Source organism: Lissotriton vulgaris, chromosome 3_1 (genome assembly GCF_964263255.1).
Source record: "Lissotriton vulgaris chromosome 3_1, aLisVul1.2, whole genome shotgun sequence".
NCBI classification, from domain to species: domain Eukaryota; kingdom Metazoa; phylum Chordata; class Amphibia; order Caudata; family Salamandridae; genus Lissotriton; species Lissotriton vulgaris.
In genome coordinates, this window is record NC_141689.1 from 936,782,732 (window position 1) to 936,854,820 (window position 72,089).

Consider the following 72,089-nt stretch of genomic DNA (forward strand, 5'->3'; position numbering starts at 1 on the left):
TAAAATACCCCCGTACCCCAAAACCCAAACCTAGCCCTGAACACTTAAAATACCCCTGTACCCCAAAACCCAAACCTACCCCCTGAACCCTAAAAATACCCCTGTACCCCAAAACCCAAACCAAGCCCTGAACCCTATAAATACCCCTTTACCTCAAAACACAAACCTGCCCCTGAACCCCAAAAATACCCCTGTACCCCAAAACCCAAACCTAGCCCTGAACCCTAAAAATACCAGTGTATCCCAAAACCCAAACCTACCCCTGAACCCTTAAAATACACCTGTACTCTAAAACCCAAACTTACCCCTGAACCCTAAAAATACCCCTGTACCCCAAAACCCAAACCTAGCCCTGAACCCTAAAAATAACCCTGTACCCCAAAATCTAAACCTACCTCTGAACCCTAAAATACCCCTGTACCCCAAAATCCAAACCTAGCCCTGAACCCTAAAAATACCCCTGTACCCCAAAACCCAAACCTAGCCCTGAACCCTTAAAATACCCCTGTACCCCAAAACCCAAATCTACCCCTGAACCCTAAAAATACCCCTATACCCCAAAACCCAAACCTAGCCCTGAACCCTAAAAATACCCCTGTACCCTAAAACCCATACCCATCCCTAAACCCTAAAACTACCCCTGTACCCCATAACCCAAAACTATATCAACCCTTAAAATACCCAAACACCCCAAAACATATACCTCAGTACCCCAAAACATATACTCCTATATCCATACTTACCTTATCCAAACATTTTTAACAAAACATTCTTTTACCATTCATGCATTTACAATGAATTTCGATCTAAATGTGTGCGTGGTAAAAGCATATAAAATGTAATGCCATGCGTTATAATGGCATTGTGGAGTCATGGTACTTTCGCAATGAAAGTATGCGGAGTGATGGTATGCGGAAAGAAAGTTGCGGAATAATGGGTGTTTACCCTCCCCCGGGAAGTACATTGGTGCCACATCTCCAGCAACATACTCATATTTTTTCACCACCCATTTGAAAAATGCACAGGTCTCTCTCATTGATGGCCAGCACCGATATACAATTTTAGACACACCTCCCGCCACAAGTTCTAAAATTGTGAACTTTAGAGCGGAGGAGCTAGGTTCGAATCTCGGCATCAACTCAACATCCTGTGATTCCAGGCAAATCGCTTTGTCTCCCCGTGCCTACCACAAATGAATGTATTCTTCTGTAATGTAAATTGTGCTCATACCATGTTGTCGAGTTCGCGCTATATAATATTGCAAGGAAAAATAAAGTAGGGAAACTCGAGTTCACACACTACTGAACGCACACTCTTAAGTGCATCAGCAGTGCACTGTGAATCGGAGCGGTTCACAGGCCTGTCACAGATAAGAAATGCTATCAAAACGAAATCCTACAAAACAATATACTACTGGCTGGCAGCAATTCATACCCGGATAACGTCGGGACGGGCTGCTAGTAACACTATAATTTAACAATTATAGGCATGTTAAATGATCTTTTATCTTTGAAATAAAACTTAAGCTTCTCGCTCAAAAATAGATTTCTTCTCCTTTCTAATGAAGAAGGGAGGAGACAAAATTGAATGCCACATCTAACTTTCACTGGGAAGAATTATGAAAAGAGTAATAGGGACTTTTTTCAAAAACATAATTAAAGCAGAAGGCACTCAATTTGGAAGGCACATAAAATAAATCTGTTAAAGAAAGTTAAATGCCAGCAAACAAGTTTTCCTTGCGAACGAAGGGGTAACTTCACTGCCTATTATGAGCCAGTTTTGCTGGTGTGGCCCACCACAAGTGTTTTTGGGGACCAGCACATATGTTTCATTTTAAGATTTGGATCCAGAACAAGAATAAAAAATGTCTGAAAACAGGTAAAGAAGCACGAAGCAAAAGACGTAATAACAGAAACAAAGGGAAATTGCGAAGATGGAAAAGAAATTGGAAGGATGGAAAAATAGGCAGAATGTATGGTTGGAAATACAAAATTATTTAGAAGAGAACAATTTTGTATTTTTCTTAAGATCTTGCACATTAGCCCATCAGCCCCTAGCACTGAAAGGGCAGGGCCGGACTGAATACCGGGCGTTTTGAAATGCTGCCGAGCTGGGGCTGATTTCACTGCGGTGGGGGCTGATTTCGATGATGGAGACCTGCTCGTGCTTCGAAATAATTAAAGCGAAACGAATTTCGTTCAGTACACATGGGTCCCCATCAACAAAATCAGACTTAGGTCAGCAGCATTAAAAAAACTCCCAGTAGCCAGTCCAAACCTGTGAAAGGGGCTACCCTAATGGCAGATATGCACATTGTGCACAAGCAGAATGTCTTCACTAATACTCAGGGGAGCTCTTGCAGTTATTAACAGCGGCACAGCAACAGTGCAACTGACCTGGTGCCTAGCAGCCACTAGAGTTCTATGTGGAACTTAACAATACTAAAAGATGCAGAGCAAATAAAGCAACAGCAAAGCATAAAGAAACAGAAGGAGAATGTAACAGGAGCCTCTGGGTAAAGTGGGCTGACCCATTACCCTGAGCTGAATGCTGTGTTGGATGACAGCTGAAAACACCAATCGCTGAAAAGGATGTCATAAAGACACTGTGACTGTGTAATATGTAATATTTTTTCCTGTTTTGCTTTAACATGAAATACCTTTAAAAAACAAGAGACAAGAGCTGTTTGGTGTCTAATTAAATCGTGTGGACGGGAGCACAGTCACAGACATAGGGTCTCAGGACTGCCTCAATTTACAATCAGTCTACCATAGACATTATACAGTTCATTGGATGCAATAAAATGGTTCAGACAGTCCTTATTTTGAAAGAAATGGGGACCACTGTCTTTGGAGCCATAAAATAATATGCAGCATGAGGAATCCAGATAGGCTTCGACCTTGTGTTGACACAACGCAGCTAGTAGATACATGTTCAGATATCCGGCATGGGGAGTGGATGATAACTGCCTGTACTGTGTGTACTGTGTTCTGATTGGCAAAGTGTTCCTAACTTCATGTGCCATCTGACTTTTTGGTGTTTTGGTAACACGCACACCCCTCCGGATATGTGTGCTTTATTGAGACCAATCTCCCTGGACCATTGTGGAGTCGCTGTGCCTATCTGTGGGATTGATCTAGCTTTTCCTGTTCATGTGTTTGTCTGATGGCTACGTGCTACCCCACCTAAGAGTTTGAATTTGATCAAGGACAACCCCAATGTAGGAGGGGACTCCCTTAAAGATAGCAGAAACTCTTCAACAACAATAGTGTTTGCCCATGAGAACAGTTGTGGAGGATTACATGTGAAGGTACAAAGCAATGGAACCATGAACCTTAGTGCCCCACATAATTTGTCCCATATTAAGCAACCCGAAATTAAAATTGTGCATGCCATGTAGCAGGGGTATCCAAGCGGGGAACATCCTTGACCACGAATCTTTTACAATGCGGTACCGTTACCATGCAGGTTTTACAACGAAAGTCATAACAACGAGTTGCGCTGGAGGGTGCTGTAGTATAGGGAATAGTTTAATTTACTATCCAACACTTTCCCTACTATCCACGGGGACTGGAGTTTGAATAGTAAATTAAACTATTCCACTATCCAGCTCCCCCCAACGCAAGTCGTTGTAACGACTTGCTTTGCAAAACCTGCGTTGTAATGGTACGCGTGGTAATACCACGCGTTGTAACAACATACATCCATCCAAGCTGGTTCTAGAGTTTAAATGGGGTCAATTTATAGATACCCATGACATCTGTCTTTTTCAAGAGACATGGTGTCTTTCGTCCTTTTTCAGGAGTGGGTTTACAACTTTTTTCTTAAATGCGATTCAGACTGGGAAGGGAAGGCTTTCCTGGTGGATCTATCAATCTGGGTAAAGGCTGTGATTCAGTGCCAAATGAAATTAATTCCTTTGACTCCCCCGATATCGTGACAATAAGCCTGGTGCTGCCATTTGGACTGTCTCTTAAAATTGACAATATATATAATAAAGTTGTAGCAAGTAATGTAGAGACCAGTGTAACAGATGTGTTACAATCTTCCCTCACTGAGAACATGGGGAATAGCTTATTATAGGTGGGAGGGGATTTTAACACTACGTTTGATCTGCAAACAGCAATGCCCCTCACACCCAATTTGACTGCCGAGTGGGACAGGTAGTGGAAAATTCTGCAGATTGACCTCCCGAGTGTGAGACATGGGTTTTTTTGCCTCCAGAGGCAAAAATAACCTATAAGTCCACCCCAATGACAAATAGGAATCAAAACCAATGAAATGCAGATTGGAGCAGCCATGGCCAAGTGCAGCACAGATCAACAACACCCCCAAGGCCCCCAACAGCCTAAATGACCAGCCAGAGTCCCAGGGGAAGAGGAAACCCAGGGCTACAATCATGAAAAGAGGGGTATCGCTGGGCAAAACCAGTGATGCATCACTTATCATTGCGCACTCCTTGCAACACCATGGCATCCAAAACCTTGAAAGCGCAGAAAGTCCCTGGGGCCCAGATGCCTCGCTGGACCTGTGTCTGGACCCCGTAGTGGGATGCGGGGGTGTTGTGGAGTTGCTGGCATGTGGTGGTAGACATTAAGACGTTAGCAATCACACTTACCTGGTGGTGAAGTTTGCCAAGTCGCATGGAGACACGAGGCTGACCTGTGTGAGAACACCACCTGTTGCCCCTTGGAGCTGTGAACAGTAGAGGTGCTTCTGTGCACCAACGTTGGTAGGTCAGCATTGCGTACCATGCACCACCACTACACTGGGGTGCATTTTGGAGATAGCCAACGATGGGTCACATCTCTTTGCATCACAGGCCGGAGGATGTTGCACTGGCTGGACGCTGTGGAGGCCCCTGAGCTACGCCAAATTTGTGTGGCAGGAGCGCTGCAACTTCACGCCTAAGGGGGCCCTGTTGCATCACCTGCATCCGGAGGTTCCCCAGTGGTCTTGGTGTTGACTGCTGTACCTTGGCTTGTGAAATCCCACCTGGCTGAGGCTCCTGCTGGCTAAGTCACAGATTTAGAGAGAGTGCAGCGGATTGCGCCACAGTGTCATTGCCCAGGTTAGGAGAAGGTGGGATGCATAGCGGAGGAGGGCCTGGGGTCAATTCGGGCCCAGGCCTAGCACCTGTGGGTGACGCACCCCCAGTGGCAGCTCATCCACTTTGGTGGAAGAGCATTGTCTAACTGCTTTCAAGCAATGCAAGGGGAGAAAAATAATAACATGATGATAACTTTCTGACGTACTCATGCTATGTGTCCTTTGCGAGCGGGAGGGAGGGTGGGGCTGCACTACCCATGGAGCATGGCAGAGGCAGAGTGGTATGCCCACTCAAGTGCTCAATGACTGTTTGATCGGGCCTCTCAGGCCACCCAAAGCAGTCATGCTCTCTTCTCTCTTTACAAAGCAGGCTGCATTACAGCCTGCATGGAGAACATGCCCACCCCTCCAGCCCCTGGCTGAATGCCTTGTATCCGCGCTCAAGAACAATGACAATGCCGCATTGCAGAGTTGTGATAGGCTATGGGGAGGGAGCCTGGCTACCTGCTTCCTGTTCCTGGAAGCCGACTCAGGAGAGCAGGAGCACAGAAGATGGAGGACACGGCCTCGAGAAAAGAGTTATTTGAAAAAATATTTACAACTCTGCTCACACCCGCTGCGTCCCTCCCCCTTTAGTGTCCTTTTCCCCATTTTCCGCATCCTAGCTGTCCAGTCCCCCCGCAACACTACTCAATGGCGCCCACTGTGCGTCCATGCACAGCGGGCGTACCGCTTGTGTGCCAAAGGCAAACCCGTCTGCATCCGTCCGTCCTTGGACTGTGCACAGCACCAAGGACCCTTCCTCTTGGACACTTCAATGCTACGGCGCCAGCACCCTCATCACCATCAACCCCGGATGCGACACAGCTCGCCATCTAAAAACACTGCAGAATTTTCTTAAACCCTCTGCCTGTCGAAACTACAGATGTACCTTCTGCAACGTCAGCACCAACCAGCTCAACTGCATCCTCCTCAACGTGCGGTCCCTCAATAAACACGCAACTCAAATCTGGAACATCCTCGGCGCCACATCTTCAGACATCGCCTTCTTCACGGAAACCTGGACCAACCTCTGCTCCGGACCAGGCATCGCCCTCGCCATTCCTGATAGCTACTAAATCACCCGCAAAGATCACCCCAAACATCCAGGAGGAGGCATTTTTATTGTCTACAAAAGCACACTCCGACTGACCACGCACTCAAATCACCCAACTGTGACCATGGAACACCTCTACGGCACCCTCATCTAGAGGCCCCCTGGGCCCTGGACCCCCCATTCACCGATGCCATTGTAGATCTCATTGCACCCCAGGCTCTCCCATCCACTGAATACATCCTACTCGGAGACCTCAAGTTCCACCTGAACAACTCCAGTGACCAGAACACCACCCTCTGCTGGAGATTCTTGCCAACATTGGACTCAAATAGCTAGTCACCGCACCAACCCACATAGCTTGGCACACACTCGAGCACGTCTTCTCTGCCAGCGGTAACTTCAACTACAACGACAACACCTGACTCTTCTGTACAGGCCATCATTGTATACATCACGTCTTCACCATACTAATAATACACCACTGCCATCATCACCCCCTTCGCAGCTGGATCAAAGCCACCAAAGAACTTCTCATCAACTCCCTCAGCACCACCACTCCGCTAACGCTTACAGATGACAACACCACAGAGCGCAGACTCCACCCTGGCGCACCTCAAGAAAATTTATTTGTAGGTAACAGGGACCCCCTGAATATATGGATATAGTAATTCCTAGGTCAGGGATAAACAACACATGAAATGTAACAACCTAGGCAATTCAGTACTTAATGCTCAAGAGTAAAGTGACAAGGAAGAGAACATTACTAAAAAGACATAAAGTCAGTGACCTTAGATTTATTAACATGAAAAGATAAAAAACATTAGTAAAAAATTGATTCTCAAATGTAGTTAATCACATATAGAAATAGTCTAATCAACATTACATAATATCACAATATAATTACAAATTACAGTTTTTATAAAAGAATTATAAAGGGAGAAAAAGTGGCATAAAATGTTTCTCGACGCGCGTTTCGGCGACCAGCGCCATCTTCTGGAGTAGCCACGAATGATCTGATAACAAAAGAATATTAAAAGTGACATAAGCAAATGTTTTTGACAATTTATTAGTTAAAAACAACCTTTTAAATAAGGAGAATCCTAAAGAACACTAATTGTGATCAACGATGTTACAACAAGCCTCACCCATCGTCACTTAATTGACATGTAGCATATGATTCTCAAAAAACAATTTATCACAACACTCAAAAACCCTATTTCATTGCTCATTCTTGTTCAAAACATATTTAATGTATGTTAATGTAGGATGGGGTCGAGTAATTCAGACATAGTATGCAACAGGTCTTAATGGGCTCACAATGTTGGCTAACAATAGACTTCTTTTTATGTCTTTGTTATACATTGAAGATAAATGCTATATGATGATGACTAATATATATTTATCACTTTTAGCTATACTTACTGCTCTAGCAGTTTATCAAGGATGAAGGTTGAAGATGTAGTCCGTGAAACAAAGATGGTTAAGCTAAAGGAAGGAGGATAACACATTTTTAAGTATATTGGGTTTTGTTCTTTATGGATATATATCACACGGATCCACTTGATTCAATGAATTCCTTAAAACAATTTTTCAAGGAACTTACAATTCCGAATGATGTAGATGTACTACGGATTGGTTGAGATTAAAAAAAGGGGGGGATGCCTTTTCAGTGAAGGATTTTTCTTCAGTATTGAATCTGTAAGTTGAAGTCATATATATAAATTGCATATTGAGACAGGTTGAATATTGCTCATTAAATGCAATATTAAAACAAAACCAGAATATTGTAAATGTATATTACAAAATGTGCCCTGTAATCATTAAAATATAAAGGGACATCTCGCAACCCATTGTTTTAGTTCTTATTAATCCACACTAAATCACAGCGTTTGAATACCTTAAGTGATTCAAGTGATCGACAAACTTAATGGAATTGTTGATAAACATGTGGCTTATAGACAAATTCACTTTTAAAGAACAGTAGATTAGTTTAAGAGTTCAAATGAGCCTACAGTTCTATAGAGCATACGATTGTTATAGCTGGATTCTTGTCAATTTATCCTTAAGGCTACATATTTACCTTCCGATAATGTGAGAAAGTCGCTGCCTATATTCACGATGTAGATAATGGCACGATGCAAAAACTAAACTTGGATAAATCTAAAGGGTATAAGTTTCAAAGCGACACAGTTTGATAGAATCCAATAAGTCACTTCTAAATGTAAACTTTGAAAGAAATGAATAGAAAAATGCATAACGTTAAGAATTTACCTTAAATTAAAAATTAGTGATGTTTAAACCTCCTGGCCGCAAAAGTAGATTAAATGATGCACTACAAAAAGGGATAAATAACATCAGATTTCCAAAGCTTATGAGATTTTTCTTCATAATGCAGGCAAAAGTTCAATCCTATATTATTTTGTACCTGTATTTAAGGTTATCGAAACAGGTTGTAACCGGGACGAACCTCCGAATATGAGGTTAATGGTCCAATTTTACGCTAGGAAGAGATAACATAGACTGCGTGTTAATATTGAGCGTTTGTGGCGTATGGCAACCCAAACGTCTAGTTATTGGAGTCTACATATGCTTACCGATTGTTTTTATACACCAAAGCAGGCCAGGAGTAGCGTAAGCTCGAACCTTCTCGTTGCGACGATTTTGTAAAGTAAACGAGAACTCGGCTTTCGCTGGCTATTTAAGCAAACCTGTTTAAACGATACACACCCAATTGTATTTACAACGATGTGGACCGCTATATAAAACCCGGAAATGTAGGCTATGGATCGCGAACTCAATGTTTTAATTGTGATCCATAATATTATGAGAACCAGATTATCTTAATTACTCTCGATTACGGTATGTTATGTTATGTTATGTTATTTGTACACTTCTATAGCGCACGGCCACTCCACTGGAGTATCCCGGCGCTTTGACGAAGACTCCCACCGAAGATGGGGAAAAACATAACACCAAAAGGGCATACAAACACAAAAACAGCATCAAGATTACGGGAAGAGCCAAGTCTTAAGGGCCTTGCGGAAAGACAGAAGACTAGAAGTCTGTCTTAAAGAGATTGGAAGATCATTCCAGGCATGAGGGGCCAAGTGACGAAAAGACCGTCCTCCTGCTCTTGCCCGTTTGATAGTGGGAACACTCATTTTTGATAAGGACGAGGATCTAAGAGATCTAGGAGGGGTATACCAAGACAGTCGTTTGGAGATATATTTGGGGCCTATGCCATGCAAGGCCTTAAAAGTTGTGGTCAATGTTTTAAATAAAATCCTTTTTGCAACTGGGAGCCAATGCAATGTGGCGAGAAGATCCATGGCTCTGGCTTTCCTTGGAAGACCAAAAATGGCTCGGGCTGCAGAATTCTGGGCGATTTGCAGACGCCTGACCAGATATTTGGGAAGTCCCAGAAACAGAATGTTTGCATAATCCAGCCTGGAGCAGATCAGTGCCTGGACAATAATTTTTCTGTGCTGGATAGAGACTAGGGGGAGAAATTTGCGAAGCATCCGCAGGATGCCGAAACATTTCCCAGTGAGAGATGAAATATGTGGTCCGAAAGATAGCTTGTTGTCAATCACCACTCCCAAATTTTTGGCTTTCACAGACGAGCTAGTGGGAGGAGACATATCTTTCGGCCACCAGGTTTTCCAATCGGGTTCAGATGTACAGCCAAAGAAGAGCAACTCCGACTTGTCGACGTTGCACTTCAGCCCATGGCGTCCAAACCACTCAAAAACAGCACTCAAACATCCGTTGACCTGGACACCATCAAACTGACCATCCCCTGTTACTTACAAAGAGGAGCTGGGTGTCGTCAGCATAGCTGACAATCTGGGCGCCAAAAGACTCCGCTGTCACCGCCAGGGGGGCCATAAAGATGTTAAACAGGAGGGGGCTCAAGATGGAACCTTGAAGGACCCCCACTTCGAGTGGTGACATTTCAGCAGAGAAGGGTGGCGCCCAGAATGTCTGCCGGCGGTCGGCTAAGAAGGATTTAAGCCAATTCCACACCGTTCCCCGCAGACCAAAGTCCCAGAGTCTGGAGAGAAGAAGTGCGTGGGGAACGGTGTCGAACGGCGCCGACAGATCCAGCATAATCAGTACCACTTTTTTACCAACATCCAACTCCTCCCTGATGGCATCTGTGACTTCAAGGAGCGCGGTCTCCGTGCTAAAATTTGCACGGAAGCCAGATTGAGTACTATGCAACAGACCCCTTTCCTCGATAAAATTGGAAATAGATCTGTGAGCAAACCTTTCAGTCACTTTCGCCAGAGCAGGGAGTAAGGAGATGGGTCTGTAATTTGCATGGACTGCAGGGTCGAGCGCAGGTTTTTTAATAAGTGGCAAGATCATGGCACTCTTCCAAGCTTTGGGAACTACCCCAGAAGAGAGTGACAGATTCAAGATGGGATTTATCAAGTCATTAAGAACAGGTGCCATATTTGCTAGACACTTGGCAGGGCAAGGATCCTGTGGAGATCCGGATTTGAGACTTGTCAGAATAGCAAGAGAACTCTCATGATCTAATGGGGGAAAATTGGACAGAAAGGGGCCATGATCTGGCAAGGGACACCCCAGACTTGTCGTATGCTGCTGGAAAGTGGCCTGGAGAGAAGATTGAATAGAGGTAATTTTCTGTACAAAATAGACAGCTAATTCCTTCAACCAAGTTTCGGAGTGAGCATGGGTCGGAGTATAAGCAGAGGGAGAGGTGAAATCTTTAACCACCCTGAAAATTTCCTTGCAAGAATGCTCCGCTTCATTTATTCTAGATTCCAGATAGGATTTTTTACCATCCCAAATTAATTTATGGTAGGCTCGAGTCAGCGTCTTAAAATTTAGCCTCTCAGAAAGATCATAGGATCGCCTCCATGCTCTTTCTGCTTTCTTAAGATCTTGTCGTGCTTTTTTTAGATGAGGGGTAAACCAAGGAGCAGATGTTCTCTTGTCTGCAGAATTTTGTTTCTTGGCCGGAACCAAGCTCTCTAGACGGTCTGTGAACCAGTTTTGGAAGAGATCAATATACTCCTCTACATTGTCAGAGGTGGGACACGGGGAGTTAGTTAGAATATTTGATAGCATCTCTCTAGTAAGAAGATGGAAAGATTTAGAGAGATGCTTTAGCGACCCTACTGGTTTGGACCGTGATGGAACCATGACAGAGATGGAAAAAGTGATGAGAAAATGGTCTGACCACAAAACTGGCATGGGAGGGTCAACACAGATAGGAAAAGTAGAAAAAATCTGGTCGAGCGTGTGGCCTTTATTATGAGACGGTCCTGCCACATAAGGAGATAGGCCAAACACGGAAGTAATATCTAACAGTTTTAGAGTGTCCGGATCCGAGCTATTATCCATATGGATATTTAAGTCACCTAATAAAAAGCAATGATTGGACCTAAGGCATGGTATTGATAGGGCTGCCTGTAGTTCTTCCAAAAACAGCCCCACCAAGCCTGGTGGTATGTAGACCAGGATACCAGTACAGGCCTGGGAAGATGAGAGCTGGAGAGTAAAGCCTAATGCTTCGCAGCCCTGTATATTATCTACTGAGAACGTATGGCATACAATATTCTTATTAACTATAATAGCCACTCCACCACCTCTACCAGATGACCTATCTTTCCTATAAATGTTATAGGCAGAAGGTACGGCATTTGCCAAATCGGGAGAGGAAGATTCGGACAGCCAAGTTTCCGTAAGGAACAGACAGGATATCTTAGAATCCTGTAACATATTCCAAATGTCTAGAGCGTGGCCGGGTAGGGATCTAGTATTCAGTAGTAAACATTTATGCTGAATGGGTGGGCTGACCTGTGTAAAAGATTTCCGATCAGGAAGGCGCCAGCCACAAGTACTACACCCTTTCTTCAAAGCCCGCCCTCCCGGAAATACATGATGGCAGCGACCACACGGGGGGCGGAAGGAGCGTAGCTCGGGGCTGGAATACGTGAGTATACAGCGACACATAGTGCCACTAGCACAGATAGAGGGTATATACGTAGGCCGTCCGGCCCCGTCCACCTCCGTGCCGCGGACTGGCGCAGACTGGCTACTCTTTGGCGCCTCTTCGGCGCGTATTCGGCGCTACCGCTGCGCGTCACCGCTGGGCTAGTCTGTGAGGGGTCTTATAGATTAGGTGAGGGTGGAGACTAGTCCTCCGACCTCTCCAAGATGGCTGGCCAGGATGGAACAGCCAGGAACCAGGAAGTGATGTCGCTCCAAAGCTCCCTCCACGACAATCAGCACAGAAGCTGTGGTGGACCGGGGAATAGCGAGCAAACTGCAAGTATGGGCAGAACTAATGTTTTCTAAAACACAATATCACATGTAAAGCACATAATCAATAAATCACGCTCGAAAATATTTTAAAATCCTAAAAGATCAATAAAATGCTGTGAGTTGTTTGTAATAATTCTAGTGCGAGTATAGCGCTGGTAAAAGTGTAGCGCTAGCGCTGCAATAATATATGTATAAAACTATATTATAAGCAGAAATTTCACTCCCTAATTTAGGATTATTTAAAAAAAACACAGATTACGCTTTGGAAATCTCGAAAGATGGACATAAAAAACAGACTGTGAACATAAAAAACAGACTGTGAGTTTCTATTGTTTCATTATTTTCTGAATATTCTCGACAAACTATGCGATTTTAATTGGTGGAACGCTAGAACCCCCCATATGAAGATCTAAATGGGTTCAAAAATAGCGTTCTCCCAAGTCTGTCTCCCATTGGTCCAGATATATTGATGATATATTCTTTGTCTGGACCAATGGGAGAGAGGCTCTGTCTGAGTTCCTGTGTTGGATCAATGCTGCTGACACCAACTTGCGATTCACAGCACATGTTAGTGCAGATAGGGTGGAATTTTTATATAATATCATGCTAAATGATCATAATCGTTTGAGAGTTGACCTGTTTGTTAAATCAATGGCAAGAAATACCCTTCTACACTATAAGAGTTTCCATCCTCGCAACCAAAAAGACAGCATCCCCTTTTCCCAATTTTTACGCGTTAGACGCAACTGGCAACCTGGCAGATTTTGATAAACAAGCGATTATGATGCGATCAAAATTCTTGGAAAGAGGATATCCTCACCGGCTGGTGAGGGACTCTTTTAAAAGAGCTCGATATTATGATCGAGATTGCCTACTTAAAGTGAAACCAGCCAAAGAGAACAAACAAATAGTTTGTGTCACTAAACACTCTACAGTTAATGCCAAAGTAAAACAGATAATTAATTCAAGTTGGCATATCCTTAACAGCAACTGTTCTAATGACCAAAAACTAGCTAAACCTCTTTTTGCGCATCCCACAACAAGAATATCAAAGACTGTATTGTACACTCACGGTTCTGTAATCCGCCCAACCAACAGAGATTTGTTCAGAAACCTATCCTTACAAATCATCCCATCAAAGGTACAATACCATGCTCTAAGTAAAAATCCTGCAACAACATAATTGCTGGTGAACAGTTTAGCCACAATGGACACACTACCAAAGCTAAAGAATTGTGGAACTGTAAGACCTTCAATGTAGTGTATTTTATCCAATGTCCGTGCTCGCTTGGATACATAGGAGAAACTTTAAGATCAATCCAAGTTCGCCTAACAGAGCACCGCTCAGCAATTAACACTAAAAAGATGATTGCCCCTATGGTAAAACATTTTGTAAAAATACAACCATAGCTCAGAGGAATTTAAATGGAGAATATTGGAAAAAATACACACACCAGATACTAAAGGCGGCCTACAAATCAGAAAAAAACTTGACGTTTTCTGGATGTTTGTTTTTGATACTTTTAAAAATGGGCTAAACAGCGACATACCTTGGGAGAATGCTATTTTTTAACCCATTTAGATCTTCATATGGGGGTTTCTAGCGTTCCACCAATTAAAATCACATAGTTTGTCGAGAATATTCGGAAAATAATGATACATTAGAAACTCACAGTCTGTTTTTTATGTTCACAGTCTGTTTTTTATGTCCATCTTTCGAGATTTCCAAAGCGTAATCTGTGGTGTTTTTTAAATAATCCTAAATTAGGGAGTGAAATTTCTGCTTATAATATAGTTTTATACATATACCGTAATCGAGAGTAATTAAGATAATCTGGTTCTCATAATATTATGGTTCACAATTAAAACATTGAGTTCGCGATCCATAGCTTACATTTCCTGGTTTTATATAGCGGTCCACTTCGTTGTAAATACAATTGGGTGTGTATCGTTTAAACAGGTTTGCCTAAATAGCCCGCGAAAGCCGAGTTCTCGTTTACTTTACAAAATCGTCGCAACGAGAAGGTTCGAGCTTACGCTAGTCCTGGCCTGCTTTGGTGTATACAAACAATCGGTAAGCATATGTAGACTCCAATAACTAGAAGTTTGGGTTGCCATATGCCACAACTGCCCAATATTAACACGCAGTCTATGTTATCTCTTCCTAGCGTAAAAGTGGACCATTAACCTCATATTCGGAGGATTGTCCCGGTTACGACGTGTTTTGAAAACCTTAAATACAGGTACAAATAATATAGGATTGAACTTTTGCCTGCATTATGAAGAAAAATCTCATAAGCTTTGGAAATCTGAAGTTATTTATCCCTTTTTGTAGCGCATCATTTAATCTACTTTTGCGGCCAGGAGGTTTAAACATCACTAATTTTTAATTTAAGGTAAATTCTTAACATTATGCATTTTTCTATTCATTTCTTTCAAAGTTTACATTTAGAAGTGACTTATTGGATTTTATCAAACTGTGTCGCTTTGAAACTTATACCCTTTAGATTTATACAAGTTTCGTTTTTGCTTAGTGCCGTTATCTACATCGTGAATATAGGCAGCGACTTTCTCACATTATCGGAAGGTAAATATGTAGCCTTAAGGATAAATTGACAAGAATCCAGCTATAACGATCGTATGCTCTATAGAACCGTAGGCTCATTTGAACTCTTAAACTAATCTACTGTTCTTAAAAAAGTGAATTTGTCTATAAGCCACATGTTTATCAACAATTCCATTAAGTTTGTCGATCACTTGAATCACTTAAGTATTCAAACGCTGTGATTTAGTGTGAATTAATAAGAACTAAAACAATGGGATGCGAGATGTCCCTTTAAATTTTAATGATTACAGGGCACATTTTGTAATATACATTTACAATATTCTGGTTTTGTTTTTATATTGCATTTAATGAGCAATATTCAACCTGTCTCAATATGCAATTTATATATATGACTTCAACTTACAGATTCAATCCTGAAGAAAAATCCTTCACTGAAAAGGCATCCCCCCTTTTTTTGAATCTCAACCAATCCGTACTACATCTACATCATTCGGAATTGTAAGTTCCTTGAAAAATTGTTTTAAGGAATTAATTGAATCAAGTTGATCTGTGTGATATACATCCATAAAGAACAAAACCCAATATACTTAAAAATGTGTTATCCTCCTTCCTTTAGCTTAACCATCTTTGTTTCACGGATTACATCTTCAACTTTCATCCTTGATAAACTGCTAGATCAGTAAGTATAGCTAAAAGTGATTAATATATATTAGTCATCATCATATAGCATTTATCTTCAATGTATAACATAGACATAAAGTCTATTGTTAGCCAACATGATAAGTGAGCCCATTAAGACCTGTTGCATACTATGTCTGAATTACTCGACCCCATCCTACATTAACATACATTAAATATGTTTCGAACAAGAATGAGCAATGAAATAGGGTTTTTGAGTGTCGTGATAAATTGTTTTTTGAGAATCATATGCTACATGTCAATTAAGTGACAATGGGTGAGGCTTGTTGTAACATCGTTGATCACAATTAGTGTTCTTTACGATTCTCCTTATTTAAAAGGTTGTTTTTAACTAATAAATTGTCAAAAACATTTGCTTATGTCACTTTTAATATTCTTTTGTTATCAGATCATTTGTGGCTACTCCAGAAGAAGGCGCTGGTCGCCGAAACGTGCGTCGAGAAACATTTTATGCCACTTTTTCTCCCTTTATAATTTTTTTATAAAAACTGTAATTTTTAATTATATTGTGATATTATGTAATGTTGATTTGACTATTTCTATATGTGATTAACTGCATTTGAGAATCAATTTTTTACTAATGTTTTTTATCTTTTCATGTTAATAAATCTAAGGTCACTGACTTTATGTCTTTTTAGTTATGTTCTCTCCTTTGTCACTTTACTCTTGAGCATTAAGGTCCAGATGTAGGAGCCCTAATACTGGTCGGTAACGGCCGAATTCGGCCGTTACCGACCGGTATTAGGGTTTTCATATGTAGGGGGCCTATAATTTACCGATTCTGTAAATTTACCGAATCGGTAAATTTACAGAATCTGTAAAATACCAAATCCGTATATTTACCGATTCGGTAAATCCATATGTAGATGGCACTCCTAAGAGTGCCACAGGCCCTTAAAAGTCGGTATTTTACCACCCAATCCTATTGGGTGCTAAAATACCGAATTCAGGTGTGCATGCACACCTGTGCAATGTGACACACAGACATGCCCTTAGGGCATGTATGTGTGCCACATGGCACACAAGCCTGTACTTGGGGTGCTAGAGGGTGTCAAAGTGACACCCCCTGCACCCTTGCAACATTCGGTATTTACCGATTCGGTAAATACCGAATAGGTATTGCCCATTGATTTCTATGGGCTTCAAGGCCCATAGGAATCAATGGGCAATACCGATTCGGTATTTACCGATTCGGTAAGTACCGAATGTTACAGATTCGGTAAATCAGATTTTTGATTTACCTACACCTCCCTCCTTCTAACTTACTGATTCATAAATACCGAATCGGTAAAATTCGGATTTATGAAGCGGTAAATTAGAGTTACCTACATCTGGCCCTTTGTACTGAATTGCCTAGGTTGTTACATTTCATGTGCACCTCAAGAAAAGACCAGGCAAATAACACTTCAAAAAGGCCAACTGGTTCACTCCTGTCCTCCACTAGTCCAGATGCCCTGCAGCTGTCTTGAAAAGTGATGAAGCCACTACATCAATCAACTCAGCAACACAGTCACCCTTGCACCATGACGCAAGGGTGCCTGCGTTGGTCCATGGCAGCCACTGTGCGCCAAGGTAGGGGAAAAAGACAGGGGGGCTTATTCATGAGCGCCTTCTGACAGTTTCACCCCACCAGTGCATCATTTTCTTGACGTACTTGGAGCGTGACTCTTACACCACGTTGCAACGTATTTGCAAAGTGACGCATCTAGGCATATGCGTGACCTCGTGAAGCCCTGTGCCACATTACACCTGCATCAGGTTTGATGTATGCAGGGTGGGCGTTCCCATGCAACAAAGTCTCATAGGAGGGGCACAGTGAAATCCATAAGATTTCACTGCGACAATTCTAGGACGCCACTGAGTCATTACCAGACGCAAGCCTCATGGAAGGAGTAAGGGTGACGCAGTGCCACAAAGATAGGCTGGCCCCATGCATAGCCAGAGTTGCTTCATGCTCATGACACAACTGCTGCAATGTGTGACTTTAGTGCTGACAGATACATCAGGATTCCCGACGTATCTGTGATTAATAGCGACATGCAGCACTGTACAGAGAATACAGCGCATCCTTGGTGTCACAAGAAGGGCGTACTGAAAAGTGTTGCAACGCTGTTTTGTCGCAACCATCCAACACTTTTCATGAATGAGGCCCGGAATGCACCTTAACTTATTGATGATGTGCATTCCTGCCCTGTAATTTGGTTACAGGGCAGCACAGCAACATTCCTTGCAGCGCAGTCAGCACCAAAACCTTCTGAAAAGGTGCCCCAAGTGTTTGCACCAGTTTTAAGACCAGCTATTTTCTGGTCTCAAAAAACTGCCTCTAACTGCAGTTAGAGGCAGTTTTTTTGGTTTTGCGCCATACAAGGAATTCCTTGTAAATATCGCAAAATGGGGTTAGCAGCAGTTTGTGTATGGGAATCCCAACCTTGCATCTCATTTTCGTTAACTCCTGTTAACAGAACTGGCAATCTTAAAAATGCACGTTTTCGCCAGAAAACTGCTGCTAACTAAGGTTAGTGAGAAAATTACAAAAAACTATTTGATGGACAGAATGTAGATCAATGTCTTACATTCACCCCAGTACAAGGATCTGGGCCTAAATCCATCGTTTTTTGCACTCCACACCACCCTGGGTTAGATAATGGCTTTATGCAAATCAGCTCTGACCCTGTGCCCCATGGGAACAGTCCAGTCCGAACTACACAGCCATATCTTTCCCAGACCGGAATCAAGCATCCGAGGACCGGACCGGTGACAACTTGTAAATAGGGCGATAAAAAATAGTTGCCATATTGTTAAAAAATTGACGCTAAGGCGGCGTTAAGTCCTTGTACATATGCCCCACAGTGTCAAATGCTGTTCTCTAATAAAATACGTGCAGCTGTACCACCTTTCTCCAGGAGTTGTCTAAGATGTTTAGTGACTCCAAGGAGGGCAGATTCACTACTGTGTCTTGCCCTAAACCCTGACTGAAAAACGTCTTGGGCCTTTACGTAGAATGGAAGATGAGCATTAACATGCTTCTCCAAAATATTGGAGAGCACGGGTAGCTGAGAGATTGGTTTGAAGTTTGACCAGATTGAAGCATCCAGATTTGGTTTTTTTAGGAGTGAATGTACCATAGCGTGTTTCCCACCCTGAGGGACAAGGACTTCATACGTAATAATATCAGATCCACAAGGTGTGGATGGTGGTAAAAGATCCGATGGGGAGCCTGACTTGATGAATTGGAGAATATTCATAAAGCTGGAGAGGTCTAGGGTCGTCCAGGATGACACAGTGAGTGTTGAATCCACCTATTCACACTATTACAAAGTTCTTGTTTAAGCTGGTTCAATGGCTCATTAGAAATTTCTGAAACCCCAAATAAGGAGTTGCTCTTAATGTCCTTGTCAACGGAAGATGGATGTCAGCCATTTTTTTGATGACAAACTGGGCAAGCTCCTTGCTTTGACTTTTGGCACATTACAGGAGTCAGCAAGTTCTCTAACCACCTTGAAAAAAGTCTTGGGGCAGTGAAGTGCCAATGCAATATTATCAAAACAAAATGATGCTCGAGCTGTTCTACATAGTTTGAGATCTTTTTTTATTTTCTAATTTATACTCCTTTTTGGTATCTCCAAAATAGGACTTTCTCCAAAAGTCTCTCAAGTCTCTTGCAGTGCTTTTTCTCTGATCAGTTGTATTCACTAAACCATGCATCTGGCGGGATAGATCTGGCTTTATGGAGTGAAGAGAGTGGCAGAATGGCATCCAAGGATTTAATGACCCAGCTGTCAATAAGTTTCAGATCTTGATCAATCTTCTCCATTAAAACAGGTTTTGTGCGTAGAAGCTGAGAGTTTATTATCGAAACATCCAGTTTAACCAAATCCTAGTCTTAATAGCTGTTTTATTCAGCACATTCACAAGGTTAGGCAGAATTCAAATAGTAAAAGGTACGCCTAAATGGTCTGACCAAATCAAAGGTTTAGGAGGGATCTGTGGTCAGATTACCTATATATGATAATAGTGGGTCTAGAAGGTGAACTGAATTGTTCAAGGCTAAATTCAAAATTCTTAAATCCTAAATAAAGGTAGTACAAAAGCTGCAATCTGGGTCATCCTAATGAATATTCAAATCCCTGAGCAGTGTAAAATTACCAGATTTTAGGATATGTGGGGCACGAAGTCTGTAGTGGTTATGCACCAATCTCCCACATAGTTTGGAGGGCAGTAAATCAAAGCGCCAGACTATATAAAGTTAGGGGAGAGAGCAATTGCAAAAAGCAAAGCTCCAAAGGTAGGACGATAAAGATCATTTATGTTGCATTTATAAATACAATATCGAGCCCTCCATCCATCCTGCCTGGTCTATCCTTCCTAACAATAGAATAGTTAGGGTGGAGCAGTGATCATATCAGGAAGAGAGCTCTACTGTAGCCAAGTCTCTATTAGAAACATGGCATCAGGATTATGTTCACAAAGGAAGGTGAACAAATGTAGCTGATGTTTGGAGGAAAAGCAACTGTGTATACTATAAAAAGTGAATTAATTCCTACAACTGACATGAGGATATAATTCATCAGCATCATAATTCCCGAGGCCATTTGTTAGTCTGGTGTTTCACTTGTCTGCTTGAATGGCAAAATTACAACCATTGCAAATGGAGAGGTTGGCCCTATCATTAGGCGGTAAAGATCTAACAGAGGGAGGGGGTCCAAGTATTTTTAATTGGTCTGATGTATATCCAATTAACTGAAAAGGAGCAAAATTTCTGGCCCCTGACTGCCAGGAACGGGTACAGACGGGTTTGCCTTAGGCGCAACTTCAGCGTCCATACGGAGCTTCAGCTGTGTGTGTCCACTGCACAAGCACGCTGTGCCAAACATTTATGGATTTGGAGCGTGTAACGACCAGATTTTCGGACCAGATAGAATCAGCTCACCAAGACACCACCAACCCAGTCGAAACGTAACCACCTCCCTCCTCAGGACCTACTTACCAAGGCACCTGGGTACCTACCTGAGGATGGGGAATTAGCAATATACAAGCTTAGATCCTCTAAAACACCACCAATCTACAGGGATTACTAGAAATACTCACTGATTACTAAGGAATTCCATATTCTATATCACACTCATACCTTATAGTCTCGCTGCAATGTAGGCCCAGACTAGGCTACCCTGGGGCAGTTCCGATTACTTACCAATACACACTGACCACAATCAGTGCTCACTCAAGCCACAATCCTGTGGGTATTTGCTTACTCAAGCCATAATCCTGTGGGTATACACATTGATCACAATCAATGTTCTCACTAACGCCATTACACAATGACGATCACTGTCCTATTAATACCTTTAACTCTCTCTCTCTTCTGAGAAGTTTTATTATATATTAATATCTACTGGGGATATAATTGTTATATTTTATGTGGTAGATAGACAGTTCAATCCTCTCACACAAGAATGGCCAAATCACAATATGTAAAGGTTATTCTCTGATTCAAGTGCCCCCTGCTCCCTTGCTCAGTTACCCTTTACCCGGACGGGAAACGCATCCGTCCACATAACAGCATCTGACTAGAAGAAAGGTTAACTATGTCATATGAAATAACAATTACACAATGGTTCACTAAGAACTGGAGTTCCTTTATAACACAATAACAAATTATAACAACAATATAATGCTGCAATATAACATATAGCCTGAAAAGCAAAGGAAAGAATTAGAATGTGTGTGCACGCTAATAAGAAAGGGTCGACGTCACCTTATGAGTACGAAGTCTGGACTCAGTTGTCATCTGGGTTCCCTTCTCGTCTGTGCCTTGACTCATCATAGGATCACCCCTGCAGTCACGGATACACGTCTGCACCGCTATGCCCTGTCTCCTCTGCTCCCCTCCAAGTCACTGGAACCTCCCTTTGGTTCTCTGTTTCATCTGCTGCACTCTCGCCTTTCTGCACTACTCCTCTCTCCTCTCGACCACAGACTATCTTCACCTTCCAACTTCGATCTTATAAATCAGTTTCTGCTACTCTAGTGCTCGTTCGCTCTGCTAACTTCTTCGCTCTGCATGCTCTGATCTCAGGGTCAAAGCTCACCAGCTGCTCCAACTAAAGTAACTTCAATCTTTCTGAGAGATTATCAGCCTTCGGTCTTTTTCGGACTTCAAAATGGCGACTGTCTATTTTAAGTTGATTAACTGCAATAATGCTAACGACTAGCTGCCGTCTGCTAACTGACTCAATGAATAACTCCCTCGAACTCTCCGTGCATTCGCTAATATGGAACCTTGTTCATGCATGGAACTCTCCGGCCAGTAACCTGCCGCTCACCAAATTCTTGTACCACCCCGTGTCAAGGACACGTTCTCAGCCGGCCGGCCTGATGTTATGTCTTCAACACGAAGAAAAATACAGTCTTTCGATAAGGGCAAGCCTGAGCCGGTTCTCTCCAAGCGAACAACACCTTATAACTAAAACATTACATTTGACCTAAAAGCGTCTCAAGCAGCCGAGGCAGAAAGAAAGATGGAGTCTCTCTCGTTCGAGGCCTACAAGGCCCGAAATAAGAATAACTCTGTCAGAAATATACTAATAGCTTTACAAAAGGACGGAATAATACTGATACTAAGGAATCTATCCCCTAACATAAACTTATAGGCCCTAGAATAAAGAAAAGAATAGAGAATTATATCAAACACCTTGTAAATAGGCCAGGTCTGAGGTTCTAACCCCTTTATCAGAATGATAGTAGGCTAAAGTCACCTTCACTCAAAAAGGGGGACAAAAACCCAGTCAGAACAGAGCGCTAACTGACTCTGCCCCTCAAGCACACCATCGGCTCCCCTTTTATCAGTAAGAAGCAAGACTGTCTCGTCTCACAAAGCCACCTCAGTACCAGACATAGTTAATTAAAATTTGTAGATTTTGTTTTAGCAGCGTACGTAGTACCATTACATGTAGAATAGTGGTCTTTGGTATGGATAATTACTTGATGGCCCTATGGATTAGGTGTTCAAAGAGCATCCTAAGAAAAGGGAACACATTATGTGGAAATGGTGAATATATGAGTTTGCCTCCATAGTCCTTGTATTGCTATATGCCATTTTAGCTTGGGCTGATGGGATGATATGATTATTCCATCAAAGCAAAAAGAACATGTGATGGACAGTATGTTGAAAAGTCCAGCTTGAACTACCAGGCCTGGAAAACAAGCTTCATTGGACTGGTTTCATGGTTTTACCCCTCATCAGCCAGACTGGCTTGACTCCAGTGCCATGGAGAGCACGGGAGCCACGTCTGGTCAAACCTATCCGACTCGGAGTGACAAATGCAAACCTACTTGTGGTGGAAAGAATGTTGAACAATGTCAAACATTCACCCCAGTACAGAGACCTTGGCCTAAAGCCATCGTCTTTTTGCTCCCCATGCCATCGCAGTTTAAACCCAGACATATACAAATCAGTCTTGATCCTGTTCTCTATGGGAACAGTCCAGCCCGAACTGCCAGGCTAGGTTTTCCCCAGACTGGAAAAGAAGCATTCTAGGACCTGTTTCATAGCCAGACAAATCTAGCATTTCTTGGTATTGCTCTGCGTGTGGCCACAACACAGGGAAAACGTTTGGGAACAGTAAAACATGTTGTTGCCCCCCTACCCCAATTCATCGAGTGAACAAAGCTAGAACTGGACGTGTTTTTATCTTGATGGATCATAAAGTATGTGGCTTATGGTCGCCATGGGCTTATATACATATATATCTTTATTGACAAGTGTGCGTGGTAGAATAACACAAACTAAAACTGCACGTCACTTTAATCAAAATTGTAATAGTAAAAATTATTGCCGCTGAAATGGCCCATATAATCAATTGTTTTTAGCCAAAAGTGAGCAGGTCAATTCCTTTTTTACTGGTTGTCTTCCTGGGTCCCTTCCTTGGCCTTGGTGGGGGGATTACCCAACTGATGATAAAGACTAATAGATGGTAAGGGATGGAATGCTGCTGACCTGGGGGCTGATTCATTCGTTTTGCTTTAATTATTTCGAAGCACACGCAGGTCTCCATCAATGAAATTAGCCCCCACCACAGTGAAATCAGCCCTCAGCTCGGCAGCATTCAAAAACGCCCAGTAGTCAGTCCGGCCCTGTGGCCCAGGCACAAATATTCACACTTTTTTTACATATCATGATTCAATTTTTATATCCTGGGACGGCTTTCTCTAATTTAATTTTGTTACATATTTTAACTTCGTGACTAATTTTTAACATAATTATATGTATATTTATTTGTGCGTATTATTCATGTGGAGTGTTTTAAGATCGAAATAAAGTTAACGATGATGACATTTGTTTTATTACCATTTTATTTTTCATGTTTCCTGCAATCGCAGGGTAGGGGTGATGCTCTTCCGTCCTCATTGAGGCACTGTCGCTGCATGCTAGACTGCAAGGCTATCTCAAATGCATACCTAAAAAGGGCTCATCCCTCTAGGTTGGTAGCCTCAGCATCTAAGGGGTTAAGGTGTAAGGTATCAATTTTATTGACAATGTGTTCTCTGTTTGTGCAAGCTGCAAACATCAAAATGGGCAGACACAAATCCCAAGTGGCGCAGCATGCTGCCCTCCTTGATGGAAACAATCACAATATGATATGGTTTGTGGCATAGTGATTGCTGTCTCTTTAAAGGGCGAGGGTCGTAACGCTGGCACAGTGCGAATTTGGAGAAAGAGTTCTGCTGTCCCATGTAGGTCTCTAGCTAAGCATTCTCTACTGTATATACGGAGGCATGCCGTCGATGCCTGTCACATTAATATTAATGAAGTAGGCAGTTAAGGCACTTAACTCTGCAAATTCAGAGAACTGATAACATTGTTGCAACTGCATAATTGTATTTTTGTTTTTGAGCACATTGGAGCCTACTGTAGTGCTGGAACTAGAAGGCTGTGATGTAGGCACCTTAACATCACATACTTTTTCATACCATACTGGAACTGTAAGAACAGCAGTTGGAATTGAATGCATGAGAGCGGCGGCTGTCACCTTTAGGGTTGCAACAGATGGTACTGCTCGTCGAGTGACGCAAGCTGTGCTGCATGTGGGGTTTGGAACGATATGGGCAGTAAGTGTGGGGCATTAATGTTATTTGGAGAAGTGGTCACAAACCTTTGGTCAAAACATATGATTCATGCCACACCACGTATTACATCAATGTCCTTAAGACTTTTGGACTATAATTATATAGAAGCGTATGTCCTGGGGCAAAAAACTATGTAGCTGATTTTTTCACCAGAATGCCCCATCACTCAAAATACATTTTGGAGAATAGTTAGGTTGATTACTAAGTTGCCAGTATAACGGATGATCCAGTACATTGTACCCCAAGATAGGAATGGAGTGAGAATTTGAAAGAAGACAATGAATTGGTTTGAGCTTGGTGGTGTGTTGAGTACCATTGAGGTGGGTAACAATAAACATCTGGTATCCAGCGCCAAGATACCCTTGGGTGAATGTGCTCTTTACAGATACACATGTTATGTTAAGAAGGGTGGCCTGAGAAAAGAGTGGACAATGATATAGTAAAGTATTTGGAAGTGATGAGTAACCTGGGTGTGGATCATGGTGGTATTTTATTGAGGGGTTTTAGAGTAGTGTCCCTTTAAAAATTTAGACAAGAGGATTATTGACATTTGCCATGAAGGCCACCTAGGTATTGTGAAAATAAAAAGAGGAGTTAAAGACTTTTCTTGGTGGCCTGGGATAGATGTCAAGTTAGGAAATCTGTAAAAAAATTGTACCTCTTGTGAAAATTCTGATAAGTCTAAAGTAACTCTTTGTCCGCCATTATATCCTATGAGATGTCCCAGTATACCCTGGGAAAAGGTTGGAACTGACATTATAGGCCTGATTTGGATGTCAGGCGGAAAGCCATCAGACAGTCCGCTATGATGATGGGCGGTCGGAGGGAAATCCACTGGGGGAATCTGCTCCTCTTCCGATGGGCTCACAGAGCTCATTGGAAGAGGAGCAACATTGTAATCCATTGAATGATGGCGGAGCCTGCCTGGGCTTCACCATCGGGATAAGGATGATGGTTTCCGACAGCCTTTCCATGTTGGCCTTTACGACATGGAAAGGCTGTCAGAAAGTGACTTTTGGGGCCTTGATCCTCTCCTATGGTGGCCCCTAAACAACCTTGCACCTTGTGGCAGGCACAGCTTGGTGCCTGCCACTTGTTGCTGGGATGTTTACAAAAATCCATATTTCAATGGAAGCTTGTGCTGCGGACCTTCTACGCTTGCTGCAGAAGCGTACATTGAAAAATGGATATTTGCAACTGCCCTATGGGCGGTCGCATTCTAATGAGGCCCTATGTGTCCTATTTTTGAAGAAGGGAGAAATAGTTCATTTATTATTGTTAAGGTTGATGTATTTTCTAAATGAGCCGAGGTTGAGTTTGTGAAACATATTGATGCCCATGTTATTGACAAATGAATGGATACAATTTTCTTAAGGGAATTGTTTCCTAAGGAAATTATTAGTGACAATGGCCCTCGGTTTGTGCCCGCTTTCGTACAGGCATTTTTCTTGAGAAATGGTAAATAACTACTTCAAATTACTATCCTCAAGGAAATAGTTCTGTGGAAAGATGTAACAAAGTTATTCAAGAAAATATTCAGATGGCAAGGAAATATTAGGTCAATTGGGTAAGGGAAGTATTAAAAATGCTGTGGATGTATAGAGTAACACCTAGTCATCTTACTGGGCTTAACCCATTGGCTCTTACGAACAATAGAGCGCCATTTCCTAAGGACAATGTAGCTTGGATGCCTAGAACCAGACAAACTGAGTGGTCTCTAAAATGTGGGTGGAATAACCTAAGGATTACAAGAAAGATTGGGACAAAAGGTATTGTATAAGTGAAGTTGAACTCTATGTTGGAGATTGGGTTTGCATTAAGAAGAACGTGTAGTGAGGAAAGGAGGGTGTAGGTTTTCTGACCCTATGAAGGTCAAAGTCGTTTTTTGTAATTCACCTTATGTTAGTGATGGAAGATTTTAAACGTTAGCAATAGCAGAATGGTAAAGTGTAAAAGGGACAGTGTGTTTGATGCAAGGACGTTTGATTGGATCATGCAGGATGATGGAAGAGTTGATGAGGACGTGACATACCTGCTTGATGGGGTTGCAAAAGATTTGAGTGTTCCTTCTAGTAGAAATTCTGTCGCCCTCCAAGCCCTCGACCAAGGCAAATCTTGTCTCCTAATCCTCCTAGACCTGTCCTCTGCCTTTGATACGGTTAACCACGAAATTCTCTAAGAACGTCTCAGACTTAGGATGGGGTTGGATGGCACGGTCCTTGAATGGTTTAGATCCTTCCTCCGGAACTGCTCACAGAGAGTCCTCATCAACGGTAATCTATCCGCCCCCTCGCCGCTTACAGTTGGAGTTCTCCAAGGATCAACCCTCTCCCCTACCCTCTTCAACCTTTACCTTGAACCTCTCACCGAGGTGCTACGTGCCGCCAACATCTCGTACCTTATGTACGCTGCTGATACTCAGATCTACATAAAAATCTCTTCCCTTGAGGACATTCTCTCCCTGAACGAGGCCCTGAAGCAGACAGTCCACTGGCTCGCCGCCAACAAGCTAAAACTCAACGCAAGTAAAATGGAATTTCTCCTGATCTCCCCACCCAAACCCAATCCAGACACCCAGGAATGGATCAAGACCATCTCAGCGCTAAACTGCCTTCCTACTATTGTTGACTCAGTGAAATCCCATGAATAACCCTTGACGGCAGCCTGAACATGTGCAGCCATATCAACTCGATGGCCAAAACAGCCAGATTCCATTTGAGTTACCTAAGAAACCTAAAACCCTTCCTCGATGTGGCCGACCTTAAAACAGCTACTCAGGCACCAGGCATTTCCAGACTAGAATATGGATGCTCTACTCTTGCAGGCCTACCCACGAACTCCCTGGCATCTTTGGAAGCCTGCCTCAACACTGTTGCCAGACTCCTTACTGGCTCAAGGAAATTCGACCACATCTCCCCCCACCTCAAAGCCCTGCCCTTGCTTCCGCAAGAGGCCAGAATCCAATTTAAACTGGCTTGCATTACTCACAAAGCCCTTTTCTCCAATTCCCCTTCATTCCTTGCACAAAAACTTGTGCTATCCGGAGGAGCCAGAAACTCTCGATCTGCCATAGACATGCAGCTGCAACCAGCACGCTTCCGGAAGAACAAAACCTACAATCGGGCCTTTTCTGGGGCCGCCCCAAGAATTTGGAACTCTCTCCCACCCTCCATCAGAAGGCATCTGTCCTTGGCATACTTTAAGAAGGAAACAAAAACCTTCTTAATGAGAAAATACCTTGCCTAACAAATACTTTACAATTACCGCAGTGACTTACCCAACTCTCCACCTCGGCAATATCCCTGGCTTTGACGGAGGATACCTTTTCTGCACTCCTGGACATCCCATCTAGACTTGAGACTGCATAGCTTCTTGTATATTGTATCGACTTGCATTAATTTTTATATCATGTAACCTGGACTTTAAACGTGCAGGGTGCTTTTCTTGTATAATGCACCCCCTACCTGTCCCAATTTATCCCCCGTCCCTACGCTTGTATACTACCCCTTACTCCTGTAAAGCACTCTGATACCCTCACAGGTCTGGTTCACGCTATAAACTATAAATAAATATAAATAAATAAATAGTGTGATGTAAACAGGAGCAAACATGGACCATAAATTATTAAACCAAAAAAAGTCAAGATTTCTTGTGCGATTAAAATCATTATTCAGTATTCATCTGTAAATAATGATAGTATAGTTAACAGAATTGAATATCTTTTTCTATTTTCATTATTATTTTGCATTAGTGAATAGTATTGTCGATTGATTTGAGATACGGTTCTTTGTCTGTAATGTTCATTTTCTTTATTTTATATTTGTAAGAGGTAAGATATGTGTAGTGTTGGAATAAGAAGGTTGTCATATCATCACCCTGTCATCACATACTTCACAGCTGGAAAGTGTGAAGGGCAGTTGAAGTTGAATGCATAAGAGAGGCGACTGTCACCTTTAGGGTTGCAATAAAGGGTACCATTCGTCTACTCTGGCTCTGCGTCATCTTCACACCTACCCCCGGCCCAACAATTCAGTAAATATAGATTTTGCAGGTGGAAGTCCCCAATTATGGTCATGCAGTAGCTTTAATACTGCGTTCATTTTAGGCCTAATGTAGTCTTGTTTTCTGATTCATCCCGCTAAGGAACATAGATAGCACTGCATTCTTTATTTTCCGCTACAAAAGGTGAAGGATGTTTTCTGTCCAGCAGTGTGTGTAGTGCCTTGACATTTGCTTTTGTTGCATACATTCCATTTAGAGCGTAGAATTCGTGCTAGTGCTGCAACTCATGACATTTAAACATCAGGGGGAAAAAAATGAAATCATTCAATACAAACGACTTAACATCCCGAAATTCAAGGAGCCAGAAACATTAGGCCCCAGACAATGGCAGCTATTTCTGAAAGGTCTCCCCTTCAAAGAGCTCTGAGGTTTGTGTACATCTCTCACACCTTCGCTATCTTGTTTGTTGCCGTCGTTCTATTCTTTGTGACTGTATAAAGAATTTTTAACAATACTGCTAAGATGCACATTTGATGATTAATGCGATGTTATTGAAATATAAAATGAAAGAAGTCTAATATTTCCTATTAGGTGATGAATCTCGAGCATTTCAAAATTACCAGTTTCCTTTCTTTGTGAAGCGTTCTGCAGCTACTCAAGGCCACATCTCAGGTTGGTTTAATACTATGGAATAGCTGTAATTTTACAAGTAATGTTAGGTTACATTTTTTACTGTTTGCACCTGAAATTCTCTGTTTTCGACGAAAAGTCTCAAGCAGAGCTTAGCTTTACATTCCAGTTGCTTTCCCGAATTTATGGCTCAGTACACTTCAAAAGTGACGCACATGCAGGCGCAAAAATATCATATGAAACCTTCATCCCCAGATTGTTTAAGGGTGAGTGGCATTCGCCATCCATGCAAATTAAAGTGCAGAGACATGGCGATTCCAAAAGGGCACTTTCATAATTGAACTTTACTTAAGTGTGATTGCATCTGTGGGCAGTAACAACTGTAAATCACATAGGTGAGTGCCCATACTGAAGGTAGATAATTAGCAGCTGTTGATACCTTGTAAGTAAGGGCAATAATGCTATTAGAACCATCTACTCAAAATAGGGAGAGCATCAGGAGTGGTGACTTACCAGAGCTTCGGAAAAAATGGCTCCTGAGCCACGCATCACTCCTCTGGGCTTCAGCTGCCTCTCTTTCTCTCTCTCGCTCTCTCTCTCTCTCTCCACATAATGTATTATGACAGCACCCAGCTCCTCCCATTAGTTTCCTCAGTAGAAAACACTAAGAGAAAAGGCCAAACAGTCTTGGAAAAGTAAAGAAAAACTAAAACAGCGCCATGTTTGTTTCCTTTAATAATTAATAGGTCGTGATTGTTATGTTGTGGGGATCTACCACCCTGTATTGTGAGGCCACTTAGGGGTGTTTTAGCAACAGGCCCCACTAAAGTGAGTCCGATGGTCACAGCCGTGATGTCACGGTCACGGTGACCTCAGGGTTCTTCTGGTGTGGCCAAGCTCACAGAATCAGGGTGTCATGGTCATTATAGCACCTCAGGGCCCAAAATATATCGGCCTCGCGGCAACACAACAGTGATTCGGCTCATGTTCTCCCTCAGCGAAGCAAGAGGAGGACCCTCACTCTGTGATGACAAGAATGTATGTGGAGAGAGATGAAGAAGAATGTTGTGGGGCTGAGCAAGCCTTCTCCCTCAGATCTCTTTGAGTTACAGATTCATCCCCCAATGTTCTCCCTGTGTATGATGGATGCTGGCAAGTGGGAGGACTGTGCAGGAAATAAGTCTTCAGAGTAATATTGATATCCCCACAATACAGACCACACAAGAGATACTGGGAACTGGCAGATATGTGAGGCTCCCTGAGCAGTTCTATGATACACCTTTACAGCTCACTGTAGCAGGCTATACCTGGCATTAAGAACTTGCTCCCAGTTATTGACGCAAGCCTATAATGGCTGGTATAGCCCAGCTACGATGGGCTATAAAGCTATTAGAACATTCGGCCACCATCAAAGCAGAATGTTCTATTTAGAAAAACAAAGGCCTCAAGGAGCCCAAGGGGGTGGAAATGTCCTTGTGCTTCATTAAGCTGTTGTTCACTGCTGATGCTGTATATATAGTTGTTATAGGCCGCTGCTGCTCAATTGTTTCAAAGGAGCACTCAACATTTCAATGTTCTAATGTTAACTATAGCCTGCAAAGGAAACCTGCTGATTGGCTGTTTCCTATCCAACAATTGATTTCAATTAGAGCCCTTCAGAATTTGTTTCAAGATTACAGTTTTATTTTATGTACATATTTACAGCAGAACTGATCTGCAAATAATTTAACTATCTGTCCTCTACGGCTAAGAAAATGGGACCATGTCCTTAACAATGGAATTCTTTCTTACATATCATAGCCCAATATTTCTTTGATACTGCTCTAAACTCCAGGCACTGTACTCGATTTTCCGAGTATGTTGCAAATTCTGAATTATGAGGTATAGGCAAACTATTGACTAGACTCACATAACTTCATACAGTACATACGAGTTTCAGATCAGACATAATGAAAAGTATGGTATTCACATACATCAATGTTGAATACCCACCAGTTTTCTATTTCTACTCCTGTAAATTTATATTGACTTTTATTTATAAAGTGAGATTTCTACTTATAGGATATCTTGACACTGAAGGAGAAACATTTGTTTAGCCAAAGTCAGAGAGTAATTACCTAAGGTTATAACATTTTCTTGAATTTCAGTGGGTCAAGTTGGATTTTGATGTTTTTAAGGAGAGTTTTGACAGTGTAACAACCAACACCAAGAAGGCTTTTTCTCACATTCTTGTCTTTCTGGTATTTGTGGCCAGATGTACGACCAGTTTTTGGTTGCGCAAACGTGTTTGTGACCCGTTTGCACACGCAAAAACCTACATGGCCATGTACAAACACTATTTTGCGACTCGCAAAACATTGTGGCTCCCAATATAGTGTTATGCGACATGCTATTAGGAAGGGCGTTCCCGTCCTAATAGTGAGTCTCTAGCCATGTATGAATGTTTTGCGACCGCAACTGCGGTTGCATAACACTCGCAAATTACCGCCCTCTTCAAGAGGGTGGTAATGGAGTCGCAAATGGGATGGGGTCCCCAGGGGACCCCTTCCCCTTTTTGACTGGCTCTAAAAGTATTTTGTAAGGACAGGCAGTGGTCCCAGGGACCACTACCTGCCCTTAAATAATGAAATGTAAACGTTTCACTGTTAATTTTTAACTCCTTCCCTGCACCACAAATTCTGCCGTGGAGCAGGGGGGCTAGGTGGTAAGTGTGACTCTTTGGTGCGCATGACGCCCAACACCGTCATGAGTCATGGGCGGCGTGTGCTCATGATGGCATGGTTCTTCCATGACCACGTCCACTGATTAATACGCCCGCACAGGTGGGGAATTAGTGCCGCATGGGAGGAGAGGCGGCGGCATGACGGCTCCACGCCGTCATGATCACACGCCACCCGTGGCTCATGATGGCGTGGAGCCGTCATGAGCACGTAAGGGATTAAATGCATCCTGTTTTCCTTTCAGGAAAATGGGCTGCATTTTAAAAATAACACTGCTTTATTGACAAGCAGTTCCAGACATGGAGGTCTGCTGTGCCCAGCAGGCCACCATTCCTGGGAGGGCCAGCCATTCCCAATGGGGTCACTCACTGCAAGGGGCTCATTAATATTCATAAGGCTCGCATTTTGCGACCCAATTGGGAATCACTAACAGTGTCTTTCACACTATTGTACAATCCAAATTGCGATTAGCAATTTGCGACTCGCAGTTGAGCGCAAAGTGTGAGACACAATTTAGAATGCTCGTACATCTGGACCTTGGTACCACCAAACTCGTGGTTGACCCTAATAAAAGGGTCTCAGCTAGGCTGATAGGTCTTAAACTGTTTGATGAATCACCTTTTTAAAAAAAAAAAATATTGAGTTTGAATAGCAGACATGATAATAGTGGTACATAAAAAAGACAAACTTTCATAATATCCAATATCATATTAAAATAGACAATAAATAGCGCAAATCATATTCCTTTTTACATAATATAAAACCAGCATTCTTGTAGCACAACAAATAACATCCCAAAATACAAGTAAAGAAAAGAGGAGGTACATGAATAAATACTGCAGGCTGGCCTCAACTTAACCGTTCGGAAACAGGCACAATGTAAATGAAAACTCTTCACCTTTCCTTGTGCAAGAAATAGCCTGCTTCACATGTTATCGTTTTCCTGAGTAATTAAAACATAGCCCTCCCAAGTCAACCTAAATCTATGAAGCGCCCCCACGCTTTTAACATAGGGATCTTCAAATTGGTAGGCTCCATCAAACCTAAAAAGTCATTGTCCCAATGTAGGCACCTGCTTTGATCTCCAATTTTGCATCACTGATTATCTAGCTACCGCTATGGCAGTAAAAGCAAAATACTACCTATATTTTGGTAACTGGCTAACTGCATAAGAAAAACCAAATAGGGCCAACCAAGTTGAGGGAAGGATTACTTTGGACATGCAGTTACTGATAATCCTGAAGACCTTCTCTCAGAAGTGTTGCAATCTAGGACATGTGAAAAATATGTGTGTCCAGTCACCTGCCTCAGCCAAATTAGATCTAAAACATTAATTCGTGATTAACAATTACCCTCCCGAGCACTCTGAAAAGTTAAATATAATTGTAAAGTTCCAAAATGTCAAAATCTTGATTAGCGCAAGCTTCAGAGTCCAAGTTCAGTTTCTGATTTCCCGGAATAGTGTTCCAACAGTATTTATTGCTTGACAATGCAGTTCAATCCAATAGACAGTTTATATCTTCACAATGATGCAGCCAACACGTGTTTCGTCGTGATTATTGTACACAAATGACTTCCTCAGGGTTGCAACCTAAAATAAATAATAGTCATAATTACAAGGGATCCTTCTTCAACCATTGGCACTCACCAAATAACCAAATTGTGATAAGATGGTATAGCCAGAAGGCCCCAGTGAAAACTAGGCGGAATTTGAAAAGAAAAGGGAAACCCCCACCATTTGCATGCATCACCTCATGCATGTGAAGATTATCGATTATCCCTTGTTAAACTATTGAAAGAGTCAGTGACTAATCAAAGTCATAAGGTTATTCCATATGTTAATATTATTCACCTATTTTTCAGCACGTTCCTCCTGCTCAAATAACTCTTCCATTAGTAGTAGTATCCAAATCTGCAATCATAATACACACCAATGTAACGAATTCTCAAACATCAACCACATAAGATCAGACCCGGTTCCAAATTACCGATCAGTTACACCAACTAATTTTTGAATCTCCACATTCGGGATTGATGGAACCATTTATGTAAGCTGAGGGGAGTATAATACACCAACAACCTTGAAAGAAAGGACAACCTTTCAAAGTTGGCTGCCCTCAGAGCCCTATGCCCGAGCTCACACACCTGTTGCCATTCCTGGATAATAAACCAATTAGTTTCCTGAGCAATTTAAGGGAGCATTGTTTCGACGAGACTCTTCTTCATATCCTGTTGCAGTGTTAAAGATTGCAGGAATCACTGTTAGCATGAGCTGAAAGCCATTTTGTACTTGGCAGCCATCGTAGTTAGCCATGTGCTCGCCATGTGCTTTCTCCCTCTTACAGAGCCTTGCACATGCTCAGAAAGGCCTAGCTGTCAGAAGGTACACAGTCAAAATATTGAGTCCTAATTGTTGACCTACACAAATATCGTGTTGCAAATATCGAAGGTACAGAATTTCGATATCAAGAATATCGTTGGACAGAATATCGACCCTAAGGTTATGTTATGTTATGTTATTAATATACTTCTATAGCGCACGGCCACTCCACGGAGTATCCCGGCGCTTTATCGAAGGAAACCCAACCGAAGAAGGGAGCACATAACACTGAGAGGACACGCAGATACAGGAAGCAACACCAAATTAAGGGAAAGCCATGTCTTAAGGTAAGTAATATCGAATTTATTTATATCGATGTAAGTAATATCAAAGTTAGTAACATCGATAGCATATATATCGCTGTAACTAATTTCAATGTTACTAATATCGATATTTGTATTATTTTTATGTTTTTATTTATGTATGTGTAACATGTTTTCTGTTAAGTATTTTAATTATTTAAAATTATATGTGTATTATTTTTATATATCAATAATATTACTTTTAAGTAAATTTAATGTCTTAGTACCGGAGCGGGTTGTGGGTTTATAGGGGAATAGGGTGGGAAGTAATTTAAATATACAATATTAATTATTAATTTTTAGGAATTATAAATTAATTTTAATAATGTATGTTTTAACTTCTGTAGCGGGTCGTGGGTTTATAGGGGAATTGGGTGGGCAGTAATTTAATTGTAATTAATTAATGGTTTTTTTATTTTTATGGATATGCATTTTTTTAATTAATTAATAGGTGGCAATTAATTATATTAATTGGTAAATTAATTATTAATTGACCATTAATTTTTTTAATTGAAAAATTAATTATTTAATTGATATTTAATGTTATTTTAAATTATATTTTATGTTTTAGTACTGCAGCGGGTTGTGTGATTATAGCTGAATAGGGTGGGAAGTAATTTAAATATACTAAATTAATTATTAATTTATAGGAATTATAAAATATTTTTCAATAATTTTGTTTCTATTTCTGTAGTGGGTTGTGGGTTTACAGGGGAATTGGGTGGTAAGTAATTTAATTGTATTTAATTATTGATTCATAATTTTTTGTTATGGATAAATGATTTATTTTAAAATAAAAATTAATTGACAATTAATTATGTTAATTGATAATTTATTTTTTTAATTGGTAATTAATGTTTTTAATTGTTAACTATTTTTTTTAATTGGTAATTCATGTTTGTAATTGGGAAATCATTTTTTTAATTGGTAATTCATGTTCTAATAGGTAAATAATTGTGTTAATTGGAATTCATATTTTTAATTGTTATTTATTTCTTATCAATTAGAAAATATTTGTAATTATTGGTAATCAATGTTTTATAAAAAAGTATTATTTGGTATATTGTTTAACCACATGGCTGCTAGGCGTTTTCCCGTCCTGCGCTAAAATATCTAAAACACCATAAATCATGACGAGCTGGCCTTGTCATCCGCGCACGGCAGGTAAGCGCCATGACGAGCCCAGCTCGTCATTAGCTTCGAAGGGGTTAATAATTTTTGATTGTGAATTAATTTTAAATCATATTTTTATGTAATGAAATGTATGTAATTCTTTAATATTTATTATTTGGTGAGCGAGGGAAACATTTCGGCAGTCGGCTGACTGCTGCAGTGCTCCGCTCCGCTCCCGCTTCAAATGCCGTAACTTACTCTACACAGCTCGCTAAAATGAACATTAGCTTCCTCACGAGCAGCTAAACAACCACGGCAAATTAAAAAGAGGTGTTTCGAGCAATTTGGCAGCGTTTCACCGCAGTTACTTACAGACAACGGCCAGCACACGCCTTGATGTGTATCAGCGAAGGAGAAGGGGTGCACCGCGGTATTGGTGAAGGGAGCTCTGAGACCGGCGGTTTCGCGACCGGCAGTGGTAAACGCCCTTCGACTCCAACGAACGAGAAGTGCACACCTGGGCTGCTGCATCGGAGTCAGGCCGCCCTGGAGCTCCGCAGGAATAGGCGGTTACAGAGCCTCCGTGGCAATTCACTTTCAAGCCTCACGAAGCAAAGCAGTAAGGACGCGCCTGTTCCCAGTACTTTACAGTGTATTTCTACGACTGATACCTTCACCAGGTCACACGTAAGTGTTTTGCACGAGGAGGATGAAGAGGAGGATGTAGCTCGTAGAAACAGCATTCATAAGGTAAAGGGGGGATGTGAATTGAAAACTGCAAATTTATCTCTTGAATGTATGTATGCTGCAGAGGCTGACAAGGCTAACAAGAACCTTAAAGGTAAAAGCGCAGCGAGGAGCTTGGAGAGGGTTGGCGCTTCCCGCAAAAGAAGGGATAAAGGGGTACTGCTAACCTCGGGGGAGAAGCTGGTAAGGGAGCTGTCTGAGGAATCAGATAATGTTCTAGACTCTGCTAAAGCGTCCTTTGATCTGAAAGCCTCGAGAACGTCCTCATACCTATCGGCAGAAGTTAAAGCAAAGAGGGGGAGAAAGCGAAACAAGACTAAGCCTCTTGCTGACCCTGTCCCCAAAATCACCCCTTCTCTGCGATCTTACTTCAAGGTTATCCCACAAGTGCTGGAAATAGGACAGGATCACCTACAGAGGGACAGCACCCCTAACGATCACAATCCGGGGTCTAGAGACATGGCGTCACTTGAACAAGACCTAGCCTCAGCCTCAGCCTCAGTTCTCATTAATTCTATAGATAGCATCTCCCTACAGGAAGAATTCGATTCTGACTTTGTATCATATACAGCAGTACACTCCTGCTTGGGAGAGGGCAGAGATCTACATAACGATCCACATAACGATCAGACCGGGCAAGCAGGTCCAGTTGTTGAAGACACCACTGCAGGATCACAGAAAGTCATTACCACAATACCGATTGATGTACCCTCACGTTTAGAGAGTAGTCGGGAAGACCCTCCCAGCAACTTAGTCTTAGAAGCTGGAGTACTTTCAGAGCCTTTTTCCGCTTTTGCGAAGCACTTGACGAAAAGATAGGTAATCTGTCGGTAAGAACACAAGCCTTGGAAGAAACAGTGGGTCAAATCTCCATGCGAGCTGAGGGCACCCAGGAAGATATATTGAAGTTAACCCCTTCCATGCTGGTGACGAACCCCAGCCGTCATGCACTACGGTGCTCGTGTGCTGATGACGGCTGGGGTTCGTCATGGCCCGCCCGTGTTCTGCAGGCGGCCGCACACGGGGAAAATCGCGGCCGCACGGAAGGGGTTAAAGAGGGAAGATCTGGCTATATCAGAAAGAATGGAGGTTTTGGAAAATAACGCCAGGCGCAGTAATATACGTATTTTGAATGTTCCTGAAGGTAGCGAAGGCACCGACATTAAGAGCTACATAATCTCGCTACTAAAAGATTCTCTTAGTCTCCCCCACACTCCTGAGGAATTAGCATTGGATATTCAACGAATCCATAGGGATCCTTTCAGGGGTAATCCGCAGAGGGCTAAGCCGAGAAAAATCCTTGTTAACTTCCACACTTATTCCTTGAAGGAGCATATTCTGAACTTAGCCTTAAAACATAAATCGCTAACAGGCAAAGGCTTTAACTTTCAAATACGCTCTGACCTGTCCAGATTCACCCTTGATAAACAGTGGGAGCTAAGCAGAAGAATGGATGCCTTTTGTAAACTAGGTGCAACGGTGCAGATGGGCTTCCCCGCATCCCATAAGATTATGTTGGACAATAAAATGCACAATATTCGATCGGTGCAGGCCGCAGATGAACTACTAATGTCTTTAGGTAGCAGGAAGGAGAAGGGTGCTAGCTGAGGGGTAAAAAAAAACAACAAAAAAAACGCTCTTCTTCAACTTAAATAACCTCCCTCTAATGTAATTCTCTTTTACATAGGTTTTAGGCCCAGGCTTAATACTAAAAAAAAAAAAAAAAAAGGGAAAAAGGAAGAAAGGGAGGAAGGAGAAGGATGGGCAAAAAAAAAGAAAAATAATAATATAGGTGTTGTTTTTTTTTCTATCTTAGAGGACATAATAAATAACATAAAATAAAGTAAAAAAACAGTCACAAAAAAAATAGAGAAGAAGGGAGAGTATGAGGAAAAAAATAATGATTAGTACTATTCAAAAAACCCATGCTCGCAACATATATATGGCGAGTTATCATGTTAAATTGAGAGGCACACGAGGTGGGGACAGGGAAGAGCTAGGGGCACTTACTTCCGGAATTTTCCAGGTAGTGAGTTCAGGGGTTTCCCATGGGAGGGGGGGAGGTTTTGGGGGTCACTGGGGGGTGAAGGGGGGTAGCAAAAATGAAAAAAAATATCCACTCTTGATAAAGCTCCAATCATCATATTTTTGTAGTTATTTTCTCCCAATCTTTCTTTTTTCTTGTTGGCAGATAAAAATAAACATGGGAATTTACAAGCAGATAGTCTTGAAATGTAGTCCTTATTCCAAGAACTATGAGTAGGCCTAGGATTTTATCCTGGAATGTCAATGGTCTCCGCACCAGACCTCATGCTAATAAAATCATGCAGTACCTTCGAGACGTGTATGCCGAGATCATTATACTCCATGAGACACACTTAATCGAAAGTGAAGTGCTTGAGCTAGCTAAGAGGAACAGGTGGATAGAATCCTCTATCTCAACATCTCAATCACTAAACACGCGGGGGGTCTCTATTTTATTTTAAAAATCTTCAAATTTGAATCTGAAAATTTTACAACAGAAAGTAGACTCCGGAGGGAGATGGGCCATCGCAGCAGTAGAGATAGGTGGGGCGGCAATAACATTAGCAGGATATTATGGGCCAAACTGCGATGATCCTTCTGCACTAGAATCCCTATTCCAACACCTTTTGAGTTTTCCTGAGCCGGTGATTATAACCGGCGACTTTAACATCACCATTAACCCTCTACTGCATAAATCTCCCAGAAGCAGACAACAAGTTCCTCTAAATCCAGAAACTGTCTATTAGGCTTAATGAAACAATATGGATATGTCGATATTTGGAGACTTAGAGAGGGCCAGAGACAGGGTTTCTCGTTTAGAAATCTCAAATATAGACATAGTTCAAGAATAGACTTCATCCTAACTAGTAGAGCTTTGGTCGATTCTATTATCTCAGTAGACTATATTCCATCACATTTATCAGACCATTCCGCGATGAAGCTAGAAATGGAGTGGGGCTGTAAGTCTTCCTCTAGATTGTGGTCCTTTGATAGGTCATTTCTTACATCAACAGATGATATAGAGTTTCTTCAATCAGAGGCACGTGAGTTTTTTATTTCCAATATGGACACAGCCCCAGCAGGCATAGTATGGGACGCTTTTAAGTGTACACTAAGAGGCATAGTTAAGAATAGGGTAGCTCATAGAAGAAGGCAGTACAGGGAAGAGATATCTTCTATTGAGAATAGTATGTCTGTCATTCAGTCCAACATAGATACTGACAGAACTTTAGATAGCCACAACTTATCCCTGAAACTTGCAGAGCTAGATGGGCTTAAAAATAGCTTGTCCTCGATCGTAGAGAAGCGTGTCTTGCAGAAATGGGAGGCAAGCAAACTTTCTCATTTCCAGTATGGGGAGGGTGCAGGAAGGTTGCTGGCCTGGAAAATTAATAATATTGCCTCGGTTACATCAGATAAGGGCACCTTTTCCAGTGACGCAGAAATCAGAGAGACTTTCAAAACATTCTTCCAATCAATTTATCACGAAGATCTCAATGTTACTACTAACGACGTTTCAAACTGGTTAGAGGATAACTCCTTTCCATTACTGTCACTCGAGCAGAGCAGGTTTCTGGAAGAGGAAATAAGCATTGCTGAAGTAGAGCAGGCTATAAGGGGGTAAGGCGGCAGGAACCGACGGTCTAGCGAGCGAAGTATATAAACATTTGTTATCAGAGGTGTCCCCAATTTTAGCGGCTTTGTTTAATCAAATATTGAGGGAAGGAGACGCACCGCCTGCCTCATGGGATAATGCCTCAATAACGCTTATTTTAAAGCCAGGGAAGCCCCCCTCTGATTGTGGCTCGTATCGGCCTATTTCAATCTTGAACGCCGACTATAACATTTTTGCCACTATACTGGCCAAACGGCTCGGCCAGGTTGCGCCTGATATACTTCACTCTAACCAAAAAGGTTTCATAAGAGGGAGACAGTTATATGAGCTTACTTATGAATAATAGGATCTATTGATGTGGCTATAAAAGAAGTTCTTCCCTTATCTATTCTCACGTTGGATGCTACCAAGGCCTTCGACAGGGTAACCTGTCGGAGGCCTTGAAAAAATTCAACGTTGGAGATAAATTTCGTAGGGCAATAGACTTGTTATATCGTAGTCCTTCAGCTTCAATCCTGATTAACGGGGGCCTTACCGTGCCATTTAGAGTAACCAGAGGAATCCGACAGGGCTGTCCCCTGTCTCCCCTCCTTTTCGACTTGTATATAGAGCCCTTTGCACAAACACTAAGAGACAGCGCCCTTATTAAACCTTTTATCTTTGGTGATTGGGAAAAAAAGGTGGCACTTTATGCTGATGATATAATGATTTTCACTACAGATATCAATGCAGCATATCCAGAGCTCTTAAATTTGGCAAAATCTCAGGATACGAAGTGAATGCCTCTAAAACAGAGTCAATGACTTGGAACATCGATTTAACTACCTTTAATGAAACATCAAGACCTCAATTACGATACCTGGGGATAAATATAGTTAAAGACATTGACCTGATCGGCTCCTTAAATTTTGCTAAAATAGCAGCACAGTGCCAAAAAAATATGAGAGATTGGTCACACCTTCCACTTACTATCTTAGGTAAGGTTAACTTGGTAAAAATGTGTATTCTGTCAAAGATTTCGTTTTTATTTAATTCAATCCCACTTTTCTTTGATCCTAAATTAATCTCTAAACTGCAAAGCGCGATTTCTACTTTTATTTGGAATAGTAAGAGCCCAAGAATCTCTTGGAAGAAAATAAGACGCCGCAGAGAGAAGGGAGGGCTGGCGGGACTGGATCTTCAGGTCTACGCATGGGCGTTTCAGCTCTCGCATTCACGCATGTTACTAAAAATACCAGCAGTAACAGGGGTAGGCCATATGTTCTCTACTTTATTGAACTGTGAGGGAGTTGGACAGGGCAGATTTTTGTTTAAATTTGGAGACCCAAAATTTAAAAAATAAATAAAATTGAAGATTTTGCAGGGGATATCTTCCACATGGTACAGAATGAGGCACGCAATTAAATTGGGGTATTACTCAGAGAAAGCTCCAATATGGGACCTACCAGCTCCCCCAGCTTGGGCAGAAGACACATTAACTCAACCACTAAGAGAGGCCGGTATCAACACCTGGGGAGACCTGTTTATGGACGGAACTCTACTTCCTTGGGACTACTTAACAAACAAGGTCGGGCCAAGCCTGTCTAATTCATACAAATCTCAAGCTGGTCCCAGGCGTACAACTTACAGCCATGCCGGATTAGCAGTTTACCTATAGGCGGCACTAGTGAATTAGTGACGTGCCTGTTGGACAGTCCCCCCGTAAAGAAGGAAATATCACTTTGGTATAATAAGATCATGGAGGAAATAGATGGTAAATTTTGCCTTCCGACAACATTATGGGCTGATTCATTGCCAGGAATAGACGTGGAGGAGCTTTGGTCAGCTTCCTGTGTGGCACTGTGGGACCTGGTTAAACCTGCTTGGCTCTGTAGGAACCACCTTTTTACAATACACAGAGCTTACTACTCCCCGCAGAGGCTGTCAAAATTCTCCTCGACAGGCCCGGTCTCGTGCCCAAGGTGCAGACTTGTTGCCGCATCCGACATCCATATGTTTTACGAATGCCCAAAAGTAACTTCATTCTGGGACTCTATAGGTACCAACCTATCTTTGTCATTGGGCTCTCACATCTCCATTGATCTTGCCCTCGTTATTTTCGGCCTGAAGGGCAAAGCCCGTAATGCAGCCTCTAACCTGGTGTTTTATTCTATTCTGGCGGCGCGCAGGGAGATCTGTAGACACTGGAAGGACGCCCAGCCCCCTACTATACATGAATGGCGTTCCTCGGTCCTCCAGATTTCTAAACTCGACCTAGCCAGAGGTGGAAATCCGAGCAGGAGAGCCTTTTGGACACAGCTGGCGCAGTCGCATTGAGCCTGGGTTTTTTTTTGTTTTTTCCCCCCAGGGTCCTATGATTAATGCGAGCATTGCCTACCGCTGTTTCTATGGCCAAGAGTTATGGAGCAATCGGGGTCACCGTGTCTTGGGCACTATCTACCAATGAACAGCCCTAAGCAAGATCCCTCAAGGCTTGTGTGAATGTGCTGCCGGGATCCAGCCTCCCCCCCTCACTTAAGACTTCCCTGCCAGCTAACGCTGGGACGGTACAGAAGCACAGCCGGTTTTCTTTGCTCTGTGGCGTATTCTTGGTTTGATAGATTGGAGCCATGCACGCAAATGAGGAGAAAAAAAAAAAGGAGAAAAAAAAATATATATTTATTATTTGGTGTGTAATATTTAATAATTAATATTTGTTGGTATGTGTTGATAATTTATTGTTAATTAATTATTCAACTGTAATTGCTTTTAATAATTATTAAATGTTTGTAAATGATGTAGATTTATTTAAAAAATGAATTATACATTTTTTTAAATATAAAAATGATTTATAAGTATGTTAAATTTAAATTCTACGCTATCAAATGCTTTCCCTACTGTTGCATCCTTTGGAGTTGGAATAGTAATTCTTTCCCCTACGCTATCCAACGCTTTCTCTACTGTTGCACCCTCTGGATTTGGGATAGTAATTTTTACCCCTACGCTATCCAACGTTTTCTGTACTGTTACACCCTCTAGAGTTGAAATAGTAATTGTTATCCTTACGCTATCCAACGCTTTCCCTACTGTTGCACCCCGTTGGTGTTGGAAAAGTGATTTTAACCTTTACGCTGTCAAACGCTTTCCCTACTGTTGCACCCTCTGGAGTTGGAATAGTAAGTTTTACCCTTATGCTATCCAATGCTTTCCCTAATGTTGCACTCACTGGAGTGGGAATAGTAATTTTTACCCACCTGCTATTCAATGTTTTCTCTACTGTTGCACTCTCTGGAGTGGGAATAGTAATTTTTACCTCTACGCTATCCAACGCTTTCCCTATTGTTGTACCCTTTGGAGTTGGAATAGTAATTTTAACCCCTACGCTATCCAACGCTTTCTCTACTGTTACACCCTCAGGAGTTGGAATAGTTATTTTTATCCCTACGCTATCTAACGCTTTCCCTACTGTTGCACCCTTTGGAGTTGGAATAGTAATTTTTACCCTTACGCTATCCAACGCTTTCTATACTGTTGCACCTTCTGGAGTTGGAATAGTAATTTTCTACCCTTATGCTATCCAACGCTCTCCCTACTGTTGCACTGAAGGACTGGGTTCTTTTGGACCCAGCGGTGCCAGGGCACAACACCTGAAACCTTCGTGGGTAACCTGCTCCGGCGTACAAGTCACAGAGACACGGGACACTTCCTCTGACGTCAAAGATTCAAGGTTTATTTTCTGCAGGGAACGCAGAAGTCACAGGAAGTACATCGAGTGTAGTTCGGGGAGACTGCTTCAAATTGGTTCTGTGGATCGCTCCTTTTATACAGTTTTTACCCATAGGATAATATTGAACACAAAAGTTTACAACCCGGTTCCCACATTTAACTCCCAGTGGGGTCACTTTGGTCACTTAGAAACACATAAGGTCCGGAACATAAGTGCGGAAACATTTGGCGGTTCCCAACTGTAAAAACCCATCTTCCCACCATCAACGAATTCCAATCGACAGTAGAATAGATCAAAATAGGAACAAAGACAGGTGCAGAGGAAGACGGAGACAGTGGGGAGATCGGAAGGGGTGTAAAAGGGGAGGTATCGGAAAGCACGAGATACAGGCATCAAAGGGACGTGCCTAATGAGATGCACGGCTGAGACAATAAGTCTGTGCGGCAAGATGAGCCTCGAGCGGCGCCACCTGCCTTACAGCAGCAACCTCCTCGTCATAAAGACACTTACAAAGAACATGTGTCTTCCGCAAATATCTTGGGAGTCCCGGGGTCGCGAAGCGGACAGCGTCCGTTCGCTGGCTACTTGAGGGCAAGAGACAAAATGGATGCCGTATCTAAGATGGAACCCGTGGGTACAGATGAAAAACCCACATAACAAACGAACGGTTTAAGTTAGCACAGCAAAACTGGGCACACTTACTAAACTCGTCATTTGCGGTTCATAGATACCAGACTCGACCATATTCGTGCGAGTCGAAAGCATCGCTTACAATTGTCACGGAACCTCAGACGCTCCTTTTGCCCTCATGTAGGCAAGCACTAGTCGGAATCATATTCGATATTCATCAGACCATCGAGATGTTGTTGTAGCATAGCTCTGTCCAACCGAGTCCCCTTGGTAACAGATGGTTGTCTCATACACGTTGTAGCACAGAGGCCACATAAGGCAGGACCACACTGCACACAAAGGCAACACGTGAACAGGAACACTACCACAACTCCGATGATCATCAGAATCTTCCAACCCCAAGTCGACATCAGGCCCCAAAACCATCCAAGTAGCGTCCAATCCCCTACATCCACGTGTATGGATTCGGAGATCTTATGCAACTTCGAGATGGCTTGATAGACAGTGGGAGCATTATCTAGGATGAAAATGCAGCAGCTCGAATGGATCACTTTACATACCCCACCGCGATCTGCTAAGACGACATCTAAAACCATACGGTTTTGTAACGTCATAAGTCTCTCCGCCTGAAGTTCTGTGGTGATATTACCAAGGGCACTGGCAGTAACATTAGCTGTCGATTCTACCACTCGAGTCAACTGTCTCAGGTTCCTACTATTAACCATAGGTCCCCAAAACGGGAGGAAACCCTTGAAAAAGTCTCCTGCCTCTTGACCGGCAGTATCTTCTTCGCTAATTATGCCTCGTACAACTCTAGTCTTATGATAATCGGCATCTGCAGTGAACGTCGGAGGCAACAGATTTGCAATGAAACATGTACCCATAAAGTCTGTGGGCAACCATGTGTATGCACGATCATGACAGATAAAGTATGTACCCTTGGCAGCCAGAAACACAGGGGACGGGGTCATCGGCACAACGTAGGTTTCAGTGCAAGCACTGTCTCCAAATCGGGCTTGCGGACCTTGGCCACGACCCATGAGACACAAATTACCAGTGTGGGGTACGACCCATATTGGTGGCGAGCTTTTAAGCTGCTTTCCACTAGTGAACAAACTATATTCCCCTCTACTTAGGACCTTATAAGCTCGTACCTCTTCTTCAGGGATAAGAAAAGGATCATGGATCTCATCTTCCATATCCTCTATTGCCATTGATAGCAGCTTCTGATACGAGGTAGGACCAGAGTTGGGGGAACGTGGTTCTCGATTGGGGTGGAAACCCAGTGCGCTTCGAAACATTGTTTGAAATGCTCGAGCTGACCCTTGGGAACTATACGGTAACACCAAATATGGAATTCCCTTACCCGTAGTATGTGGCATCAACCCACACACCCAACAATTAGTAGTGTTAACCACTAACTGATGCTGATGGAGGAGCTGAATAAAGGAATTGTTGCGGAATTCTACACGTCTAGCCTGCTCGTGTTCCGGTAACATGTGAAAGGAATGGGGAGAAGCAGTAGTGGTAATATTAGGGTGAGGAGTAGGAGTAGGGGTAGCAGGTAAGAAGTAAGACATAGTGTAATACACCCCACCTGTCAAAAATGCAGAAGCAGTCAGAAATAACATAAACAATTGAAATATAAGACATTTGGTACGACTGAGTTGCTGCAGCTTGAATCTGTAGACTTGAGCTCCTTCCAAATCATTTAGCTTTGAGAATGCCATTCCCTACGACCGTCCGCAACGTTTCTTGACGCACTTCGTTCCGTGCAGCAATAGTCAATCCCCAGGAGTTCCTAGGAACCGACGGCCTTTAACCTAGCGTCAAGACCCACTGTCCAGAAGGAAGTACGCGCGCGGCCCTACGGCCTTTGATACACAATATGTATATATAGGCACAAATGTCTCTCAGCTATGAAAGTAAAAAGATACAAAGAAAAAGCTTGACATATGCACAGAAGATTTTCAATGTTACGAATGTTCAAAGTTGATCATGGGAAACGAGAATATTGCAGTTATCAATTTCAACAAAACAAGGAAATTTTATTTGTCCTTAGTGTGAGATCGCAAAGAATATCGATGTTTCCCGGGACGTGTCTGCTCGTCGAACAAAGGATCTGTTGAAGAGACAGCGTCCTGCTGATCAGTTCGTTGATCTGGTCTTGAGTCTTTTGCTGACAAATGTTCAACAGTGGCTTTCTGCTGCGCTGAGGGTTCTCCAACAAGCTGTGCGTCGCTAAACGGGACAAACGCCGGCAATGTTTCTGTTTCTGTTGACGCAATGCCTTTCCTTACCCACGGGTCTGCCGGCAGAGGAATAGGGACTCGCTTACAATGGGTAGCATGTACCTAATTTTTCCGCCCCTCGAGACGAACGGCAGTCCTCGTGGCCAGTAGTATCTGGTAAGGTCCGGTGAATCGGGGGTCCAGATTATTCTTGCGTGAAAAGTTACGGGTAACCACCCAATCCCCGGGCTGGAGCTGGTGGCCTAGACCCTCCGTCTGCGTTGGCAAGGCGTCGTAAACCTGTTGGTGAATTAACCTCAGTTTAGCAGTCAAGTCATGTAAGTAGTCAATCAACATCGGATACTCAAGATCAGAGAATATTCCTGGCCTAGGAACCCCCCACACATTCGCAGGACGGCCGAACACTATCTCATAGGGACTGAGCCCTATTCGGGAGTGTACAGTCGCCCTAGTTGACAGTAATGCTATAGGCAAAGCATCAGGCCACGAAAGTCCAGTCGTAGCCTGAACCTTCGCTAGCTTTAGTTTAAGGGTACCATTGTAACCCTCAACCAATCCAGCTGACTGGGGATGATTGGCGCTATGGAATTTCTGATTAATTCCAAGGCCCTTACACACACTCTTCATCACACTTCCGACAAACTCACTTCCGTTATCTGACCACACGACTCTAGGCATTCCATACCGAGGAAAGTATTCCTTCAGTAGGATTTTCGCAGTAGACAAAGCAGTATTATCTTTGAGGGGATAGGCCTCGATCCATCGGGAGAATGCGCAAACCACAACCAAAACGTATTTTAGGTTATTGCACCGCTCCATATGGATGAAGTCCAATTGGATCACCTCAAAGGGATACGAAGGAGGAGCAAAACTGCCAGGGGGAGTTGGGGTTCCTTTGCCAGGATTGTACATTATACACACCATACAATTCTTCACCAGACGTTCAGCACATTTTGTAATTCCATCATTCTTCCACACAGGCGACAACAACTTACAAATACCTTTCGCGCTAATATGTGCCAATCCATGTGCCATTGTCACAACGGCCAGTACATACGCGTCGGGCAACATCCATCTTTTCTGATCCGACAAATCAATCCAGCAACCACTCGCATCTAACTTTCCCGTACTCTCTTTCCACTTCATCTTTTCAGCGTCGGTGGCCTCATTCTGAATTGCTTTCACGCTCTCAACAGTATCTTCACACATACTTGATTCTGTAGGCCACCTAACCGAACTCGTCACATACATTCGAGTGCTAAGGTTCCGGGCAGTCTCCTTAGCAATCTCATCTGCAAACGCATTACCACGACCAACATCATCCGTCACTTTACGATGCGCACTACACTTAACAATCGCAACTTGTGCAGGCAAAGTCAATGCATCCAAAAGATCGGTCACAAGCTGGCCATGCTGGATTTTCACGCCATGCGACGTCAAGAAACCACGCTCTCGCCACAATCGTCCAAAACTATGCGCTACACCGAAAGCGTACTGGCTATCGGTGTACACATTCACACGTTTCCCTTTTGCTAACACACATGCTCTGGTGAGAGCAATCAATTCTGCAGCTTGGGCAGAATTCTGATTCAATCTCGCAGTCTCAACAACAGTATTCAATGTTACCACAGCATAAGCAGTGGTCACATCGCCATTCGACAACTTAAAACATGACCCATCCACATACAGAGTGCCATCCGGGTCTTCCAATGGGGTGTTTTTAAGGTCCACTCGACCTTTTGTTTCCTCTTCTGTCCGCAAGTAACAGTCATGTTCTGCTACTTCATCTGACTCTGAGCTAATCGGTAACAAAGTTGCCGGATTTAGGACATTACAACGCTTTATCTGAATATGGCTTGCCAAGAGCGTCAACTCGTACCCAGACAACCTCGCACTCGTCAAGTGCTGAGTTTTCGTACGATTCAACAGAGTATCGACTGCATGCGGAACCATCACCGTAAGCATATTATCCATGACCAATCCCGCTGATTGTCGGATAGAGACCGCAGCTGCCGCAGTTGCTCTCAAACAACTCGGCAATGCTCTAGCTACTGGGTCTAAGGTCGAGGAAAAATATGCACATGGACGTTGCTTACCACCAAAAGGTTGCGTTAAGACACTCAAAGCACAACCTTCCCTCTCGTGAACATATAACGTGAACGGTTTACTGTAATCAGGGGTACCTAACACAGGGGCCGAACACAATGAATCACGTAATTCAGAAAAACTTCTCTGACATTCGTCCGTCCATGGTAAAGGAGTTAGAACATCCTTGCACGTAAGAGCCACCAATGGTTTCGCTAGTAATGAAAAATTAGGAATCCACTGCCTGCAGTACGATGTGATACCTAGGAAGGCACGCACATCTCTTTGGGTTTTTGGCACAGCCATTCGCGCAATCGCTGCAATTCTCTCTGGGGTCAATCTCCTTCCCTCCTTTGACAATAAGTGACCTAGATAGGTTACTTCTTGACAACAATATTGGAGTTTAGAAGGTGACACCTTGTGATTTAACTCACAGAGATGTTGCAGCAACGACACCGTAGCAATTTCGCAAATGTCCTGAGTATCAGCAGCCACCAATAAGTCATCGACGTATTGGATTAAGGCCGCACCAACCGGCAACCTAAACGCATCCAGTTGACCCTTCAAGGCTTGACTGTAAATCGATGGACTTTCACAGTAGCCCTGAGGAGCGCGTTTGAACCGGAAGCTACGCCCACCGAGAGAGAAACCGAAAAGGTCCCTACTCTCTTCGGCAATCGGGATGCTGAAAAACGCATTCTTCAAATCAATCACCGAAAACCATGAAGCAGTAGCTGGAATCAGAGTTAGTAGCGCCGTGATGTCAGGCACAACAGGAAATTGAGGAACCACAATTTTATTTACCTCCCGTAAATCGATAACAAAACGATAAACAGGCGGTTTTGTAGGATCAGTACGTTTAAGAATGGGCAGTACAGGGCTGTTGCACACGTTTCCCCGAGTCTCCTCAATAACATCTTTCTCGATCAAATCATAAATGATCGCCAACAAAGCTCGCTCACCATCAAGGGAGATACGGTATTGGGGAATACGTGGCAATCGCACATTCTTTTTCAACTGAACAACATAAGGGGAGATATCAAGTAGGCCCACGTCATTTGGACCCGTCGCCCACAAAGACGCAGGAAGAGAACTCAATCCCGGTGGAAGCCTATCGAGAGACAAATACATAGGAGAGACAACCCTTTCTCCTAACGTAAGCTTTACACCCGCAGGAGAACAATACAAAGTTGCATACAGACGTTTAAGCAAATCCAGACCCAAAAGATTTTCGCCACAACCAGTGGTCAAAATCAGCGGAGCTTCGAGCTCAGTGGCCCAATTTGAAGGGGCAAAGGGCGAGAAACTGTATTGCTAACGGGGGCGCCAGAGAATCCAACGGACACATTTGTTAAGCCAGACAAAGGTGCGCCAGGGAGTTTCGAATGCATGATAGAACTTTTCGCTGCACCAGTGTCCAACAGAAAAGGCTCAACGACGCCCGATGTAGCAACTGCGACGTAAGGCCCTCTCTGATCAACCGGAACTGATACCACTCCCTCCCCTTGTCTTTGGCTGTCCTAGTAATTACTGTCGTCAGTCCCCTGATCGACGTAATAATCGTCTACATTGTACTGCGCAGATCGTCCTTGCGACGATCCACGTTGATCGAAACAATTATTAGAATTTGATGAATTGTCAGAGCGATCATTCTGAGCACCACGACCTCTACCACGTGATGCGTGCTGTGAACCACCACGGCCTCCTTTGGATGAGTTACCACTATTACGTTCGTTTAAAGCGGGACAATTGAATTTAATGTGTCCCTCCTGTCTACAATAAGCACATTGATTATACCCTAACGAGGATCTTTGGAAGGAGGAATCGTTACGCGACTGCGATCTATTCTATTGCGACTGCGATCTATTCTGCTGGGACGCATTCTGATTAGAACGCGGCGGATACGCTTGTTGCAACAACACTTTAGTTTTTAACTCTTTCGTCTTTTTGTCAGCACGGTCATTCTCTTCTTTCTCCCTATTTTCGTAATATTGTGCCGTAGCCAATATCTGAGCTGAAGTAGAAACGGCCCATGCACTTTCCGAATTCTTTAATTTATAGCCCAAATCGGGCAACAAGTTCGACACAAATTTGTCCACAAACAACCTCTGTCCACCCTCAGTACCCATATCCTGTCCACTATGATCAATGAATGCTTCCTCGAACCTCGTGAAGAAGTCGGAAACACTCTCATCCTTCTTTTGTTTACAAGCTGACAACTTATCCCAATTTACCCTCATAGCTGGCATAAGAGTCTTCATTAACGTTATTATCCGCTGAGGAAGAGCAGCAATCAATTGATCGGGCTTGGTAGCAGCCACTTGTCCAGCATCTGCCGCTGTAAGGGCAGCCCAATCACCACCTAATTCATTCGCGTGATCTTGGTGGCGAATCTTAGCCCATACCGGTTGCGGTACGACGTTGCCAAACAACATATCGATATCGGCAAGATTCATCACTGTAGCATCTACGAGCTGCGATAATTCCTTATAATACCCAGTAGGATTTTTACGAGGATCGGGCAAAGATTGTTTCACCTGAAGCACTTCCGAACGTTTCCATGGAAGGTGTATCCATACTCTCTCAAAATGCGCCGGTACTGGGTGGCCAGCATTAGTGTTATCAGCTGGTACCCAAACCGGCGGAACTTCGCGCATAGGATATTGGCCAGACTCGTCTTGTTTTTCAATATCTTCAACAAACAGTGCATAAGGAATGGGAGCGGGACGAAGGGATAACAACTGCTCAATAGCACGTCGGACATTAGTATCTACTATTAGTCCAGTTGCGAACTGAAGCCGGAGGTTAGACAGGGCGGTCAGCACCTCGTCAGGCGCATTGGCCGCTATCTGATCATGTAGTAACTTGCACATTTCGTCAAACACATATCTCTGAGTTGGTATGTTGAATTGACTAAACGTTTCAAGGACAACTCGGGGTGGATTTCTCTGCGGATTGTCCATCCAACCCATCGCCATATTATATAGCGCAGCGCGTTCCCTGTTACCAGGAAGCTGGCTACGTCTCTGAGGACCATCAGAACCAGCAGACCCAAAAACAGGTCCAAGCGACTGGAAAAAACTTGGTGCAATAGGAGAATTACGACTACGAGTAGAGGGAGAGAGATAAGACACAGGACTAACAAGAGAAGGAGTAGAAACAGTAGCGGCAACAGGGGTTAACAAAACAGGAGCAGTAGCGGGAGCAGGAGTATGTGGAAGCGGAGGAGCAGTAGGAATAGAAACAGACAAAGGAGCAGGAATAGTTGGAAGAGCGGGTGCAGGTTGAGGAACTGGTGGAGGAATAACAGGTGGGAGAACAGGTACGGCAGGGGCCACAGGAGCTGCGGTACCCTGAACGTACGGAGGTGGCGATTTCAGTAGGTAGGACAGTAAAGGATCCTCAACTGCCTCTTCCTTCTTATCCGACTCCGTAGGTAAAGCAGGATAACATTTATCTATGGTCATACGCTGTAGTCTCTCAAACACTTCCTTATCCTTATCCTCCTTATCACGCTGAAACTGCTCAGCTTTCTTTACAATGGTAGCAACATTATCTCGCTGACTACGTCTATTTTGTCTGATTTCTTTCTGTCGGGCTTCTTTACTAATTTTTAACCACCGCTATCCAACGATTTCCCTACTGTTGCACCCTCTGGACTTGGAATAGTAATTTTTACCCTTACGCTATCCAACGCTTTTCCTACTGTTACACCCTCTTCAGTTGGAATAGTAATTTTTACCCCTACGCTATCCAACGCTTTCCCTACTGTTGCACCCTTTGGAGTTGGAATAGTAATTTTTACCCTTACGCTATCCAACGCTTTTCCAACTGTTGCACCCTCTGGAGTTGGAATAGTAATTGTTACCCTTACGCTATCCAACGCTTTCCCTACTGTTGCACTCACTGGAGTGGGAATAGTAATTTTTACCCACCTGCTATTCAACGTTTTCTCTACTGTTGCACTCTCTGGAGTGGGAATAGTAATTTTTGCCTCTACGCTATCCAATGCTTCCCCTACTGTTGTACCCTCTGGAGTTGGAATAGTAATTTTAACCCCTACGCTATCTAACGCTTTCTCTACTGTTACACCCTCTGGAGTTGGAATAGTTATTTTTATCCCTACACTATCTAACGCTTTCCCTACTGTTGCACCCTTTGGAGTTGGAATAGTAATTTTTACCCCTACGTTATCCAACGCTTTCTATACTGTTGCACCTTCTGGAGTTGGAATAGTAATTTTCTACCCTTATGCTATCCAACGCTCTCCCTACTGTTGCACTCACTGGAGTGAAAATATTAATTTTTAACCACCCGCTATCCAACGATTTCCCTACTGTTGCACCCTCTGGACTTGGAATAGTAATTTTTACCCTTACGCTATCCAACGCTTTTCCAACTGTTGCACCCTCTGGAGTTGGAATAGTAATTGTTACCCTTACGCTATCTAACGCTTTCCCTACTGTTGCACTCACTGGAGTGGGAATAGTAATTTTTACCCACCTGCTATTCAACGTTTTCTCTACTGTTGCACTCTCTGGAGTGGGAATAGTAATTTTTACCTCTACGCTATCCAATGCTTCCCCTACTGTTGTACCCTCTGGAGTTGGAATAGTAATTTTAACCCCTATGCTATCCAACGCTTTCTCTACTGTTACTCCCTCTGGAGTTGGAATAGGCATTTTTATCTATGCGCTATCTAACATTTTCCCTACAGTTGCACCCTTTGGAGTTGGAATAGTAATTTTTACTCTTACGCTATCCAACGCTTTCTTACTCTTGCACCCTCTGGAGTTGGAATAGTAATTTTTACCCTTACGCTATCCAACGCTTCCCTACTGTTGCACTTACTGGAGTGGGAATAGTATTTTTTACCCACCCGCTATGCAACGTTTTCCCTACTGTTGCACTCTCGGGAGTGGGTATAGTAATTTTTCCCCCTACGCTATCCAACGCTTTCCCTTCGGTTGCACCCTCTGGACTTGGAATAGTAATTTTTACCCTTACGCTATCCAATGCTTTCCCTACTATTGCACTCTCTGGAGTGGGAATAGTAATTTTGACCCCTATGCTATTTAATGCTTTCCCTACTGTTTAATTTTCTGGAGTGGGAACAGTAATTTTAAATTCTACGCCATCCAAAGTTTTCTTTAATGTAGTTTTTTTGGGACTTTAAATAGTATTTTTATTTATTTATGTATTTAATGTTTTTTCATTATTTTAGATAATGTTGTATTTGATTAACTTTTAAAATATTGAACGTATATTTAATTTTTTTTATTTATTAAATATAATTAAATATTTTTATTTATGTTATTATTTTATGTGTGTAGATGTATTTGTAATTTATGGTATTTTTTTATTAATTTATAATTAATTACAATAATTAATACATTTTGTTATTAAGTAAGTATATATTATATATTGTATGTTGATTTTTAATTAAAGTTTTATTATTAAATATGTATTTTTTTAGGCATGGGCGGATTTTGCAGAATGGCAATCTGCAAATTTGCGGATTTGCGAATTTGCGGATTGCGAAAATCCACAAAATCCGCGAATTCTCACGGATTTTGCGTTTTTTTTTGTGTTTGCACGGGTTTCTGCAAGTTCGCGAGGGTTTTGTACAATTTCGCAAATTGCGAAATTGTACAAAACCCTCGCGAACTTGCAGAAACCCGTGCGAACACAATGTCTTGATTTATTGAATTTGACTTGAGAATTAAACCTGTTTAATTTTCAAGCCAAATTCAATAAATCCAGAATTAAGGGAAATATAATCCGTATATATATATTTTAGGCTTCTGAAATGTTGGCATGTATGATGTAACTATTTTACAATGGCGCTAGCAAGCTGCCAGCGCCGTTGTAAAATAGTTACAAAGTTAGCTTGCACAGGAAGCACTTAGATAAAATAAAGCAGCACCTGCTTCGTTTTATCTAGTGGTTCCTGTACAAGCTAACTTTGTAACTATTTTACAACGGCGCTGGCAGCTTGCTGGTGCCATTGTAAAATAGTTACATGAGTGGGGGTTCAACTTTTGAACCCGTTACGTCCGCGGATTTTTTTTTGCCGATTTTGCGGGAAATCCGCAAAATTCGCGGATTGCGGATTTCCCAAAAATCCGCAAAATCCGCGGGCGTAACGGATTTCCCGCTCATGTCTATATTATTTATTAATTTTAAAAATTATTAAACATGTTTAAATATGTTTAATTTATTTATAAGTATTATTTACTTTATTTAACTTATTTTTTTTACAGAAAAAAACTGATATTTTTAATTACGATATTTTTAATATCGATATTTTAGTTTCGATATTTTGTACTTACCATGTTGTAGATAGGGTGTCGATATACTTGCTTTCGATACTCCAGCGTCGATGTTGCTGTAGGTCGATATTCTGTCTGTCGATAATCTTCCGAGATTCCTGTCAGAATGCATCTGCTCCTATGTTATAACTGTCAGGCTACTCTTGCTGATGTAAGGAAAAATATCTCTCCGCCCACTTTGTTAAACAAGCAAATTTTGAATAGCCATATTAGTCAGAAAGTATTCTTGTATGTGCCAGGACCTCCCCTTGGTTTTATGTTGACTATGTAAACTATGCAGATATAAGGTTCCTGTTCTCTGTACTCCTTAGAATGCCTCCTACAGTGGCCTGCGGGTACTGTGTGATGCAATATCCGTCATGTGAGGTTTATAAATGCATTGTTTTTATATTACAGCTTCTGTGCCAATGTCTTCTTTGTTGGTTTAAAGGACCAGGTGTATCAGTGAATTTATTTCTTCAGCAGAAGCCGATACCAATTTCCAATATCAATTTGATTCAACTCAAAGGCTGCTACTAAGATTATTCTTACCCTCTCGTTAATTAATTTATAATTATTCGAGATAAAGCTTGTTAATTGCCTAAAACTTAAACAAAGATCATGGCTCTGGGGTTCAAATTGCGCTACAAAAGCTTCCCATGTTATCAAATGAGTACAATTGCACCTAATTTGCTAAAACCTAGCATGCTGTATAAGTGCATTCCTTTTTGTGGGAGCTAAAGGCCTCATAGCTCACAGTCTTGGATTGAGGTATGGAGATGGGTTGTTGGGGCATCGTACAATTTGTGGAACCGCTGCCTATGATTTAGAAATATATTCACAACCTTATATCTTGTCTTTTTAGGTAATTTTGAAATGTGCAGGAATGCTGGTAGCTTAATTGCACTTTTTGTTAACATGAAACTAAATAAAATATTATTGAAATTCGATAAGGGGGCCACTAGCTAAGTTATTAAACTATGTAGCGCAGCTTGATAATAAGTAGATGCCTACTCGACGTTCAATTGTAAAATGGATAGCTTAATCCAAGGTTTTTTTTTCCTCAAACGAACTCACAAATAACTTTATCCACTTCATTAAAACATGAATTGGTATTTTTAAAGGGAGATTTAAAAAAAGAAATAACAGCAAAGGACGAATTGACATCTTCACTAAGGCGACTCAGCCTATTATAGTTAAGTGTAGAAGCGACCATCTTTCTAAAAGGTTCTTAATCCTATTAAGTGTTTTTACGTAGTTTAAATGACATAGTGTAGAGAATTTGGGTGTAACATATAGGCACAAACATCTAATAGGTCTTGAAGGCAGAAATTTGAGCCCTTGAGGAAGATCAGCTCCTAATGAGTTACATAAAAGAAGGTCCGTTTTAGACCGATTGACTTTATAACCCCCAGCTCTGTAAACGTCTGGATTTCTCCAAGGGGCGATTGAATATTTGCCTTATCTGGGTTCAAATATAAGATTAAATCATTGGCAAACAACTTAATTTTTGCCATTCCTATTAGGGGAGCCCGAATTGATCTTGATTGCCAGTGGCTCAATAAAAGGAGCAAAGAGAGGGGGAAAGCGGGCAACCCTGCCTTATCACCACTTACCCCATCTGATCTGCATTTATAATTATTTTTGCCCCCATGTAGAGTCCTTCCAACATCTCAATCCGGAGGAGTGGAAAGCCAGACTTGGCTAAGATTAAAAAAAAGGCCTGCCAATCCACCAGATTGAATGCCTTTTCTGCATCCATCATTAAAATGGCTGCACTATTCTTCCTAGCTGACAAATAGTCAATAGCTTGAATAAAAAAAAGGTAGTTACAGACATCAATCTCCCAGGCAGAAACCCTGTTTGATCCGCATGTATCACCAGTTGTGCACAACCCGAGATCCTGTTCGCCCTAAATTTCATGAGAAGCTTGTAATCTGCATTTTAATCTACATTTAGCAGACTTATTGGGCGGTTGGAGCTTTGGTCATTAGGGTCCTTATCCTTCTTCAGGATTGAGATCACAACTGATTTCTTAACTCTGTCAGAGACAGGCAGCCCATTCATAATCTGATTATACAGGTGTACCAAAAAGGGAGAAAGTTCATATAATAACAGCTTGTAGACTTCAATCGGTATCCCATCGTTACCGCTTGCCCTGGCACTAGCCATTTCTTTTACAATTTCCATTAGTTCTATAGATGTAATAGGTTCATTCAGTGCCTTACAATCCTCCTTAGAAACTATAGGGTTCCTGGACTGCCATCAAATAATCCTGAGTGCTGACTAGCTCGGTTTCCGCATAGATCTTCCCAAAATGTGACACAAACATTTTGGCAATTCTAGCTTTATTATTAAACAAACTCGCAGTACTTGAGTCTCTTATTTGTAGGACTAATTGCCTATTCTGTTGAGATTTTGTTGACCCGGCTAAAAATGGACCCATGTGTTGGCTCTCTTCATAAACTTTTTACTGAGATGCTTTATTACCAGAAATATCCTCAAGAATAAAAAAGTTTTTTAATTGCTCCTTTGCCCTTGATAATTCCTGCTGGAGAGCCTCTTCCTCTGATCTCCTGGGGGCCTGGGCATAAGATCTCCCCTGGCCCAGTCAACAGCACTCTGAAGTCATAAAATCTTATGTTGCCTCAGTTTGTAGAGATTTGCCCTGTATGCAATCACCCGTCCCCTAAAAGTTGCCTTTAAAGCTTCCCACACCATAAAACCTGATGCTGTGTTAGTATTTTACTCATGAAACCATTGTATAAAATCACGAGTTTCAGCAATCCATATAGGGTCCGAGAGCAATGCTTTCTCAAAATACCACCCAATATTATTTTTGTTTGGGGTAGGTAAATGCACTACCAAGGAGACTAAAGAGTGATCTGAAAATGAGTTAGAAAAAATAAGAGATTCCCCTCTTGCGAGATGATTACTTATCGAGAAATCCAGTTGGGACACTGTCTTGTATCTAGCTGGGTAACACGTGAACTCAGGAAGACCTGGGTGGTCAATCCGCCATGGATCTAATAAGGCGAAATCTTCTTTCATCATTTTTAATAATCTAGCCATCTTTGGTTTTAATTGCTGTTTACCCTTGTTAGATGTATCCCGGCCTAGATCGTGAATAAAATTTAAATTTCCACCCATAACTATAAAAATGTGGACGTTTATTAACAAATTGTAAATCTGTTTCAAGGCCTTAATATCATCAAGAATTGGCCCATATTAATTAAGCAGCACAGGGGCTTCCCCATTGACTGACACCTCGATCCAGATCCATCTTACACCCTCATCCCAAATTACCTTTGCCAGCTCCCATTCTAGTGCCGAAGAGAGTAGGATACCCACCCCACATATCGCAGTGTGTGCTGAAGCAAAGTATGCAGGAGCAAACTTCTTGGGCAGTGCAAGGTTAGGGGAGTTAGACTTAAAATGTATCTCTTGTAAGAAAATCACACGTGAGGAAAAATAACCCAGCAAATTTCAATATGACAACTCTTTTTGTGCATTTAATAATCCATTCACATTACATGAAATTACCTTCAATGGTTGTGTCATTCTTCAAGATAAAGCATGCCACCTTAACAGAAACATGATATACTCTCTCCTACACCATACTCGAATTTGTACCGTCTCCGACATTGAAGTTAATGAATCACCTCATTACCAAAGTATAATGCCTTACACAGTATTCATTCCTACCTTCACAACTAGTACAGTGGTTGTAAAGCAAAATAAATATAACTGTGTTTCTTTAGCTTCAATAGCATTTTTGCAGCAGCCTTATTGTCAGCTTGGGACTCAGAATACAGTTTTGGCACGACCCATTTAGACACTATTAAAATAGTTTAGATATATTGAAATAATTACAAGTGATCACAAAGGATTGATTTCCAGATGCATTGAAATACGAGTATTTATTATAATTATGTTGTGTAGGGATAAAAATCAATGTAACAATTTAGGAGAAAATCAAAATACTTTAGGGCATATGTATCAAAGGATACATTTGCGATTCTCAAATAGCGATTTGAGAATCGCAAAACGCTATGAATGTAGATTTGCAAATAATGTTGCGGATCCTACATATTTCTTCATTGCGCTTTGCAATTAAGGAATACCTCCCTATTCATTCCTATGGGCCAAGACATTCTCAATTTGCGATTCTCAATGAGAGAATCAAAAATAGAGAATGCAATTTCAAAGGTGCCAGGGTGTCAAAAGGACACCCGGTTGAACCCCTGAAATCTACATGTGTGCACATGTGGCACACATACATGCCCTAAGGTCATGTATGTGTGCCACATGGCACTTTGAAAAATGCAAAAATTTGCATTTTTCAAAGAAATCGCAAATTACCACCAACTTGAAGTTTGTGGCAATTTGCGATTTCTTAAGGCGAAATCGCACAACTTGGGTGCTTTTACATCGCATTTAAGGATTCACAAATTGTGATTCCATAAATGCTTTCACAAAATAAGGAATCGTAAATTCTGCAATTCCCTATTTTGCGAGGGCCTTTTGGGATGATACATCCAAAAAGACTTTTTCCCATTCGCAAACATGACGTTTCTGAGAATTGGCTGTTTGCGAATGGAAAATGGGCTTCATACATATATAAGGCCACATGTATCAACCCAATTTAGCATTAGGAAACTGGCCGATTTGCAGAATCAGCCCATTTGCAAATGCAAAAAGGGCTTTTTACATGTATCAAACACTATTTTGCAATTAGGTTACCTGCTACTTCATCGCAAAATGTGTTTGTGATTCGGTATTTGGAAGGGGCATGTTTATGGAGTCTCTTCCAAACAGCGAATCCTAATGGTATGTATGAATGTTTTGTGACCATGAGTGCGATCGCAATACATTCGCATTTTAGCACCTACTTCAAGTACGTGGTAACCCATTCGCAAATGCGAAGGGGTCCCCAAGGGACCCCTTCTCCTTTGGGAATGGTTGTAAAAACGTTTTTTAAGAGCAGGCAGTAGTGCCATTGACTACTGCCTGCTCTTAAAAAATTAAAAGAAAACGTATTTTTTTTATGTAACTCGTTTTCCTTTAAGGAAAACAAGCTGCATTTTAAAAAAAAGTTGCTTTATTTAAAGGCAATCATGGACATGGTGTTCTGCTGAGCCCAGCAGGTCACCATCCCTGTGACTTTAGCGATTCCTAGGGGCAGCAAATTGCGATCTACCTCATTAATATAAATGAGGTAGGTCAAATTGCGACTACCTAGAAATAAGTATATGAAACTCATGGAGTGTCATACATTGGAAATAGTGATTACCTAATTGCAATACTCATAAAATCACAATTAGGTCATCACAATTTCCAAATTTTATAAAGGTGGCCCTTAGGGTTTGGGTCTCAAAAGGAAATAAAATAGTACTGATGTACAAAATAAATCTCTACATGGATCCCCCAGTTGAAGATGACTAAATGAGCAAGGCAGGGTCAGTACTGAAATGTTAGAGACACTAACATCCCTTGAGGAGATAAAGAGGGGGAATAAAGATCTGTCATTGGGTAAAACCCCCGAAAATGACAGATTTCCGTCTGAGTTGTTGACCACTTACAATACACTACTAACAGCACATTACTCTCAATGTAACAGGACTCAAGAGAGCGTGGCATATTACCTTCTATCTATAGGGAAACTATAATAGTGAGGTTGTCTAAATCGAATATAGATCGCATGGCGACCTCATGTTGTCAATTGCAATGCTGAAAATGGACTTCAACGTATTGGATACGTTGCTGGCAAGTAGAATGTCACCATAGCTGCATTGTTTGGTAAACTAACATCTGTCAGGCTTTGCAACTTATAGCACTACAGCAGCAAATATGGGAAGAATTTTCCATGACATACATTTTGGAAATAAGACTTTCAGTGGTAGCATCCATAAACATGAAGAGGGTTTTCAATATGTTAAATTGGAATTACTTGGTCATAGTCCTCAGAACAATGGGCTTCAGCTATCAAATTATGTTATTGGACTGTGGGCAGATGTACAAAGCACTTTCCTGGTCGCTAACCACCCAATTGGCAACCGTTGCAACTGGAAAAATGTTTTTTAAATTTACAAAATTCAAAATGCGATTCAGTAACTTGTTAAGGAATCACATTTTGCATTTGAGATTTGTATTTGGAAGGGGCGTTGTTTAAGCCGTCCCTTACAAATACCGAATCGCTATGGTACCGAATTATGTTGCAAAACATACCACCACTGGTAAACTGGAAGGGGTCCCAAATTATCCCTTCCCCTTAGAGAATATACATGAAAATATATTTGAGAGCAGGCAATGGCCCCACAGACCACTGACTGCTCTTAAAAAAGGAAAATGTAAAGTTTATTTTTTCTTTTTGAATGCAACCCATTTTCCTTTAAGGGAGAAAGGCTATATTAAAAAAAGATTACTTTATCAAAAAGCAATCACAGACATGGTGGTCTGCTGACCTTAGTAGGTCATCATCCCTGTGTTGGCTGTGATTCCTAAAGAGTCTCAAATTGTGACCTTCCTCATTATTATGCATGAGGTATGTCTATTTGTGACCCACTAGGAATTTCTAATGAAATTCAAGAGTTTCATAGATTAGGAATACCTATTTCCTAATTCTGATTCGGAGAGAATCATCCTTAAAATCAGCAATCCTAATGTTAGGACATCTACCACTATATCACTTTACTAGAGCCCGACTGGAAGGGTGACAACAGGGAGAGTCAAAATTAACAGACTAGCAATACACCCTGATACATGCCATGGATTTCATCTATCTACTTGAGGCATTGGTGCAGACTATCCACCTAGAAAGTGGCCTCAGAGGAACCAAACTACAAAATATCACACATTGTATTTCCTTACATGCAGATGATATGCAACTATGTTTTGTAGATTTATAGGAGGGTCTTATTCCAGCAATGGAAGCTCTTGAACGATCAAGACATCTCTCAGGTCTAAAATTCATTAATGTAAGTCACACTTACATCTCGTCAGGACAATAGAGGAGTTTGCAGTTAAAGAGCTGGATCTCCTTCCCCTATCTAAAGAAACAAGCACAATTCAGTACGAAGATGTTCTGATCTGATGCCTAGACTCTGATCGGATAAGCAGTAACCTATCAAAGACCTTGGTGAGCACTCTGAAATTGGTGATATTTTGGAAGTGGATGCTCCTTTCAGATAGCTGTTGCTGTTGAAGTTTTTTTGTTACCATCCCAACTGACTTGTTCAAACTTCTTTCAACCAATTAGGTGTTAAAGTAAATGACTTAAGATGAGGCAGAAGAAAACCCAATGGAGCTTATTTACAAGCCCCTTGAGCCACCTGTACATCACTTTTTCCCATTTTAAAAGTGACACACCAACGGAGCAAGGGGCTTGGAAATAGGCCTCAGTTTATCTTCTACAGACAACAATTTGTATCATCAGAAGTTGGTCTGGGAAAACTTACTTTCAAATTATGGCCCACATGCATCATTGTGTCATTTTGCATTTCTTAATTTGCGAAAAATAAGGAATCACAAATTAAGAAGTGCAAAATGCTATGCATCATTTTTTTCGGTATTTCTTTGTGATTCGGTAAAAATCGCAATTTTTACCGAATCCCAAAGAAATACCGAATTCTTATGTTAATTTTCGCAATTCCCATTGATTCCTATGGGCCAAAAGGCCCATAGGAGTCAATGCAAATTGCGAGTGGCACTTAGAAAATTTCATGGGTGCAGGGGGGGGTCCAAAGGACCCCCCCATGCACCCCTGAAATGTATTTTTCGCATCATGTTGCACACACACATGTCCTAAGGACATGTGTGTCCGTAACATGAATGTTGAAAAAAAAGCATTTTCAACATTTTAAACACTTTTTCCAAATTTACCGAGTGGTTCAACCACTCGGTAAATTTGGCACCCTATTTGCGAATTTGCACTTTTTAAAATAATGATGCATTGCTTTTAAGAAATCGCACATCTGCGACTTCTTAAAAGCACCCGCAATTTTAGAATTCGCAAACATGTTACGAATTCTAAAATTGCTTCATGCATCCCAAAAAGCACTTTTGCATTCGCAAACGGCCGATTTTAAGGAATCGCACCGTTTGCGAATGAAAAAGTGCTTGATGCATGTGGGCCCATATTACTTATCTGTGCAGCACCAGAGGGTAGAACTGTGAATCATATGTCCTGACAATCCAGAACTCCATTATATGACAGGTATGCAGAGAGGTGAGATAGTACAAACATATCGTCCTAAAATATGTGACAGCTAAATATTACTGGAGTCACGTTCTACAGCTAACAGACTTGAAGTTGGTCTGCGTACCTGCTCTGCCACTGTGGTGCATGCGTGGATTTGCAAAGATAGCAAAAATCACAAGCACAACTGCATGTATAAATGATTCACTGACAAAATATCGAGGTCCAGAATATCGACCTACAAAATAACTGAGACAAAAATATCTACTGCAAAAATATCGACTACCTATACTTAAAAAGGTAAGCAAAAAAACAGTTGGAGAAAAATATTGTTTTCAATAATATTGTTGTAATAAATATTGATTTATATATATATATATATAAATTAACATATTAAAATATATATATATAAAATACAAACATTAATAAAGTTTGAATATACTTAATGTATATTGTGACAAATATAACAAATAAACTTACTTTAAAATGTACAACACACATACAGAGCAGAGAACGTGTGGAATTCCTTTATGTGGTAGTAGAAGTTAAAAATAACTCAATCTGCACTAAACTGCATCGCAAGACAACAGCAGGCAATAGCCTCCTCCATGCTCTCAGCAGCCACCCAGAGACCCTTAAGTGGAGTTATCCTTCAGGGAATTGTTGAGAGCAAGGAGGAACTGTAGCAATCAGGAGGATTTCCTTGTAGAACAAGAAAATATAATCAGAAGATTCAAGGAAAGGGGCTATCCTAGATGGGTGCTGGAAAGGGCAATGCAGAAGGTCAGTAAGATCCCTAGATATAAAACACTACAAGAAAAACCTGCTAAAGGAGATGAAAGCAGTTTAAGAGTTATCCTGACATTTAACTCTGAATCCAAGAGAATCTCCAAAATCCTCAACCAAAACTGGAACATTTTAGCCAGTGAGCCTACCCCAACAGACTTGTCAAAACGCCCCCAAATTACATACAGGAAGGGCAAGAATCTCAAAGACGTGTTGGTTAAAGGAGATATAACCAACAAATGCCTTCACACACATCTAAAGCTGAAGAAATTATTTTTGTGTGGGCACTGCAAGGCATGCCGCAACAGCTGCATGCGCAAAACAGTATCACACTCAAACAAAGGAAAAAACAATAAACCAATGTCACACTTGTGGATCAACTTTTGTAATCTATATTCTGGAGTGTCCCTTCAAACTCTGATATATAGGAGGCACCACTCCAGCAGTGAAGTAAAGAGTATTAGAACACATGAGGACCTCATTACCCAGTAGCTAGGCACTTTGCAGAATATCATTTATCAAACAGCTCACTGTTAACTTATTTTGCAATTGAACATATTGAACAGAACTTCAGGGGTGGGAATAGAGTACTCCACAGCAGACAAAGGGGCTCCTGGTATGTTATAAACTTCAAAATCAAGACACCTGGGGGACATTGAGTATGCACCTATATGAACACTCGGTCATTAGAAGAGTGTTTTGAACATAAAATTCAGTAGCCTGCTCGAATCAATGTCTAAGTACATTGATTTTTTCCTTCATGACTATGTAGCTGATTTGCCTTCTTATATTCGTGACACAGGCCATTTTTTGGAAAAGCTTAAAGATGTAATATGGGAGGATGGTTATCATTTTTTAGTGATGGACATATGTTCCTTATATACGAGTATTAACCATCGAGATGGCTTGAATGCTATTAAATTCTTCCTGTCTAACAGAAATTTCTGTTACAATGAACATAACAAAATGTTACTCCATATTACGTGAATGTGTTTGACAAACAATTTCTTTATTTTCAATAGAGAGTTGTTTCAGCAACTTAGAGGTGTGGCTATGGGGGCGTGCTTCTCTCCCAGCTATGCGTGTTTACACGTTGGCTGGTGGGAGAAGCACGTCCTCATGCAGACTCACATAGATTACTTTTCTGAACACGTCATCAGATGGTGGCGTTTCATCGATGACGTGGTCGTCGTATGGAACGGATCAAAGGAATCTGCATTAGAATTTGTCAGGAAGATAAATAGCAATTCTTTGAATTTGGAATTTACAGCACAAGTCAGTGATTCTAGGGTAGAATTTTTAGATGTGGAGGTGTATATTGACAACATGAATATTTGTACTAAATTACACCGTAAAGTCACAGCTGGAAATTCCATTCTACATGCTAGCAGTGCTCACCCTAGACACCTCATAAAAAGTATTCCCTATGGTGAGTGTTTACGTATTAAGAGGATCTCTAACAGAAAAGAGGATTTAGACATTTGTTTGAATTAATCCAAGGAGAGATTCTTAAATAGAGGATACAATGTTAAAGATCTACAATGGGTGCTTGATAAATTGAATACATGTGCCCCAATAGATGTTAGTGTGGTAATTGATGAAACTCCTGTTGAAATAACCGCTTCACCATCAGTAAGGTTAATTAATACTTTTAGTAGTCAGGAGCAGGCCATTAGGAAAATTGTCAGTAGACATTGGCCCATCTTACACACTGACATTATTTTGTCCCCACTATCACCTTCAGAAGAGCGCCGTCAATGCGAGATGCTCTAGTTAAAACCAGTCCTGAGGTGATCAATAAGAGTAATTGGTTGACTGACAAGAGGGGTTTTGTTAAATGCTTTTCTTGTCGGGCCTGCAAGTTTGGTATCAATAAACAGTCTTTTTTGAATCCCTTTTCAGGCAGGACCAACAAGATAATGGGTTATTACATGTGTAAAACTGACTATGTGGTATATGTTTTGGAATGTACGTGTCATCTAACATATATCAGCAGAACCAAACTCCCTGTGTTTAATAGGATCCTGCAGCACTTGCGGGCAATCGTGAACTCTGATCCATCATTTCCGGTTGCCCGCCATTTCAAACTTGTGCATCAAAATAAATTGGAGGATCTAAAGTACTATGTAATTGACTCTGTTCCGAAATCGATACGGGGTATAGATAGAGAGAAAAAACTCCACCAGTTAGAGAGTCAATACATAGTTAGGCTAAACGCCAAAATACCAAATGGTTTAAATACAGGGGAGGATTTGGTCCACTTTTTATGAATATATAAATAGTGTTGGTTTTATGCTTATATGATTCTGGTTTAATGATATTGGGCTCAATATCAGATTCCTATCCTCTCTCTTTTTGGATCCGTACTCTGAACATGTCTTCTTTTTTGATTAATTGTGATCTGCAAATATAAGTTGTGTGTATGTATATATATATGAATTTAGGTTTTTTATGGGTATCATATTTATTGAAATAATGGATTTCTTATTATAACCTTTTATTATGTGTTATTTTATTGGTTTTCTAGCTTGTTCTAGTTTGACTGATGGACTCTCTGGAAAAGGGTTATTAATCCATTGTAAATATCTGTAGTTATTTGATGAAATGCATTGTACTCTACATTTTTCCCACTTGATTACCTAATAGTTTTTTATATATTTATATATTTATTCACACAACACTTTGAACTGTTCCTTTTAACTTTCAATTTTGAACTCATGATATCAGGGGAAAGTTGAAGATCTAATCATTCACTTTGTTTCTGCAAATCTTGCTTGATGATTGCATCCGCATACTTATTTGATTTTAATTTCTTTATTAGTGGATGGCTGTTAATCCAGCCACATTTCACTATTTGCACTATTGGGTATTTTTTACTATGAGCATTTTTCTTCGTTGTCAAATTGTGCAATATTTGAAGTCCTTTAAATGAATTTGGATTTGGGCACTTGCCCCGGATTTCTTTCTAATTATAATGAAATATTTTTGCAAAATCCTGCTTTTAAATATTTATATAAATATTTAAACCTTGTTTAACAATGTACAATTTTAATTGTGAAAACATGGGTTTTGTTAAGATCTCAGGATTTGACTTTGCACTTTTGAAATAATCGTTAGTCTTTTCACCCTTTCCATGCAAAAAATGGGAGGGTTTCCAATGTTCTCATAGTATTTATGGGTGGTGTTTTCCTGGCACGTCATGTGATCAAGGCCGGGGCAACCCGGCTGAAACGCGTCATGTTGTGAGAGGCATCAATAAACTGCACTGAAAACTTCAAACCTTTTGTGGTGGTCCGTTCCATGTGAATGAGTTTACTTTTTCGAATCAGGATTTTGTTTATATATATATATATATATATATATATATATATATATATATATATATATATATATTACCTACTGGCGGTCGCCAGTAGGTATATATAGTTAGGATTTTTTCTCTATGGGACTTTCGAAAATTCTATGTCTAATAACTTTGGCGTTTGTGGATGGAATCGGCTGAAAGTTTCAGGAAAATGGCACATTTTGTTTCTGAGCAGCCCCTAAAAATTTGGGGGGGTTTCGTCATGGGGGGGCCAAGAAAAAAGGGGGGTCCCAAAACGCGTTTTTCCCATTCATTTTTCCATAGGGCGTTTGGCCTCACTTTTAGCTCGAACGGCTGAATGGATTTGCATGAAACTTGGCAAAATTGTAGGGACTGTTAGCCCGATGTGCCTTTGCTAGGTCTCAATATATGTGCTCCAATGGATTTTGAGAAATTAACGTTTTAAAAAACAGATATATCTGTGACAGCGTCCCGGGTAGCGATCCGGTTCGCGTACTTTTCGCGTTACGGAACTTTGCGAAGCAAAGCTGATTGGCTCTCCGGTGTCTGTCAACATTCTAAACAGTCCGGAACGGCCGCCATCTTGTCTCTCGGTAGGATCGAGAGACAAGAGGAGGAGAAAAATGAAGGGGGAATTTAATGAAAGGGGGCAAGGTAGACCCCTCTTGACCCCCTAGGAATGATGTTGGAGTTCTTAAAGGGTCCCGTGGGGCAAATAAAAAAAATAGATTTTTCGCGGTAGAAGCGCTTCCCGGTTCACGAACCGGTAGCGAAACGGGAATTCGCCATTTTGTGTTTCGTTTTAATTAAATTACAAGATGGAGGAAAAACAATGTGAGAAATGGGTATAAGGGGGTACGGGAGACATATCCTGACCCCCTATGTTTTCCGAGGGTGGCTGAGGATGCTTATATATGTTGATACATGTCTTCCAGCGCTGCGCGTGAGCGGATTTTTATTTTTTTGCTGCGTGACGTCTGTTAACGTTCGATTCGAAGGAAATCAGGAAGTGTTGACCGCCATTTTGTCACTGCGAGTAAATATATTGTTAAAAATAATTGTTATAAATTAATCCGTATTGATAAACATTGTTTGCGCCATTTTGCCTTTTTTCCAATGCCACACTTTTGTCGTGCACGGCAGCCATTTTAGATGCCTTGACCCGACCCACTCTCTGCACGCCGCCGATCCTCAGCATGGCTCCCCACCCTCGCAAGCATCTCCTCCACGCACTGGTCACCCCCGCTCTCTCTCTCATGCATGGGCCATAAACCTCCCCCCATCTGCGCTGCTCTTCCCTGAGAATCACACCCTGTGCCCGCCCGACACCTCCCTTTCACCCTATTCACTACCGCACCCTCTGGGGGTACGGGAGACGTATCCTGACCCCCTATGTTTTCTGAGGGTGGCTGAGGATGCTCATATATGTTGATACATGTCTTCCAGCGGCTGCGCGTGAGCGGATTTTTATTTTTTTGCTGCGTGACGTCTGTTAACGTTCGATTTGAAGGAAATCAGGAAGTGTTGACCGCCATTTTGTCACTGCGAGTAAATATATTGTTAAAAATAATTGTTATAAATTAATCCGTATTGATAAACATTGTCTGCGTCATCTTGCCTTTTTTCCAATGCCACACTTTTGTCGTGCACGGCAGCCATTTTAGATGCCTTGACCAGACCCACTCTCTGCACGCCGCCGATCCTCAGCATGGCTCCCCACCCTTGCAAGCATCTCCCCCACGCACTGGTCACCCCCTCTCTCTCTCTCATGCATGGGCCATAAACCTCCCCCCATTTGCGCTGCTCTTCCCTGAGAATCACACCCTGTGCCCGCCCGACACCTCCCTTTCACCCTATTCACTATCTCACCCTCTGACACTCCTCTTCCTCTGTGTCTGATTGTCCAGGCCGGTCCCAGGCTATCACTTAGCCCTGCGGATGTAGTTTATGGCCCCAACTGTAAAGAATCACCTCTCTTCAAAGGAGTTACAGTAGATCAAGGCCCCCACCCCATGAGATCCGTCACACCACACGCGTTCCTACTATCTGATAACGATCCTGTATTGTGATTGGGGAGGGGATTCTCACTGTAAGGGTGTGTGGGACCGAGCCTGAAGCAGAAGATACCAGGGATGCCTTTTTGTACATCAAAGTCTTCACAATTATGTGTCACATTAAAAATATACAGCACTCCAACAAAGTGGTATGATTATAACACTTTAATAACTTATAAATATATACAACGCTCCAACAAAGTAAACACGTTAAAAAAAAACATTTTAAACAACTATTTACATGGCAGCCTGCTGCAACATCCATCTGATAGCAACAATGGGCTGCTTTGGTCTGTCTTTTAGTCGGCAAAATCCGTCGGTCAGTGAGGTGGCATCAGTAGCGGTCCGTTGTGCGAATAGGCCGAAGGCAGCACAACGCGCCGAGATCCGGACGGCATCCAGGTGGTGTCCAGTAAGTTGCCGCACTGGTCTGGCCATCCTACAATGCTGCGCCGAAAAACGGCGTGGGGCACCCCGGGGGGGGGAGGCGGAGCAAACGGTCCTCCCCTGCCTCCCCAGGTGGAGGCTCCTCTGCTGCAGTGGGGCGCCCCTTAGCGTTTCAGTCACCATTCAGCTGAATTGCGCCCGCTCTTGCGGCACTGTGCCTGATCCGCCATTCAGCTGAGTTGCGCCCGCTCTTGCGGCTACAGCGTCTTGCCCACCATCCAGCTGAATTGCGCCCACTCTTGCGGTGCAGCGATAGGCGGCTGCCACAGGATTCTTAAAATGGCGGCCGGCTGTTTGGATTTTGGCCTGGTCCACTAAAATGGCCCTGGGACACATTTGAACTCGGACATTTGCCTGCTAGGGCTTGGGCCCCATTCTCGAAAGCGTCCCCTCAGCCTTGAAAATTCTACAAAAGTCATCGGGGCCCCCGACTTCCACAGGCTTCCGGTGTGGAGCGGCTGCCATGATTGCTTGCGGAATGGCCACGACAGAGCCACGAGATGGTGGTGCTCTCATGCTGACGCTAGCTTCAGTCTGAAACATCCAGAAACACTGTAGACTACCAATTCGATGACTTCCGGAGGAGCCCCAACGTGACCCGGTAGGGAAGAACTTGCCCTCCCCTCTTTTGACTGATGGTTCTTGTTGCCTGTCCCCTCTGTTGTCATGTAACAGAACCTTTTTGGACTGCCGAGTGAGAAAAAATAAGGTGGGGCTTTCATCATTTGGGAAAAAAAAATGTTTCAATCCAATGAAAAGTGTTATTTTTAGGTCATATGACCAAGCCTTCCATCATTAGGAAACCAAAAGTAAAATGAACCAATGAAAAGTTTTATAAAGAAGTCACATGACCTGTTATGCGGCTTTGGGCTATAAAAAGCCTACAAAATCCGTTGGCCTGTGAGGCGGCGTCAGTAGCGGACCGATGTGCGAATAGGCCGAAGGCAGCACAACGCGCCGAGATCCGGATGGCACCGAGGTGGTGTCCAGCAAGTTGTTGTACTGGTGTGGCCATCCTACAACGCTGCGCCGAAAGCGGGCGTGCCCGGGGGGGGGGGGGGGGGGGGGGGAGGCGGCGTGAACGGGCCTCTCCCGCCTCCCCAGGTGGAGGCACCTCATCTGCAGTGGGGCGCCCCTTAGCGTTTCCCTCGCCGTCCCGCTGAGTTGCGCCTGCACTTGCTGCTACAGTAGGCCGAAGGCAGCACAACGCGCCGAGATCCGGATGGCACCGAGGTGGTGTGGGGCGCCCCTTATCGTTTCTCTCGCCGTCCAGCTGAGTTGCGTCCGCACTTGCTGCTACAGTAGGCCGAAGGCAGCACAACGCGCCGAGATCCGGATGGCACCGAGGTGGTGTCCAGCAAGTTGTACTGGTGTGGCCATCCTACAATGCTGCGCCGAAAGACGGCGTGGGGTGCCCGGGGAGGTGGGGGTGGGGGGGGGAACGGCACAAACGGGCCTCTCCCGCCTCCCCAGGTGGAGGCACCTCATCTGCAGTGGGGCGCCTTTTAGCGTTTCACTCGCCGTCCAGCTGAGTTCCGCCCGCTCTTGCGGCTACAGCGTCTCGCCCACCATCCAGCTGAGTTGCACCCGCTCTTGTGGTGCAGCGATAGGCGGCTGCAACAGGACTCTCAAAATGGCGACCGGCTCTTTGGATTTGGGCCTGGTCCACTTAAAATTGGCCCTGGGACACCTTGGAACTCGGACGCTTGGCTGCTAGGGCATGGGCCCCATTCCCGAAAGCGTCCCCTCTTTTGACTGATTGTTCTTGTTGCCTATCTCTTCTGTTGTCATTTAACGGAACCTTTTTGGACTGCTGAAAGGGGTTCTGGTCCGACCGCTGGTTGGTGGAGACATTTTGACTATATCCTGGACCTGCCCGGCCTCGCCCAAAATGGCACCGGTATAAATGGGACTCGTAACTCCTTG